Here is a 60,948-nt window from a genome sequence, read left to right on the forward strand (position 1 = left end):
CCTCCTTCCTTTATTTCACTAATGGGCTAAATTATCTTCACAGATCTCCTAATGTTAAACCAACGTGGCATGCTTGGGGTTAAACACGACTTTGTCATCCTGTGTTTCCTGTCTTGGCCGTGGCAGGATTTAGCTTGCTATTAATTTATGTATACTTTTTGCATTTGTGTAACTATCTGAGATTGGCTAATAATTTTGCCTTCTCGTGTATACTTTGTCAAGAATACTTTTAATAATATTAAGATTTTCTCTTTCTTTAGCATGGAAAATCGTGTTTTTCTCTGGGATTTATTTGTTTTCTCTAAAGTTTAAATTTATCAGCATATCTTTTCCATAACACTGTTGTATCTTTTGAATCTTTGCTGAAACTGAAAGTGTGACAGCTTTTCTCATTTCAGAGTGGCTTCTCCGTGCCTTATCTCTAATTTTCTTGACCCTTGTTGCCAGATGTATCCTTATTTTCTTATCTCTCTAAAGTGCTTGCAGCTAGCATTTTGTTGTTGTTGTTGAACTCTGTCATATCTCCTATCAGTTCCGTTAATTTCTGTTCTTATTTTTATTATTTTTCCTTGACAAGAGTGGAAAGACATGAGATTAATTTTTATAAAGTAAATGGTCCATGAACAGGCTTTTCAGCTAACACCAGGTTTTATTTTCTAATTTTTATGTTTGAATATAATGAACACTCATATATCCAATCCATTCATCTGTTTGGAGGAGCCCCAAAGCTTTGCAATGCTGCCACTGCCACGACGTCTATTCAGTTCCACTCTTGGCACATCAGATGATTAAGGAAGAGGGAACTGGAGCACTGAAGTAATAGGATCTCTACTATAAGTACAGCTGACCCTGGAAAAACAGGGTTTGAACTGCGTGGGTCTGCTTATATGTACATTCTTTTTCAACAAATATATAAAACAATACACGTGTAGAACATCGTGTACAAGACAGGTATTGAAGTGGATAGCCTATCCTTACACAGGCAGAAGGTGAGGGATATTTAACAAAAAATTAATGACGTGTTTGTTTTCTTACTCTTTTACAACTTTGCTTTCAAATAATTACATACCCATTCAGTACGTCTCTCTGTCTCTCTGTCTCTCTCTGTCTCTGTCTCTCTCATAAATGGAGAAACTACGCATCAGCCTATCATCACCACAGGTATGTGCTTTTTTTAGTATAACAATGTTTCCATGCTGTATTATGAATATGACTGTGATACTGTATGCCATAAAAGTTTTATAATGATTCATTCATTAGCGTATGGCCTAGGCTACCATGAAGCAACGGTATCCATCACCTAGACAACCATAAAGCAATCATATTGCTGCTTCTTCGTTATCAATGCACTAATCCCTATACCTCTAAAAAATATGAATTTTTTTTCACACTATCTTTCTACTTTTGGTGTCTAGCATTAGTAGTACATATAACATGTACCATGTTTTGTATCATATGAGACAGTATTGATGTTGCTACTGACGGACAGACGATTCATTTTGTAAGCAGATGATGCAAACTTTCGGTATCAATAAATACAGTACAGTACTGTAAATATACTTTCTCTTCCTTATGATGTTCTTTATAACACTTTCTTTCCTCTGGCTTACTTCGTTGCAAGAATACACTGTGTAACACATATAACACACAAAATATGTGTTAATCCACTGTTTATGTTATCGGGAAGGCTTCCAGTCAAGAGTAGGCTATTAGTAGTTATGTTTTCGGGGGACTCAAAAGTTATCTGCAGAGTTTTGACTGTGCAGGGGGTCGGCGTCCCCAACTCCCGCATTGTTCAGGGGTCAAGAATATATATGTATTTCATTTAAGAGAATAGCATACAATATAGAAAAGAGTATGTAAACAACCTGGACTTTGAAAACATACCTGTCTGGATTCAAATCCTGCTCTGTCCCTTACTGCCCATGTGACTTTACACAAGTACTCAATCTCTCTGCATTTCAGTTGCATCATGCAGCAGTCAGTGGTCCTGTTTGCCAAGTGTTTCCATTTCTCCCCTGTTCCAGGCCCGTGGCAGAACTGCACTTCTTGCTTTATCCCCTTTGTTTGGGCAGGGCCATAAATGTGACTAGTTCTGGCTAGTGGGTTTGAGTGATATGTGAAATAATTCTGGGCCACAGCATATGGTTGTTGGTGTGAGACCTCCCTCCAGGCCCAGGGCCCTCTTTCCCTCAGGCACTACAATCAACAACTTTCTACATGGTGGCTGCTCTGTCGGGTTCAGTCTCCACGTCATTCCAGTAAGAAGAGATCAGATCTCTGACATCCACCATCCTGTGATGGACGTGCACCTGCCATGGACATGTAGTGGGAGTGAGGAATAAGCCAGTGAGATTTGGAGATTGTCTATGACCACAGCATAGCTCAGCCTCTCCTGACTCACGTATCTCATCTGCCAACTGAAATAACACCCTCTCAGGATTTTTCTGAGGGTGAAATGACTTAACTTACCTGACGAGGTTATCACAGTGCTTGACATATTATAGGGACTCAAAACATGGCAGCTTTAATTATTACATAATAATAAAAGTGTTTTGGAAAAGTGTGGGATATTTGTATAAAATGAGAGGTATGGTGTCTGCTCGTCCTGACAGGTAAGTTGTACTTTGTTTTCCAGAGGGGGGCACTATATTTGTTGCTATAGGTAAGACTGCTTAATGATTTGCACTTATGCACTTCTCTTTGCCACCATGCTATCAGACATATGTTTAGAAATTGAAATTACCTCTGAAGACTAAAAAGTGAATAGATTTAAGCAGGAGAAAGTCTGGCTGATGTGTTATGATAAAATGCATTTCAGAGCAATAAGTAATTTCTTAAAGAGAAGAAGAAGAGATTATAATAATTATAAACATACATTCTCTTGCTCCTAGTAAGCAAAGGCACAAGGTCTTAAAGTGGTAGGAGATTTAGTGTGGACAGATCTTCACAGAATATTTTCTGGAACACTCGTTCTTAAGATGCTCTGTGGAAAAATGTATCATCCCCGCATAAGTTAGGGAAACTATCCCTCCCTTTGACATTCATATTGCATATTACCATATTATCTAAAAAACATCCTACGGTATGGAAATTCATTTATCTGTAGTCCTGTATGTTCCACACATCTCTGAAGTAGAGTACAATTTCGCTGTTTTTTTTGTGGCCCTAGTGTTTTGCAAAACAAGCTTGGAAATGCTGAAGTGAGAGAAAACTAAAGTGGATTATTTAAGCATCATGTAATATAAATTATCACAAGTGACAATATCCTTGAACCATGTATCAAGAAGTATTTCTCCCCCATAAATGTAAACACAATTTTCCTATCTGCTCACCTTGACTCATTCAACACCACTTTCATGACAGACCAGGGCCCTGATGCTGAGAGATGACATCCAAGTCCATGAACCCCAGCCACCCCGTCCACAGCCGCCCCACCCACCCTGGCCAGGCGATCCTCCTTCTCCACTTCACTCTCTACCAGAAGCTGCTCCCGTAAGTCCAGGTTCAGGTCGCACACACCCACAGGCTTTCTCTGCCAGCTGTACAACAGTTAGGCCGTAGCCAGAAGCACCCTCCCGCCCCCACCTCCATCCAACACTATCTCTCAGGCCCTCAGCTCTTTGCTGGACCTTGGTCTGATGTTGCTTGGATGCCTCTTAAAGCCCAGATCCCTGAGTAAACTTCTAGTACCGGCGGGGCACCTCCTACCCGAGTACCACCCACCGTGGCAGGATATTAAAGTTGGTGGAAAGGTTGTGATCTGAGCCAGAATCTCCTCAAAGTGCCCCCTCAGCCAGAGCGACCACCACAGGTCTAAAGGTCTTCTGCACCTATGGGTCTGACTCTTCTGGAGGTTAAGCCGAGCTGCAGTTCAATAGACCCTCCCCACTCTTAAAGGGCAGCCCATCCTGCACGACCATAGGTGATCACATGACGTCGGAGACCACCTGAACTACCGAACTGAGGAGCCCTCAATCTTCACGTGACTGAGGGGCCTGAGTCTCACGTGACCACATGCTGGCACATGACCATAAGATCCACTTGACCAACAGTGGTCCAGAAGCTTCAGAGCTCACATGAGTGGAAGAACCTTGGGTGCCACGTGTGGTAGGAGCCACACTGTTGCCCATACATGGATCTACAGTGTTTAGTAGCCCACAACCTTCACGTGATGGAGATTGCTGAACGTGACATGTACCATGCTGGGAAGGGTACCAGACCATAGCATCCACATAACCCTAAGCAGTAGATCACATCAAGGGCTGAGGCTACCACATGCTGTAGCTAGTCAGGATCACATGAGAGAAGGAGCCACGTGACATGCAGGGTTTCGGAGTCCACCATGCTCTAGTGACTTGAAGGGCTGGATCTACCACAGGGCCATGGCGGCAATAGAGCCAAAGGGACCACATGCCCTTTGGGTTTAAGAGCCCAGGGTTCTGACCGGACAAGAAGGGCTTGGCCTGTCAGGTAACTATTGTCCACAGGATGGCAGCATCTACATGACCCGCACCCTTAGCAACCCACACAGCTCATGTGCCTGGGAGGGCTGAGTCAGTTTTCTGACAGTAGGGTCCAATGACAGTAGGTTTCTACTTGATCTGCAAGTTTCAGGGGAACATTACCTTTGGGAGAACAGGAGATCTGAGATTGCCCACATTCCTTATCTCTTCTGTGATGTTGGTGCCTCCGAGTAACCTTTTAAGCACACAAGCTTGGGCTTTACCTACACCCACCCCTCTCTAATGTGTTAATTTCATGTGCTTTTTTTCCCCCCATAGCACATGAAATTTAACACATTAACAAATTAACACATAACGATGAAATAAGTCTTCCCCAAAACCACAGTCCTCGGCATGCTGTAGAAACTACTGTTAAGAGCCTAAGCAGTGGGTACAGGTAAGCGCTGTTGACTTAAGTTTCATGCAGGTCTAAAGGAAATTAAAGCAAATCTAATGAGTTGTAGTTTTTAATTTCGGAGGAAAAGTGTATAGTGATGACTTCAGGCCATGCACTCTAGAAGGATAACTCATTTAAGAGAGGTAACTCTATAGATTACGTACTGTTACGGAACTTTACAGATGCGAACACTGAAGTCCAGAGGTATTAAATCAATCACTTGACTAAGAGGTCACGGATATTGCAGTTGGCACACCAAGAGTGGCCCACACGCCGTCTGGCTCCAGACTCTGTGTTCTGCTCACCCACCAGGTTCCTCACTGGAAGGTAACATTGGGCTCAGCTTTCCTAATTCACAAAATCTGGGAAATCAGCCCAAATTACTGAAAAGTTGAGATCATGAGAGATCTCTTTGGGATGCCATGCTAATTAGACACAGTCAAATTTGAGTCTATTTCATGGCCTCTATTTAAGGTTTGTGTACAGATATAAACGTATATCTAATATGTGAATAGTGTATGTGAGTGGTTTATGAATTGTTTGATGATAGCTGAAAACATTTCCTTCTTTTAAATAAACACTGAAAAGTAGATATCATAAAGTTTAGTCACCATACTCCCCGCGCCTGAATTTAAAAAGTTACAAATGAGCGGAATCTGAATTCATTAGATTTTACAGTGTATATTCTGTCTGTGTCTCCCCAGAAAGAACAGAGAAAGGAGTAGGAGAATATATATTGTAGGGGTTTTTGTATTGCAAATCCAGAAACACCTATTTTGCTGATTTGTGTGGGAAACTGCAGGATCATCAGTATGTCCAAAATAAGTGTGATCTGATCTTTCTGGTTTGTTGGCCTTGGTAAACAATGTTATACATTGTTCGGATTATTTTTCTAGGTTCCTGCAATGTGGCATGGCTGCATAAATGAGCTGAAGAAAATGCAACAGATCAAATTTTCCACTGTGGTTAAAGTTGAGGTATTTAGAAAAGACAAGAGACTCTGTGGTTCTAGGCCTACTGAAAAATGTCCTAGTTTGGGGTATAGAATAGTAAGAGAAAACTGTTATTCGTGCAGGTCACTGTGTCTCATGTAACTGTGGAGAATTATTTGTGGGACACATAAATTCAGGAGACAATAAAGGAGGCATATCTTTATTTAAAATAGAGCCTATTATGAAACTTTACGCTGGATTTAGGGAACATCTCCAGGTTGTCATAGGATGGAATCTGACACCAAGACCTGATATAGTTGTTATGTTTAGATACAGATGAGCAGATCAACAGTGCAAGGTGCAGAACAATTTATCGAGCCTAACTATGCTCACCTGATGGTGATTGGGGTCAACTTTTTTGACCAAAAGACCAATTCTGGCCTCCTCATTATCCCTCTTATGTCAGATTTTGCTCCTGTCAGACATGATAACTCAAATCAATCATTCTTTCTCTGAGATGACGATCAGGAGTTCCTCAGGACCTTTTAAAAACATTTAGTTACATCAGTGGGGCTGGGTCACCACCCTCTACTATATATCGTGGGGGCGGGGAAGAAACCCTATGGTTAAAGATCTGTGTATCTGGAGTCCAGTTTAGGCATTACATTTATCAGGCACTGTGTTTAGGCAGCATGATAGTCCATTTCTCTTGCATGTGATTTGGCAGGATTTCACGGAAACAAATTTTCCTTCTTTTATCTTATTTGTTTTGAGGTGGCCACTTCGGACGTTAGTGCCAGTGGTTTTAGAAGGAGGAGTGGCTTTCTGTAACACAGAGAAGTGGGAAAGGGGAGCAAGAGAACAGTTGTGATGCTGTTTCCCTAAAGGTAAATACTCAAATTCTTCTGGTTCTAACACACTTATGTACAACTGACCTAGATGTCCTATGTGACTTTATTGTCAGAAAGCAAAGTTGACTTACCTAGCAACAGTACATAGGAGATAGCATCAGATGGGGCTATATCATTATGCAAGTTGCATTCAGAACCTGTTTTTCTTTGTTCCTTTGTGAAATTCGTTAAGATATATGGAAGTAAGTTTACTGTCAGTGTTTTTTTTTTTAACTTCTTTATTGGAGCACAATTGCTTTACAATGGTTTGCCAGCCTCCGCCCTACAAGAAAGTGAACGAGCCACATATACACACACCTTCCCATATCTCCTCCCTCTTGCGTTTCCCTCCCTCCCACCCTCCCTAACCCACACCTCCAGGAGCTCACAAAGCATGGAGCTGATCTCCCTGTGCTATGCAGCTGCTTCCCACTTTCTATCTCTTTTACGTTTGGTAGTGTATATATGTCCATGCCACTCTCTCACTTTGTCACAGCTTCCCCTTCCCCCTCCCCATATCTTCAAGTCCATTCTCTAGTAGGTCTGTGTCTTTATTCCCATCTTACCACTAGGTCCTTCACGACCTTTTTTTTTTTTCCTTAGATTCCATATATATGTGTTAGCATACGGTATTTGTTTTTCTCTTTCTGACTTACTTCACCCTGTTTGACAGACTCTAGGTCCATCCACCTTGAAAGAAGAGAAACGGTTGCAGTTACTGTCCTGTGGCGAAGAGTTGAATATCCCTCCCCACCAACCATCACGATGTAAAATTCAACAGTCCTAGTTTGAATATAATAGTTCGAAAAGAGTCTCATCCTGTGAGGATTACCATGTCATGGAAATAGGAAATTATATCCACAATTAAAATTTCTTCCGGGCAAAGGATGGAGGGAAGTGAGGAGATAGGGATTCTGTACAGGGTGTTTATTCATGAGCTGTGTCGTTTGTCATGATATGACTGTCCAGTACAATTTGGAAGCCCCTTCCATGTAAAAACCATTGAAAATAAAATTGTGGTTCATAGATTTTCATAGTACTAGTCGAGAATGAACTTTTTCCTGGGCTGCTTGTTTTTATCCAGTCAAACATTTTCCCATTCAAAACATAATTCTAGAGTGTGATGTCAGGGAATTGGCAGAATAGGAGCCTCCAAATAAACATTTTGCCTAATCAGCCATGGGCCAGTGTGTTTTTGTGGGGGCCTCAGTATCCAGTGATGAATCCCCAACACACTGATCCATTAGAAAAAAAAAAAATCCAAGAACAGACACGTTGAAGAGAGTAGGAAGAACAGCTTCACCCTACCAATATCAAACTTCCCCCAAGGCTACACATATCAATGCCTAGACAGATGCACTAGGCCTGCAATTCCTCCCATGGGGGGAAGTGAGAGTGTGGTGAGCACCTGAATACCCAGTGGTGCTAGCCGCTGCCCAGGAATGCCACTTCTTTCTTGCCCAAACCAAGAACCCAGAGGCGATGAGCATGGCTGAATAGTCTTGGGATAGCAAGGAGAAGGGGAAAGGGCATGGGCTCACAGCAAACAGGGCATGAAGCTCAACAAAGGGCTGCAGTCTCTCCTAACTGTCTCACAGACTGTACCCTACAAACCTCATAGGACCCATCACATACAGAAGCCTGAATTTGCCCACGAGCATATCCAGCACTCCATGTTCCTGTCTCGCTGAGAACCAGCATTCCATGGACAACCCTGCAGAAGGTGCACACATGCCTCAACAGATCATGCACATGTGCATAAAGAGGACAGGCACCACTCTGATGGATGGTGAGAACAGACATACCTGAAACACTTCAGGGTACCGAAATGGGGAAAATAAACAGGAGGCTGTCAGCATGTGTCCTGGCTTTGTGCAATTGAGAAAAGGCGTGTATCATCCAAACACTTCCTTCACAAGATGGAAAAAGAGGGGCAGAGCAGGTGAATCCACAGAAGAGGCCTCAGGGACCCCCCAGTATCCCTAGCTTGGCTGAGTGATGCAGGTGTTTCTCTCCTGAAAAAAGTCAGTAAAGACTGATGGAGGAGACTGCTTCCTTAAATGTGAAGACACCAACACGAGATATTCAGGGGCAGGAAAAATCTCGGAAGCCCAACTCCCCACCAATGAAACAAGATAATTTCCCAGTAACTGACCCCATAGAAATGGAGGTCCATGAATTGCCTGACAAGGAATTCAACATGATTGTTTCAAAGATGCCCAGCCAGCTGCAAGGCAACTCAATTAAATCAGAAAAGCAATACCTGTACAGAATGAAAAAGTCAACTAGGAGATAGAAATCATAAAAAGGAGCCAAAGAGAAATGATGGAGCTGAAGAATACAATGGATGAATTTAGAAATATAATAGAGAGCTATAACAACAGACTTCATCAAGCAGTAGAAAGAATTTATGAACTGAAAAAGATGTAATTTGAAGTTATATAATCAGAGGAGGAAAAAAAAGAATGAAAAAGAGTGGGGAAACTCTAGGGGATTTTTAAAACACCATTAAATGGACTCATATATGGATGATGGGAGACCCTGGAGGAGGAGGAAGAGGGGAGAGAGAGAGAGAGAGAGAGAGAGAGAGGCGGTGGGTGGGGATTTTATTTATAGAAATAGACACACAGACTAAGGAGTGGATGGTCAGATCCCCATTCTCAGAAGAAGACACTGAGTCACACAGAGGTCATGTGAGTTGACCAAGGTCACACAGCGAGTGAGTGTTGGGTCAAGGGGAGAACCCATAGGCTGATTCCAGAGCCCATGCTCTTCTTAACCACTAGGCTACACTGCTCCTGGGATCTCCCTGCTGGCTTTCCACAATACTGAGCAAACCTAAGGTCTACGCCACCTCATTCCCACACCCCTGAGCCCAAGCTGTGATAGGCATTCCCGCCCACTACAGGGCTATCTCCTGGCGTAGCTGGCAGGGGTAGCGATTAAGGTCCAGGTGAAGGCACACACACAGCCCTGAGAACTTCCTTCCACTTCAAGAGCAAACAAACCACAGTACCCCTTGGAGCTGCACATGCTGTACACGCTCACATGGTGGTCCTCAGTCAGGCTATGACTGGACCCTCATGCTGAGAGGGCAGTTGTTCATGGGGGCCAAAGTGTCGGGAATGGGGAGGGCAAATATAGGAGCAGTCTGCACCCAGTGACAGGGTCCCAGACAACCACTACACAAGTTCACGGGATGCAGTCTTCACAGCCACACAAGAGGTGGATACTACTACCCCATTTTCAAATAAAGAAACTGGGAGGTTAAGTAATGGCCCAAACTCTCAGAGTAAGGATATGGGATAAGAGCCACCAAACTCCACAGCCTGTTTCCCCAATGCCCAGTGTGTGCAGGGGAGACAGGTGTAGACACAGCTCAAACCTGAGGTGTCTGTGGGAAGCCTGAGGGCAGCAGAACACAGTGGGGAAGGGGAGGGGAGGGGAGGGCAGGGGGGAGGGGAGGGAGGAAAGGAGGGGAGGGGAGGGGGGACGGGAGGGAAGGGAAGGGAAGAGAAGGGAAATGATGGATAAGGAAGGGAAGGGAAAGGAAGTGAAGGGGAGGTTTCTGGGAGTGAGACTGGCCAGGGGGAGGGAGCAGTGGGGCATCTGGGGAGGGGGTGTACACACACTCACCTTCCTTGAACACCCTGTTGACACAGAAGCAGAGCTTCGTTTCCTGAAAAGGAAGAGCCCAGGCGCCCAGTCACCACGACCACCTCCTACCCACCTGCGGCTTCCTGGGCCCGCCCGAGGGAGGAAGCAGGCGCTTACCGTCTGGTACCACATGTCCACCTCAAAGGAGCTGAAGACATGCTGAGTCTTGCGCAACACACCGAGGGTGTGCACAATGACACATTTTGTGTACTTCAGCAGCTGGACCCGAAGGTCAGCGAAGGGAGGGGAAGCGAGCAAAGGTCAGGGGCTGCCACGCCCTGGGCCCTATGATTGACCCCTTCACCGCTCTTTCCCACCCAGTCTTCCCATCACACACTCACGGGGGTCCTTGAGCTTCTTTATATTCCTGCTGTCCTTGAAGTACTCGCACAAGGTCATAATGAGGGCTCCTCTCGCCAGAATTACCTGGGAAAGAACTCCAACCTTTCTTTCTTCCTTGAGGTGGTCTACCACCATCACTGTATTCTGAAAAGAGGAACAAAAATACAAGTTTGCAGACACATCTGTGGTCCACTTACCACGCACCATGTCTTCGGCTAACAGCATGGTAGGGCAGGCAAAGTGCCAACCTGGCCTAAGGGACCAATCCCACAAACCTCAGAAAGGACACTCTTCTGCCTGTCCAGAGAGGACAGCCTTATCCGACAGATGGCACTATCAGGGGAAGAATCGAGGAGGAGCAGGATGAGGAAGAGGAGGACAAGGAGGAGAAAGAGGGAGGAGAAGGAGGAGGGAGGAGAGGACAACTGCGGTGAAACTTTTAAAACAGTGGAGCAGGACTGATGAAGAACTGCGGTGTATGCGTCCATGGGTTAGACTGGACAGCAGTCATATATATACCAGGAAGGCACCCGAATCTTGCCTTCTCTCAGGACTTTCCAGCAACCGCACCAATACCTCTCTTGTGCTTGACAAATCCAATGAGCCACCAAACCGATTCCACTAACAACCAGCAAGCTGGCTGGACTTCCTTTGCCAGTGCACTAGGAGCTTTAATGTCAGGTGGCACTGATGTAACAACCTCCTGAACTGTCTCCCTTCCTCCAGCCTTGCCCTGAACAATAGGCTGTTTGAAAGAGCCAGAGTGAGCTCTTTATTGGGCCAGCCTGAAATGCCTTTCAGCTCAGCAGGCAACTCTTCCTCACTTCAGCTCTTCTATAACAAGGGTGTGAATGATAACCTGGAATGATGTGTCAACCACCATTTCCAAGTGTTTAGGGATTCTACTTCTTGCTTTCTATTACTGGTTTCTAATTTGATTCCATCGTGCCCAGGGAACACACTCTGCGAGATTTCAATTCTTCTTTTTTTACTTTTATTTTATTTATTTATTTATTTATTTTTGCGGTACGCGGACCTCTCACTGTGGTGGCCTCTCCCGTTGCCGAGCACAGGCTCCGGACGCACAGGCTCTTTGGCCATGGCTCACGGGCCCAGCCACTCTGCGGCATGTGGGATCTTCCCGGACTGGGGCACGAACTCGCGTCCCCTGCATCGGCAGGCGGACTCTCAACCACTGCGCCACCAGGGAAGCCCACCCCTCGTTTTTAAGTTCACACCCTCTGTTGTGTAGCCTATCAAGTTTGACGTCAGTTCTCTAGGTTTGAGAGCTGGCCTGGCAGAAACCCTGGCCAGGCGGTGCCCAGGCCACAGGAAAGACACTGGGCCAAGGAGATGTAGGAGGGTGGGGCTGGCGCCTGAGAAGAACCCTCTCACGCATAAGGCTCTCTCCCCTCGGTCCGTCTGGGTGGGGTCGGGAACCTGGCCCCGCCTCCCAGTACAGTGTAGATTGAGCGATAGGGGTCACGTGACCTGAGCTGCACCAATCCAAGTCCTTTTCCAGCGAGCTTAACTTTGAGAGGGAGCTGTTAAGACGCCCAAGCCGGCAGCCCTGAGGCTTCTCGGCTGCGAGCTCCAGAGAGGCAGGAACCCGCGCCTACTGCTGGGGTCTTGGACAGCCCAAGTTTTTTCCAACTCTTGTTCCAATCAGGTAAATTACAACAGCATTCTTTCTATAAATTGCGCCTCTATTGACTTAAATTAAATTACCCAGGATCAAGGTTTGGGGGTTAATAAGAAAGGCAATCGAACGGATAGCTGGGTCCACTGTCCTGTCCACGCGCCATGCGTTCCTCTTTCCTCAGCTGTGATTCACTTCAGTTGTGTGGCTAATCATTCCCGCTCTCTCTTTACAGTCCCTAGATCACCCTTCCACTTCTTAAAAATAAAATTGTATTTCTCCTTTGTACCTCAGTTTTGCAGTTTGTTTTGCTATCTCAGATTTTAAATTGTAAGTATTGAAATGTATGTCTCTCTCTCCCCCCTCCCCCACCTCTCTATCTCTCTCTGGTCTCTCTCTCTATATATATGGTATTTCATTGCATTTATACTTAAAATGGTTATCTTCTGAAGAGCAGATAAATACTCATCTACATCTTGGAGATGACTGCACTTTCATTTATTTTAATGGGCTCTCTAAAGCAGTTTGAAATAGTTTTTTAATGGATGATGCGGCATGAGCATTTATCCATCCTCCTAACCGTATTTCAATTAGTTAAACCATTATTAAACAGTGTCGTTTATACAATAACCATTCCTTTAACCACTGATTTTTTTAATTCTTTATTTTGAAATAATTTTAGGTTCACAGAAACTTTGCGAACAGTATAGAAAGCCTTCACCCAGATTTCCCTAATGTTAACATCTTATATAGCCATAGAAAAATTATCAAAATTAGGAAATTAACATTGATGCAGTACTATTAACTAATCTACATACTTTATTTGAATTTCACCATTTGTCCCAGTAATCTCATTTTTTATTCCAGCATCCCATTCTGGATACCACATTGCATTTGGCCATCATTTCCCCTTAGTCTCCTCCAAGCTGACAGTTCCTTAAGCTTTCTGGGTGTTTCCCAGTATTGACGCTCTTGAAGATACCAGTCAGGTATTTTATAGAATGTCTGTCAACTTGGGTTTGTCTGATGTGTTCTTGTGATTTGATTGAAATTATACATTTTTGGCAACAATACCTGTTTTATTCTCCTCCCCTTCATCCCATTGGTGATGGAGGAATTTCCACTCTAGTGTTATGGGGGTGGCTGAACACACGACACCTGACACTGGACAGATACTACCCACAGCAGCTTATTAGTAACGTTTACTCACAGCCTGGGGAGGAGGACACTACTGGCCAGGTAGAGCCCCACAAGAGTCATTCTCTGGAAGGGAGTGAACAAGCAGGGGCTGTGGGGGGCAGTCTGTAGTAGCAAGAGGACGAGGTGACCCTTGGTTCACATGGGAGGATGTGATTGGCTTGTTTGAATACTTCTGTGAGCTGGTAGGGAACCGAAACCTGATAGTCAGGGGCGAGTAGGCACTGTGGCTAGTTCCCATGATAAGGCTGGTTCTTTGGCTAGGGGACCTTCTTCCTGGGAGCACAAAAGGGGAATGGGAACTTGTGGTGAGTCCATTTGAGACCCTCTGGGTTTTCCCCCAAATGTCAAGGCATACATGTCACTGTGCCTTAATTTTAGGTCTTATACCATGGTGCTGCAAAAGCGATTCTGTTCCCTTCTCCAAGCATCATGTGAGGGGGTACATGATGTCCATATGTTGTATTAATGATGCTATTCATTTGCAACACTTGATTAAGGTAGGGACAACTGTGTGGCTCCATTGTAATGGTACTGTTTTCCTATTTGTAAGTAATAAATATCGTGTAGGAAATACTTTCAGACTATGAAAATATCCTATTTCTTCTCAGACTGTTATTCACGACTTTTAAAATCCATCTGTTGATCTTGCCTACAACAATTATGACTTAATGGTGACTTTCTATTTCCTTATTCCTACTACATTGGTTCATTGGAATTCTGAAGAGCTGTCTTTTCTCCCCCATTTATGTATGTATAGATTTTCAAGTTGTTTATAAAAATTGTTTTATTTCGAATTATTGAATCAAATAACTAATCAAATTATTTATGTCAGTATTGAATCATGAATAACTATGTTACATTGTGGCTTATAATCAAATTATATCATTATTTAGTTTCTTGAATTGTTCCAGCTTTGGTGACTGCAAGCTTCTTTTGGTGGGGTCTGTGTTCTTTCAGCACGACCTGATCCTTTTTTGTGTACTTCCTTGCTGGCACTGTAAGGTATTCCCATTCATCTTGTGTTTTTGTCCCCAGCACGGCCCTGAAATCAAAAAAAAACACTTCTGCAAAGAGCCAAGCTTCCTTTCCTTGGAAAATGACATTTAGAAACCAATATCTCAGTGTGTGTTCATTGCTATTGCAGTTTCATTGCTGCTAAGTCCTCCCTCTCCATCCACAAATGAAGGAAATATATTGTATGTATATACTCATGTTTACAGATACTTCTCAGTTTCTCTACCTATATGTATAGATATTGAAAGCCAGGAGCTCATACTGATACTTCTTATGTTAATCCATTGTAGCCTTGTTTGTAACTTCTTTGTGTGACCTGGCTCTCCTTATCTTCAATATTTACTTACTTGTTCATTCCTGATATATACATGAAGTACTTGCAGAAATGCTACCCAATACACCTGTTAGAAACAGATTTGATAACTCGTGTTTGTGTACAGTTCTTTATGCCTTGGGCCTCAGAGGATGCAATCAAAGAAGTATTATTTCCCCACGTTGCTTAGCTTAGCTATTTTCTTTCTCACCTCTTCAGCTGTGGTTAGGACATCCATTTGTCATATAGTTAGGTTAATTTTGTGGTGTTTGTATTTGAGCTTGCCTCCTCCCCACATCTTAGTTGATTTTGATTTTTTATTTAATTCTGGGGTATGTGAAATATTACTGTGATTCAAAGAGTCAGGGCTGCACAGAAACACCTATTAGACAAGTGTCACTCTTTCGTCATGCCTTCTAACCCCTTCCCGTTCCCCACTTATTTCCCACACTCCCCCTGTAGATAACCAATCTCTTTAGTTTCTGGTTTAATCTTTCCTGTGTTTACTCTGCACAAATGAACTGATCCATATATGTTTTCTTATATTCCCTTGTTTATTAAATGAAGGACGGCATCTTATAATGCTCCTTTGCACTTTTCCTTTTTCACTTAACAGCATTCCATAAAAAAACTCTTTATGCCATAGAGGGCTTCATTGCTTTTTTGGTTTTGTTTTTGTTTCTTTGTTTTTTACAGCTGCATTGGACTCCGCTGACATATGTAGGGGCATTTAACTTGTTTTCAACACTCTGCAACGACAAACAATGCTGCAGTGAATAACCTTAGGCATAAGTACTTTTGTGTTGGTGGAAATGGATCTTCAAGTTTTAATCCCAGCAGTAGTATTGTTGGGCCAAAAGTGAAGTGCATGTGTATTTCTGTTAGGTATTTCCAAATTTCTCTCCAGAAGGGTTGTACTGGTTTTCACTCCCACTAGCTACTGTGACTGTTTCCCCACAGACTCACTAACAGAACATGTTGCCCTACTTTTGTGACCTTTGTTGATGTGGTAGGTGAGAAATGATATCTCGGCATTGTCTTAGTATGCATTTGTCTAATTATGAGAAAGTTTGACTCTATATTTTGAGGACTGTTTTATATATTTTTTGTGAATTATCTGCTCATATCTTTTCCCATTTTTCTGTAGAAATATTAGCCTTTTGTCCTTCCGTACTTCAGAGTTCTGTATATACTTGGACTATTATTCATTTGTCCGGGAGGCATGCTGCAAATACTTTATCTCAGTTTGTCCATTGCCCTTTGATTTAGTTATGATGTGTTTGCCGTACATTAAAAAAATCCTTTGTAGTCACACAGATCATTGTTTTCTTTCATTGCCTCTGGAAATTTGAGTCACAGTTAGAAAGCCTTTCCCTATGCTGAGGTTAAAGCAGAGTCCTGCCATATTTTCTTAAAGATTTTGTTATGGTTTCATTTGTTTAGATTCCTAACCCGTTTACAGTTTATTTTTGTGTATAGTGTGTGATATGGATCTACACTGATTCTTTTCCCAAATGGCTCAGTTGTTCCAGCATCAGTTATTGAACGTCCATCTTTGCCTCAGTGATTTTAAATGCCCTTTCATCATATACTGAAATTTCCATATATTATGGTTGTTTTTCTGGGATTCCTATTCTGTTTCACTGGACTATTTGTCTATTCATGTACCAGTACCACAGTGTTATAATTTCCGAGGCTTTATAGCGTGCTTTAATGCCTGGTATCAATACTCCTCACTTATAGGTTTTCTTTTTCACTTATATCCTGGCTATTCTTACGTGATTTTTTTTAAAAAAATATTAATTTTATTATCCATTGACCTAACAACATAAAAACGTTTGCTGATATTTTTGAGATTATAATAAATTTATACATTAGTTTAGGGAGAACCGACATCTTTTAAATGTTGAGTTATTCTATCCAAGAACATTGGCCAATGTCTCTGTGCTTATTTAAGTTTCCTTCTATGTCGCCTAAAGATTTTCCTTGCATAGATGCCCTCATTAAGTTTATTTCTATGCATTTAAGGTTTGTTTTTGCTATTGTATATGGAATTTTCTCTACTAAAGTGTCCTCTAGCTGTGTGTGTGTGAGTGTACACAAAGACCGTTGACTTTTGTATGTAACTTTATGTCCTACTACCTTGCTGATCTCTCTTATTGTTTTACTTAATCTGTCATTGTTTGTATAGGGCTTTTCAGGTGTACAGTAATATCATCGGCACACAGAGGTGGCTTTACTTCTTGTTATTCATTCTCATAAATCTAATTGATTTCTCTAGTCAACTGACTAATGCTTGTAGTTGAAGATTGAGCAGGAATGATATAATGGGCATACTTTTCTTGTTCCTGACCTTATTGGAGAACCTCTGGTAGTCCCCCACTAAATAAAATACTTGCATGAGGAATTAATTATATATCTTTTATCATGTTAAGAATGCATCCTTCTTTCCCATTTCTTGAGGTTTTTCTTTTCTTAACATGAATGGGTGTTGAAGTTTCCCAAAGATTTGTTTGGCATCTGTGGTTTTAATCATATGATATTTGTCCTTAATTTTATTACTATGCTGAATGATATCAATGGAATTCCTAATATAGAACCAGCCTTGTATTAATGGGATAAATTGCACTTGCTCACAGTATATTAGTTTCTAAATGTATTGTTGGATGTTTGCTAATATTCTATTTAGTATTTTGGTATCTACATTTTACCTGTTAGCATCCTACTGGCTTCGTAAAAGAAGTTAGGGAAGTTTCCTTCCTTTCTAATGTTCTTACATAACTCACAGAGCTTTGGTACTATTTGATCTTTGATGGTTTACTAGAATTCACCTGAAAAACCATCTGAGCAAGGTGCTTCTTGGGGGTATTGCTGTAATAACTTTATTTCTTCTATGAAAATTGCGTAATTTAAGCTTTCTAACACTACAACCAGAATTTTCTTAATCTGTATTTATCTAGGAAGTTACCTATTTCATATAGATTTTCAAGTTTATTTGCATAGAGGTTGACAAAGAAATTTCTTCTTTTTTCTGTTTCAATGATTATTTCTCCTTTGTCATTTATTATTTTGTCTATATGTGATCTCTCCCTTTCTTCCTTCATCAGGCCAGCTAGTGGTTTGTCCGTTTTGAAAAACAAGATTTCATTTTTCTATTTTGTATCTCATTCATTTCTGCTTTTATGTTTTGCATTCTTTAGTTATTCTTTTTTTCCTAGTTGTTTTTTTTTCGTTTTCTGATGCCATACTTTAATTCATTTATCCTCATTCTTCCATTTTTACTCATAAAAGTGTGTACTGTGTGAATTTGCCTCAGATCACCATGCTAATTGTATCCCATAGACGCCAATATGTAGTTTTTCATAGTCATTCTTTAAAAAAAATTCTTTACAACCTCAGTTTGCATCTCCTCTTATATTCAAAATTTTTTAAGAGAAGCTTTAATAATTTTTTTCAGGTGGAAAGGCCTTTCTGTTTTCAACTTTTATTACTAACTTTTACTGCATTGGGGTTAGAGAGGATTGTTAGTACTATTTCTACTTTACAGAAATTAATTATCTAATCTCTGTGAGATAATTATGATCCATTTTTGACAAGAATATATTCCCTATATAACATTATTGATTAGCTTTGTCTTTTTTTATATGACTTGATCAGCCTTAGACTGAGTTTGGTGTATTAAATCTCCTACTGTTACTGTTTCCTGTTATTATTATTATTTTATCTACATCTCCTTGTATTTTTGCTTTATAAAGGTGTTTGTTTGTTATTGGTGCATAAATATTCCTAAGGGTTATATCTTCATTGTGAGTTTTGGCTTTTATCATTAAAACATGTTTTTGGTCACGTTTAATGCTTTCTTAAAATCATTCTGAACCACCTGTTTTCTTAACACTTTACTCTCTGGTCTATGCGCTTTTTCCTCCAGTATCATTTAACACTCACCTACTGCATTATGATAAAGTGTTTGTTCTATTTTCTTCTACTTCTCTCCCTTCTCTCATGTTTAGTTGCACAGTTTCTGTGGTTTTTTTTCACAGCATAAAACTTTTGTACATTAGTCTTCTCCCCTTTCCTCCACCTTGATTTTACTATTGTATGTAAAATACTCACCATTAGGTATTTTGGTGAAGTTTTCCTTCTCATCGCAGTGGGATCACAATCCCAGTTCCTCTTTTAGATTACTTGGCAAACTCTGTAAAGAGAAGTATAGGAAGTATTATAAGTTCCTGGGTCACAGTGTCACTGTCTCTCTACTCAACTTTGCTACTGTAGTGCAAAAGCATTCATAGACAATACATAAATGATTGATCATGGCTTTGTTCCAATAGAGCTTTATTTACAAAATCAAGCAGTGGGCTGGATTTGGATCATTGGGCCAGTTTGCAGACCCCTGCTCTAGTAGCTTCCTTAGGAAGGGCTGAGGGGTGCAGAATTTCCCAAGTTTCTACAAGTTCAAAAGTTTTTTCAGTAGGCTGTGATATTTAAAGGACACCCCAGTTGGTTATGAAATCTATGCTTCAGCCTTTCATTTTAGTCACTCTCTGTCTTTTGATTTTTTAAAATATTCTATTTAAGGTGGGTTTCATATCCTCCAATGCTTGCTTGAGTAAAATTAAATTTGTTTGGAGTGTTGACTTCCAGTCTTTTTCTCCTTCATGGTTGTTTAATATGTATGCACTTTTGTTTCCTCATCTATTTTTTTTACAGCGTTTTGTATGGAAATCCCTTCATTCTGTTCATCTGTATGATATTGGTTTTTTTTTTGACAAGATTCCTAGTTTAATAATGTGAATTTTTGTTAGTGTGGCAAAGTCCAGATCCTTTTTATTTTGTTTGTTTGTTTTGGTGATGAAGGGAGAAGTCCTGAGTGCTCTGATTTTGCGGTTCTCTTATGTCTTGCAAGATCCTTAATTTTCCCCTTTTGTTTATTTTCTCTGTCATTACCCAAGCGCCAACGGATGCTTCTCCCTAACTCTTTGCCTTTATTCTTCCGTAAGAGTTATATCTTTCAAAGACTGCACTTTAAATCATCCCTGTCCCTTCATAAGCTCTGATTTTGGAGTACCTTCCCTGTAGTCTGGGCTCTCATATTCTAGGACACCTTTTTGATATTTTTAGATTTATTCTGGGCTTAGTCATTCTGCTGTAGTTTTAGATCAGCTTTCATCCCTTTTCCATCTTCTTTCCTCTCTCTTGGAAGCTTTTCTTGGTCTGTATTTTTGCTTTCCACAAAGCCTAGTAATGGGGGTATGACAAATCTTATGCCAGGATTTATGATTTTTCTTGTTTTACTCACAATTCTTTTGAATTTTTGGCCTTTTCCATTTTAAAGTAATGATGAGGGTGTGGCTTTTGTGTAGATGTACATTTTCCTTCTTATTGGTTTGTAGCCTTTTGGGAGAAAATATTTTTTAACATCTTTATTAGATTAAAATTGCTTTACAGTGGTGTGTCGGTTTCTGCCTCATAACAAAGTGAATCAGTTATACATACACATATGTCCCCATATCTCTTCCCTCTTGCATCTCCCTCCCTCCCACCCTCCCTATCCCACCCCTCTAGGCAGTCACAAAACACTGAGCTGATCTCCCTGTGCTATGTGGCTGCTTCTCACTAGTGATATATTTTACATTTGGTAGTGTATATATGTCCATGACACTCTCTCACTTTGTCCCAGCTCACCCTTCCCCCGCCCCGTATCCTCAAGTCCAGCCTCTAGTAGGTCTGCATCTTTATTCCCGTCTTACCCCTAGGTTCTCCCGACCATTTTCTTTCTTTTTCCTTTTTCTTTTTAATTTTTTTTCTTTTCTTTTTTTTTTTTGGTGGCATAAAATGGTAGAAATTTATTCTTCTGGAGTTTGGGAAGCCAAGTCTGAAATCAATATCACTGAGCTGAAATCAAGGTGTGGGCAGGGCTGTTCTCCTTCTGGAGGCTCCAGGAGAGAATCCATTCTTGCGTCTTCCAGCCTCTTGTGGCTGCCAGCATCCTTTGGCTTGTGGTCGCATCACTCCAACCTCTTCCTGTATGGTCACATTGCCATTTCCTTTTCTGTGTGTGTCAAATCTCGTTCTGCCCCTCTTTAGTTATTTATTTATTTGTTTGTTTGTTTATTTATTTTACCATATTTATTGGAGTATAATTGCTTTACGATTGTATGTTAGTTTCTGCTTTACAACAAAGTGAATCAGTTATACATATACATATGTTCGCATATCTCTTCCCTCTTGCATCTCCCTCCCTCCCACCCGCCCTATCCAATCCCTCCAGTGGGTCACAGACCACCTAGCTGATCTCCCTGTGCTATGTGGCTGCTTCCCACTAGCTATCTATTTTACGTTTGGTAGAGTATATATGTCCATGCCATTCTCTCACTTTGTCACAGCTTACACTTCCCCCTCCCCATATCCTCAACTCCATGCTCTCGTAGGTCTGTGTCTTTATTCCCATCTTACCCATAGGTACTTCATGACCTTTTTTTGTTTGTTTCTTAGATTCCATTTATATGTGTTAGCATACGGTGTTTATTTTTCTCTTTCTGACTTACTTCACTCTCTATGCGAGACTCTAGGTCCATCCACCTCACTACAAATAACTCAGTTTCGTTCCTTTTTATGGCTGAGTAATATTCCATTGTATATATGTGCCACATCTTCTTTATCCATTCATTTGTTGATGGACACTTAGGTTGCTTCGACATCCTGGCTATTGTAAATAGAGCTGCAGTGAACATTTTGGTACATGACTCTTTTTGAATTATGATTTTCTCAGGGTATATGCCCAGTAGTGGGATTGCTGGGTCGTATGGTAGTTCTATTTTTAGTTTTTTAAGGAACTCCCATACTGTTCTCCATAGTGGCTGTATAATTTTATATTCTCACCAATAGTGCAAGAGTGTTCCATTTTCTCCACACCCTCTCCAGCATTTATTGAGTAGATTTTTTGATGATGGCCATTCTGACCGGTGTGAGATGATATCTCATTGTAGTTTTGATTTGCATTTCTCTAATGGTTAATGATGTTGAGCATTGTTTCATGTGTTTGTTGGCAATCTGTATATGTTCTTTAGGAAAATGTCTATTTAGGTCTCCTGCCCACTTTTACATTGGATTGTTTTTTTTTTTCTTATTGTGCTGCATGAGCTGCTTGTAAATTTTGGAGATTAATCCTTTGTTAGTTGCTTCATTTGCAAATATTTTCTCCCATCCTGAGGGTTCTGTTTTCGTCTTGTTTATGGTTTCCTTAGATGTGCAAAATCTTTTAAGTATCATTAGGTCCCATTTGTTTATTTTGTTTTTATTTCCATTTCTCTAGGAGGTGGGTCAAAAAGGATCTTGGTGTGATTTATGTCATAGAGCGTTCTGCCTGTTTTCCTCCAAGGCTTTTATAGTGTCTGGCCTTACATTTAAGTCTTTAATCCATATTGAGTTTATTTTTGTGTATGGTGTTAGGGAGTGTTCTAATTTCATACTTTTACATGTACCTGTCCAGTTTCCCCAGCACCACTTATTGAAGAGGCTGTCCTTTCTCCACTATACATTCCTGCCCCCTTTATCAAAGATAAGTTGACCATATGTGTGTGGGTTTATCTCTGGGCTTTCTATCCTGTTCCATTGATCTGTATTTCTGTTTTTGTGCCAGTACCACACAGTCTTCATTACTGTAGCTTTGTAGTATAGTCTGAAGTCAGGGAGCCTGATTCCTCCAGCTCCACTTATGGTTCTGAAGATTGCTTTGGCTATTCAGTGTCTTTTGTGTTTCCATATATATTGTGAATTTTTTGGTTTTAGTTCTGTGAAAAATGCCAGTGTTAGTTTGATAGGGGTTGCATTGAACCTGTAGATTGCTTTGGGTAGTAGAATCATTTTCACAATGTTGATTCTTCCAATCCAACAACATGGTATAACTCTCCATCTATTCGTATCATCTTTAATTTCTTTCATCAGTGTCTTATAATTTTCTGCATACAGGTCTTTTGTCTCCTTAGGTAGGTTTATTCCTAGATATTTTATTTTTTTGTGGCAATGGTAAATAGGAGTGTTTCATTAATTTCTCTTTCAGATTTTTCATCATTAGTGTATAAGAATGCAAGAGATTACTGTGCATTCATTTTGTATCCTGCTACTTAACCAAATTCATTGATTAGCTCTAGTAGTTTTCTGGTAGCATCTTTAGGATCCTCTATGTATAGTATCATGTCCTCTGCAAACAGTGACAGTTTTACTTCTTGTTTTCCAATTTGGATATTCCTTTTATTTCTTTTTCTTCTCTGATTGCTATGGCTAAAACTTCCAAAACTATGTTGACTAATAGTGGTGTGAGTGGGCAGCCTTGTCTTGTTCCTGATCTTAGTGGAAATGCTTTCAGCTTTTCACCATTGAGGTGGATGTTGGCTGTGGATTTGTCATATATGGCCTTTATTATGTTGAGGAAGGATCCCTCTATTCCTACATTCTGGAGGGTTTTTATCAAAAATGGGTGTTGAATTTTGTTGAAAGCTTTCTCTGCATCTATTGAGATGATCATATGGGGTTTCTCCTGTTTTTTAATATGGTGTATCACGTTGATTAATTGGCATATACTGAAGAATCCTTGCATTCCTGGGATAAACCCCACTTGGTCATAATGTGTGATCCTTTTAATGTGCTGTTGGATTCTGTTTGCTAGGATTTTGTTGAGGATTTTTCATCTATGTTCATCAGTGATATTGGCCTGTAGTTTTCTTTCTTTGTGACATCTTTGTCTGGTTATAGTATCAGAGTGATGGTGGCCTCATAGAATGAGTGTGGGAGTGTTCCTCCCGCTGCTATATTTTGGACGAGTTTGAGAAGGATAGGTGTTAGCTCTTCTCTAAAGTTTTGATAGAATTCGCCTGTGAAGCCATTTGGTCCTGGGCTTTTTTGGCTGGAAGATTTTTAATCACAGTTTCAATTTCAGTGCTTGTGATCGGGCTGTTCATATTTTCTATTTCTTAGTGGTTCAGTTTCGGAAGGCTCTGCATTTCTAAGAATTTGTCCATTTCTTCCAGGTTGTCCATTTTTTTGGCATAGAGTTGCTTGTAGTAATCTCTCATGATCCTTTGTATTTCTGCATTGTCAGTTGTTACTTCTCCTTTTTCATTTCTAATTCTATTGATTTGAGTCTTCTTCCATTTTTTCGTGATGAGTCTGGCTAAAGTTTTATTAATTTTGTTTATCTTCTCAAAAACCAGCTTTTAGTTTTATTGATCTTTGCTATCGTTTCCTGCATTTCTTTTTCATTTATTTTTGATCAGATCTTTATGATTTCTTTCCTTCTGCTAAGTGTGGGTTTTTTTTTTTCTTTCTCTAATTGCTTTATGTGTAAGGTTAGGCTGTTTATTTGAGATGTTTCTTGTTTCTTGAGGTAGGATTGTATTGCTATAAGCTTCCCTCCTAGAACTGCTTATGCTGCATCCCATAGGTTTGGGTCTTCATGTTTTCATTGTCATTTGTTTGTAGCTATTTTTTGACTTCCTCTTTGATTTCTTCAGTGATCTCTTGGTTATTTAGTAGTGTATTGTTTAGCCTCCATGTGTTTGTATTTCTTCCAGATTTTTTTCTGTAATTGATATCTAGTCTCATAGCATTGTGTTCAGAAAAGATACTTGTATGATTTTAAATTTCTTCAATTTACCAGGGCTTCATTTGTGACCCAAGATATGATCTGTCCTGGAGAATGTTCCATGAGCACTTGAGAAGAATGTGTATTCTGTTGTTTTTGGATGGGATGTCCTATAAATATCAGTTAAGTCCATCTTGTTTAAAGCTTGTGTTTCCTTATTTATTTTCATTTTGGATGATCTGTCCATTGGTGAAAGTGGGGTGTTAATGTCTGCTACTATGATTGTGTTACTGTTGATTTCCCCTTTTATGGCTGTTAGTATTTGCCTTATGTAGTTAGGTGTTCCTATGTTGGGTGTGTAAATATTTAGAATTGTTATATCTTCTTCTTGGATTGATCCCTTGATCATTATGTAGTGTCCTTCTTTGTCTCTTGTAATAGTCTTTGTTTTAAAGTCTATTTTGTCTGATATGAGAATTGCTCCTCCAGCTTTCTTTTGGTTTGCATTTGCATGGAATATCTTTTTCCATCCCCTCACTTTCAGTCTGTATGTGTCTCTAGGTCTGAAGTGGGTCTCTTGTAGACAGCATATATATGGGTCTTCCTTTTGCATCCATTCATCCAAACTATGTCTTTTGGTTGGAGCATTTAATCCATTTACATTTAAGGTAATTATCGATATGTATGTTCCTGTTACCATTTTGTTAAATGTTTTGGTTTTTATTATTGTAGGTCTTTTACTTCTCTTGTGTGTCTTACCTAGAGAAGTTCCCTTAGCATTTGTTGTAAAGACGGTTTGGTGGTGCTGAATTCTCTTAGCTTTTGCTTGTCTGTAAAACTTTTAATTTCTCCTTCAAATCTGAATGAGATCCTTGTTGGTTAGAGTAATCTTGGTTGTAGGTTTTTCTCTTTCATCACTTTAAATATGTCCTGCCACTCCCTTCTGGCTTGCAGAGTTTCTGCTGGAAGGTCATCTGTTTATCTTATGGGGATTCCCTGATGTGTTCCGTGTCGTTTTTCCCTTGCTGCTTTTAATATTTGTTCTTTGTGTTTAAACTTTGATAGTTTGATTAATATGTGTCTTTGCGTGTTTCTCCTTGGATTTATCCTGTATGGGACTCTCTGTGCTTCCTGGACTTGATTAACTATTTCCTCGCATCCTCCTCTGGAGCTCCCTTAAGCAGAGCTCTTAATCCCTTCTCCTGGCACACCAGGAAACAAAGAGGCAAGAAAAAGTCTCTTGTCTCTTTGGCAGCTCCAGACTTTTTACTGGAGTCCCTCTCAGCTAGCCGTGGTGCAGTATCCCCCTTCAGGCTGTGTTCATGCAGCCACCCCCAGTCCTCTCCCTGGGATCTGACCTCCGAAGCCCAAGCCTCAGCTACCAGCCACCACCCGCCCTGGCGGGTGAGCAGAGAAGCCTCTCGGACTGGTGAGTGGTGGTCGGCACCGATCCCCTGTGCGGGAATCTCTTCGCTTTGCCCTCTGCACCCCGGTTGCTGTGCTCTCCTCCGTGGCTCCGAAGCTCTCACCCTCGCCACCAGCAGTCTCCTCTCACGAAGGGGCTTCCTAGTGTGTGGAAACATTTCCTCCTCCACAGCTCCCTCCCACTGATGCAGATTCCATCCCTATTCTGTTGTCTTTGTTCTTCCTTTTTTTTTTTTACCCTACCCAGGTCCGTGGGGAGTTTCTTGCCTTTTGGGAGGTCTGAGGATTTCTGCCAGCATTCCGTAGGTGTTCTGTAGGAGTTCCACATGTAGATATATTTCTGATGTATTTGTGGGCGGGAAGGTGATCTCCACGCCGTACTCTTCTGCCATCTTGAAGCTCCTCAGGAGGAAATAATTTCAGGAACTCAGCTTGGTAGTCAGCATTGTCTTCTGCTAACTTACCTCTGATTTCTAATGGCATTTTTATCTCATGTAAGTGTGTGTGTGTGTGTGTGTGTGTGCGCGCGCGCGTGCACGTGTTTGTACACATATATAATTAAATATACACACAAGTCCATTTTCATTCTATTCCTATAGTAGAGGTCACTTGAATTGGCCCTATGATTCACCACATACTTATTCAATAAGTATTTTGTCCATAGCTAACCCTGGAAGCAAACAAGTGACTATAGATATCTTCTCAGGATTTCTCAATATTCTCCACTCTGAAGCAGGTTTTTGAAGATGGACCAAAAGACCACAGTCACCCTCCTTGAGCTTGCTGCAAAGAGTCTGCTGAATAATGAGCCTGCAGCTATCCATGCCCTGGACGAAATCCCAAGAGACCTCTTTGTTCCATTGTTCAAGGCTGCCTTCTTGGGTGGGCATAAGACGATACTAAAGGCAATGGTGAGGGTTTGGCCTTTTCGCTGTCTCCATATTGGGTCATTGAACACAAGGGAGTCATACCATGACATCTTGGAAGCCATGATTGATGGTCTGCAGATGCTCCCTGCCAAGAACTCTTCCTCTTGGTAAGACTATGAGTAGTAGAGACACAAGGAGTCAGCAGGAGGGTATGCTGTAGCCTGGGGCAAGGGAATACCTAACCATCTCCCAACAGTAGACAATGGTGAACACTGCAGTCTTTGCAGAGCTGTCGGTCAGCACTTGGGGTCACCTTCGGGACTCTATTGCTTTATAGTGTTGATTATAGAATAGAGGTGCTTGAGGATACTATGAATGGATTTGAGTGTGATTACACACAAGTGGAATATGGGCATTGAGACAGGGAAAGCCTGGAGGTGAAGGAGGGGGTGGGGAAAGGATGAAAGACGCTGCATTTGTGTGGAAAGAACTTCTTGGTGAATGGCAATGAAGTGAAAACCAGGGTTAAAGTGCACTGTCCCTGCTTCTCATCATTGATCTTGCTGGGTTATATTAAAATCAGCTATCTCTCATGTGTTCTGTCTCTTCCTTTCCTTCCAGGGGGCCCAGACTGAGGATCCTAGATTTAAGGCATGACCCGGACTGTAAGACAATATGCTCTGAGATTGGGACCGCATTCCCTTTCTGTTTTAAGTCATGCCTTTACTCTCAGCACTCTATCCTTAAGATAGAAGAAGCTCAGCATAGTGTCATGTGCCTCGGGATTGGTAATTCCGGGTCTGAGACTCAGTCAGCTCAGGAACCCATGGAATTACTAGTGGATATTTCCCTCAACAGTACCTTGAGAACAGAGCAATTCCTCTCTTTCCTTTGTAGTAAAATTCAGCAGAACTTTGGGTCCTTGCACGTCTGCTGCAGAAATTTGCAAATCGATAGAATGTCTGGCCACAGAAATATCCTGCAGTTTGTGGATCTGGGTTGCATTGATCACCTGGAAATGGATCAGGCTAATCTGAGTGAAGTCGTCACCCTTTTGGCTCGGGTGATCCACCTTTACAGCCTTACTCTGTACAACATGCCCTTTAAATATTTTGAGAGAAGGAACTTCAGATCTTTTCTCCTCTGCCTTGGGCGGCTGGACAATCTCCAGGAGCTCAGCTTATCTTTCTTCTGCCTCACAAATCAGCTGTACAAACTGCTCAGGTGAGGGGGTGGGTAGGAACCTGGGTTCCCCGAACACCTCATTGTTAAGACAGAAGAGACCATGCTTGGATCTTCCTAAGCTCCTTGTAACCCATTTCTCTTTTTGCCTCAGCATAGGCACTGCTGGGATTTTGAATCTAGCCGGGGGAGAGAGGGGTACCTTACGGTGAGCAGCAGATGAGGTTAGAAAAGGAAGCTGTGCTCATACATTCATTCATTCATTCAGTGGCCGTGGGCAGACCCTAAAAGAAGTCTGTAAATGTATTGGTGAAAAAGACTCAGTCCTTCTCCTATTGGACTTTACAGCTCTCTAGAGCGGAAGAGGAGGCATTCAGATGGAGAAACATTAAGCTATAGGACTAATGCACATGCCCATGGATGGGCCCCAATAGTTAACACTGCCAGATAATTTTGCTCCTGTATTTCCCCCAAGCCTTAGACCCTGAATGGAGAGCTTGTCATCTGGGAACTAGTCTAAGGAAACCCTCAGTTGGCTGCTTTCCCAGACCCATCCTCGCCAAATAAGTGAATCAGATGCAACACTGATTATGTCGTATATACTAAGTGCATGCAATTTCTTCACTTAATCTTTCCCGCAGTTCTTTATAATAATTACTACTGTGCACGTTTTCAAGATTAAATCCCTGTACCTCAGAGTTGTAAAGTAACTTTCTCAGGGTCACAAATGTATAAAGCCTGATCCCAAAGTCCACAATGTTAACCACCTGTTGCAAACCGTGAACACAGTACTTTATTCTAGAGCCTTAGGTACCTATAATTTGGGGCTCATTGCCCTCATTCTTCTGAAATAACCTTATGTTTTTCTCTCTATAGAGTTGTGCCACGTCAGTTGGATACACTGTATCTACCTTACTGTAGCCTTTCTAACAGAGATGTCACTGTCCTGTCCGAGAGCTCTCAGGCCACCCACCTAAGGGTATTGAGTCTCAGTAACAACCATTTCTTCTCCGAAGTTTATGAGCCCCTCCAGACTCTGTTGGAGAAGGTCTCAAGCACCTTGCAACATCTGGAGATAGACAATTGTATGATAACTGATTCTACTCTTTCTGCCGTCCTCCCAGCCCTGAGCCACTGTACCCACCTCAATTTCCTTAGCTTTGCCTTCAATCCCATTACGATGCTTGTGCTCAAGAGCCTTCTGCAGCACTTGACATCCTTGATGAAGCTGAAGTATGTGATTTATCCTGTCCCTCTCCATTGCTACGAGGAAGGGAATTTTCATGACAGTTTGGACCGACAGAAACTTGCTGAAGTTCAGGCTCAGTTGGAGGCGATGCTGCACAGGGCACAGCGGGACGACATGAAATGGGTCACTTGTGATTTCCACAGTACAAGGAGGAGTTTCAACACTGATGTGTGGCCATGAAAGCGTTCACTTTTTTTTTTTTTTTTTTTTTGCCTGAAACCCAAGTTTGTAGAGACACATATGTAAAGTTCTACTATTCTATGAAACTGGGGTTCGGAACACTGGATAGGTAACCTGATCTCTATAAAAGAGGAACTTTAAAAAGGAAATAGAGGAATTTGAAAGGTCCGCTGGGTCTCTTGACTGCCCTCTACATCTTCTGGTTACTAACCACAGTGTTGGGTATGTGACATAAGCTGACCCAGTCATGGTACATCATTTCCTTATCCACACTGATTGGTTCACTTATCCATTTATGGGCACTTGACGCAAGTCAGATCAATTGAAACTCTTCCTAGAGGTGGTAGTTGTTGATTAATTTAACCCTCTAGGGACCTGCAAACTTCTTGTGTTTCTGATTACCTCAGGTGTCTTATGAGAAACCATATGCAACAAAGGAAACAAACAAACTATGCCCACTACCTACTTGGTATCCTCATCATCATACTGCTGCCTGATTTCCCAGGTCTCAGATCCCTGGCTCAGTTATTCCTTATTCCACACACATTCACCAAGTATCTGTTATGATTTAGGTACTTTTCCAGGTGCTAAGAAAGATAAAGTCCCTGATCTCACTCAGAGTGTAGACATTCCTACGATTTATCAGTTTCTCTAGTCTTTCTTAGAGGACTTGGGAAATTATTTATTCCCTCACAACACAGTATTTTTTTCACTTTTTACCCTTACATAGTCTGCTCAAATGATATTGGCCTTTTTACCCTGTTGGATAGCTGCTCAGGCCTCAGGTCATGGCTTAAATGTTACCTCCTCTGATAGGTTTTCTCTTACTTCCCCATTTAAGTAGATTCATTCTTCTGCTGCTTTTTCTTAAGGTACCATGTGTATTTCCTTCATGGTACACATTGTTGCATATGTGTTTGCTCCCTGTGCTCTTCCACTAGAGTTGCACTGCTCAGTATGGTGCACACTAACCATATGTGGCTTCTGAATTCTAGAAATTCGTCTACTCTCATATGTGATGTACCCTAGGTGTTGAATGCACACTGTGTATCCAAGAGTTAGCAAGAAACTAAGGATGTAGAATAACTAATTGCTAATTTACATGTATTGTTTACATGTTGAAATGATAACATACTGCATATCAAAGACAGTAAAGGTAAAAGAATGTAAATAAATTCTTTATATCCTTACGTGTTAAAATGATAGCATTTTATTTCAAAGACTTAGTAAGAAAAATGTTATAATAATTACCTGTTTATATGTTTACATGTCAATGTGATAAAACATTGCATTCCAAAGACTAATTGAGAGAAAATAAAGTTAATAGGTTGTTCCTATTGTTTATATGTTGAAATGGTAACATAGAAAATGTCAATGATCTGATAACAGAAACCAATGGAAAAATAATTAGTATTTTTTGTATTGTGTTTCCTGGTTGAAATGAAAATAGATTGCATTTTCCTTGTTGAAATCAAGACAGATTGCAGTTTAAAGACTTAGTAAGAAAGAAGAATGTAAAAGTAATGAATGATGGTTACATTGTTTCCTTGTTGAAATGATAACACACACATTTTAAAGATTCAGTAAAAACTTTTTTACAATTATTTTTTCTTGTTGCTTACATGTTGAAGTGATAAACTGCATTTCAAAAAGAGAAAGTAATGTAAAACTTAATAATTAATAAAAATAGTGAATAACTTGTTCTTACCTCCATTTTGCTACTGCATTTCTGACTTAGAAAGACAAACGTTAAATAAATTGTATAGGTTGTTGCTTTGTTGAAATGATAACACATGGCATTTCAAAGACATCATAAAATAAGAATGCAACAAGGCCACCAATACCCTGACACCAAAGCCAGACAAAGACACTACAGAAAAGGGAAATGAGAGGGCAATATCTTTGATGAATACAAATGAAGAGGTCCTGGACAAAATATTAGCAAAACAAATCCAACAATTCATCAGAAGGACCCTACACCATAAATCACGTAGGATTTATTCCAGGGTCACAAGGATGATTCAACATTTGCAAATCAATCAGTGTGAGACACCACATCAACAAAATGAAAGATAAAAATCACATGATTATCTCAATAGACGCTGGAAAAGCTTTTGACACAATTGAACATCCATTCATGACAACAACTCTGAACAAAGTGTGTATAGAGGGAACATGATGCAACATGATAAGGGCATTTACGACAAACCCACAGCCAACATCATAGTGAATGGCGAAAAGCTGAAAGACTTTCCACTACATTCAGGAAGAAGGCAAGGATGCCCACTGTCACCACTTATATTTACCATAGTATTGGAAGTCCTAACGACAGCAGTCAGACGAAAGAAGAAATAAAAGATACCCACACTGGAAGGGAAAAGGTAAAACCGTTACTCTTTGCAGATGACATGCTTTGTATAGAAAGTTCTAAGCCTCCAACCCAAAACTATTAGAAGTAATGAATGAATTCAGCAAACATTCAGGATCCAAGTTTAACATACAGAAATCTGTTGCATTTCTATACACTAATAATGAAATATCACAAAAGAGAGTTTTTCTTTAAACTCTGTTTAAAATCACAATGAAAAGAATAAAACATCTAGAAGTAAACCTAACCAGGGAGGTGAAAGCCCTATATGAAAACTATGATACAGTGATACAGGAATCTGAAGATGAACAAAGAAATGGAAAGATATCCCATGCAGTTGGATTGGAAGAATTAATATTGTTAAAGTGTTCATACTTTCCAAAGTAATCTACAGATATAATGCAATCCCTATCATATACACATTAAATTTTTCACAGAACTAGAACCAAGAATCCAAAAATTCGTATGGAACCACAAAAGACCCCAAATTGCCCAAGCAATCTTGAGAAGAAAAAGGAATAAAGCTGGAGATATAACCCTCCCAGACTTTGGACTATGCAACAAAGCTATTCAAAACATCATGGGCCTTGGACTACCCTGGTGGTGCAGTGGTTGAGATTCCACCTGCTGATGCAGGGGACACGGGTTCGTGCCCCGGTCCGGGAAGATCCCACATGCCGCGGAGCGGCTGGGCCCATGAGCCATGGACACTGAGCCTGCACATCAGGAGCCTGTGCTCTGCAACGGGAGAGGTCACAACACTGAGAGGCCCATGTACCACAAAAAAAGAAACAACCCCCCCCAAAAAAAAAACAGCGTGGGCCTGGTACAAAAACAGACACATTGATCAACAGAGTAGAATAGACAGTCCAGAAATAAACCGATGCACGTATGGTAAATTCATCTACAGAAAAGGACGCAAGAATATACAATGGAGAAAAGGCAGTTTCTTCAATCACTGGTGTTGGGAAAACTGGTCATCTACATGTAAACAAAGGTTAGAACATTCCCTCACAACATATACAAAAATAAAATGGTTTAAAGACCTAAATGCAAGACGTCAAAACATAAAACTACTAGAAGAGAACATAAGCAGAACACTCTTTGACAAAAATCATACCAATATTCCTTTGGATAAATCTCCTAAGGCAAAAGGAATAAAAACAAAAATAATCTAAACGAGACCTAATTAAACTTAAAAGCTTTTGCACAGGAAAGAAAACCATCAACAAAAATGAAAATAAAAAATAAGGATTGGGATAAAATATTTGCAAATGATGTGACCGACAAGGGGTTAATATGCAAAATATATAAACAGCTCATAGAACTCAATATCAAAACATTTTTCCACAGAGCATCTTAAGAATGAGTGTTCCAGAAAATATTCTGTGAAGATCTGTCCACACTGTCTCCTACCACTTTAAAACCTTGTGCCTTTGCTTTCTAAGAGCAAGAGAATATATGTTTATAATTATTATAATCTCTTCTTCTTCTCTTTAAGAAATTACTTATTGGTCTGAAATGCATTTTATCTTATCACATCAGCCAGACTCTCTCCTGCTTAAATCTATTCACTTTTTAGTCTTAAAAGGTAACATCAATTTCTAAACATATGTGTGATAGCATGGTGGCAAAGAGAAGTGCATAAGTGCAAATCATTAAGCAGTCTTATCTATAGCAACAAATATAGTGCCCCCTCTGGAAAGCAAAGTACAACTTACCTGTCAGGATGAGCAGACACCATACCTCTCATTTTATACAAATATCCCACACTTTTCCAAAACAATTTTATTATTATGTAATAATTAAAGCTGCCATGTTTTGAGTCCCTATAATGTGTCAAGCACTGTGATAACCTCGTCATGTAAGTTAAGTCATTTCAACCTCAGAAAAATCCTGAGAGGGTGTTATTTCAGTTGGCAGATGAGATACGTGAGTCAGGAGAGGCTGAGCTATGCTGTGGTCATAGACAATCTCCAAATCTCACTGGCTTATTCCTCACTCCCACTACATGTCCATGGCAGGTGCACGTCTATCACAGGATGGTGGATGTCAGAGATCTGATCTCTTCTTACTGGAATGATGTGGAGACTGAACCCGACAGAGCAGCCACAATGTAGAAAGTTGTTGATCGCAGTGCCCGAGGGAAAGAGGGCCCTGGGCCTGGAGGGAGGTCTCACACCAACAACCATATGTTGTGGCCCAGAATTATTTCACATATCACTCAAACCCATTAGCCAGAACTAGTCACATTTATGGCCCCGCCCAAACAAAGGGGATAAAGCAAGAAGTGCAGTTCTGCCAGGGGCCTGGAACAGGGGAGAAGTGGAAACACTTGGCAAACAGGACCACTGACTGCTGCATGATGCAACTGAAATGCAGAGAGATTGAGTACTTGTGTAAAGTCACATGGGCAGTAAGGGACAGAGCAGGATTTGAATCCAGACAGGTATGTTTTCAAAGTCGAGGTTGTTTACATACTCTTTTCTATATTGTATGCTATTCTCTTAAATGAAATACATATATATTCTTGACCCCTGAACAATGCGGGGGTTGGGGATGCCGACCCCCTGCACAGTCAAAACTCTGCAGATAACTTTTGAGTCCCCCCAAAACGTAACTACTAATAGCCTACTCTTGACTGGAAGCCTTCCTGATAACATAAACAGTGGATTAACACATATTTTGTGTGTTATATGTGTTATATAGTGTATCTTGCAACAAAGTAAGCCAGAGGAAAGAAAATGTTATAAAGAAAATCATAAGGAAGAGAAAGTACATTTACAGTACTGTACTGTATTTATTGATACCGAAAGTTTGCATCATCTGCTTACAAAATGAATCGTCTGTCCGTCAGTAGCAACATCAATACTGTCTCATATGATACAAAACATGGTACATGTTATATGTACTACTAATGCTAGACACCAAAAGTAGAAAGATAGTGTGAAAAAAAATTCATATTTTTTAGAGGTATAGGGATTAGTGCATTGATAACGAAGAAGCAGCAATATGATTGCTTTATGGTTGTCTAGGTGATGGATACCGTTGCTTCATGGTAGCCTAGGCCATACGCTAATGAATGAATCATTATAAAACTTTTATGGCATACAGTATCACAGTCATATTCATAATACAGCATGGAAACATTGTTATACTAAAAAAAGCACATACCTGTGGTGATGATAGGCTGATGCGTAGTTTCTCCATTTATGAGAGAGACAGAGACAGAGAGAGACAGAGAGACAGAGAGACGTACTGAACGGGTATGTAATTCTTTGAAAGCAAAGTTGTAAAAGAGTAAGAAAACAAACACGTCATTAATTTTTTATTAAATATCACTCACCTTATGACTGTGTAAGGATAGGCTATCCACTTCAATACCTGTCTTGTACACGATGTTCTACATGTGTATTTTTTATACATTTGTTGAAAAAAATGCACATATAAGCAGACCCACGCAGTTCAAACCCTGTTGTTCCAGGGTCAGCTGTACTTATAGTAGAGATCCTATTACTTCAGTGCTCCAGTTCCCTCTTCCTTAATCATCTGATGTGCCAAGAGTGGAACTGAATAGACGTCGTGGCAGTGGCAGCATTGCAAAGCTTTGGGGCTCCTCCAAACAGATGAATGGATTGGATATATGAGTGTTCATTATATTCAAACATAAAAATTAGAAAATAAAACCTGGAGTTAGATGAAAAGCCTGTTCATGGATCATTTACTTTATAAAAATTAATCTCATGTCTTTCCACTCTTGTCAAGGAAAAATAATAAAAATAAGAACAGAAATTAACGGAACTGATAGGAGATATGACAGAGTTCAACAACAACAACAAAATGCTAGCTGCAAGCACTTTAGAGAGATAAGAAAATAAGGACACATCTGGCAACAAGGGTCAAGAAAATTAGAGATAAGGCACGGAGAAGCCACTCTGAAATGAGAAAAGCTGTCACACTTTCAGTTTCAGCAAAGATTCAAAAGATGCAAGTGTTATGGAAAAGATATGCTGATAAATTTAAAATTTAGAGAAAACAGATAAATCCCAGAGAAACACAGGATCTTCCATGCTAAAGAAACAGAAAATCTTAATGTTATTAAAAGTATTCTTGACAAAGTATACACGAGAAGGCAAAATTATTAGCCAATCTCAGATAGTTACACAAATGCAAAAAGTATACATAAATTAATAGCAAGTTAAATCCTGCCATGGCTAAGACAGGAAACACAGTATGACAAAGTCGTGTTTAACCCCAAGCATGCCACGCTGGTTCAACATTAGATCTGTGAAGTTAATTTAGCCCAATAGTGAAATAAAGGAAGGAGGAAAGGAGGATTATCACAAAATATTCAGTAAACAAAGGCCTACAAAAATTGAAACAACTAATCAGCAGTAAAACTGACAATAACAGGAATTCTCAGCAATTCATAAATTGAAAGGTGTTTCTTTAGACTGACAACAAATATTAAAAAAAAGAATAAACTGCATCAAACATCATACTTAACAGCGAAACGTTGGAAGCATTCCCTTTAAAATCAGAAGACAGACAAAGATGACTTACATGACCATTTTGTTTTAGCATCACACTACATTTCCTAGGCACTACAGTGAGCCAGAATGTATATATGCATCTATACACATGTGAATTAATAAATGTGTACAAGGGAAAATAAAGCTGTCAAGAAAACATAGTTACCTTCATGTAAATTCAAGAGAGGCTAAGGAAATTAAGATTAATGATAGAGATTAATAAGTTTGTTGAGGATAAGACAAATATACACAAAATAATTGTGACAAGTACAAAGTACCATTTTCATTCTGAATATACCATTTACAAAAGCAAAAATTATAACGTTCTATAAAACCAACTATGAATCGGATTCCATTGGCAACTCTTCAGACATACCTGAACACTCATATGCTTTCCTGTTCTTTAGTGAACAAAAAGCTAAAGACATGAAACCAGTGTCTGTGTGTGTGTGTGTGTGTGTGTGTGTGTGTGTACACATTAAGTGGAACCCCTTACAGCTCGGTTTTAAATGGGATCTCGGTTGTATCAAGCATATGTACCATCCTGAGAATTGAAGGTGTAAATGAATGACATGGGAGCCACGTAAGGCTCAGTGACTTGGTTAGCTGTGTATGATGGGAGGGGTCTCTGGTTCTTATGGAGCAGTCACAGCAGAGTGCCTGGAATGCATACATGTCAGATAACACACAGGCAGCAATGGTGTTTCAGCTATAGCAATCCCAAAGCGTGAGTGGACTTCCCCTGGCTGCATAGCATTCAAGCCGGCTTTTCTGGCCCTCACAGAGTTTTTGTCATCTATGTAATATATTTTATTAACAATATCTTATTTTTATGAAATACCTATTAGAATGAATAGCTGGCATAGGCAAGTGGGAACTTTGATTGATAGAGTCCTTGACACCAAAATTGGTTCAAGCCAAGAGCCCTGGAGGAAGTGGGAATCTGAGAAAAGTTATTTGGCTTAGGTGCATCTGAAGACAGTAAGGATCCAACTGACATTAGAGGATGAAATATTGGTGTCCCATGGCACACAATGGTGAAACAGTTGCAGGAGTTGTCGCCTGTGGTCACTTGAATGAAATGCCTTTGAAGTCAATGTGTCCGTGGTTCAAACAGATGTTGTTAGGGACTCAGAGGAGGCTCCCTTCCCCACAGCACAGAGAAACATGTTAGTGAGGAGGGCATCTTCATCTTCGAAGTGTTCTGAAGTGGCTGACTTGTGTAGGCCACAGAGGAGATGGGAGATCCCCTCATTTCAGTGGGGATGTTGTGGTCGTGGAGTTGCAGGCCCAGTAGGAGCACTTAACCTCCTGCCTCAAGGTGAGTGCTGTTTACCTTAATAAGCAGCAAGGCTGGAAGGGTAGTCACATTGGTTTGACCTACAGCAATCTTTGAAGGTGGCTAATTGATCAACAGATCCCTTGGATCTTGAAATATCTGAACATATTCCAAAGTTGCATTTGATCAGTGTAAAAATAAATAAAATATAAATATTTATTTATAATAAAATATAAGAATATTAAAATTAATAAATCAAGCGCTAGATCTGGTGACTTGAGCTATCATGATGGCAAATGGTAGTCCCTTACTCAATTCCCACACTTGACCCAGAATACGATGAATGAGTGGACTACTGAGGAAGGACCCTACAGTGAAGTCGCAAGTTACTGCAGTAAATCTTCTTCCCAGGCTTAGCCAAAGGGACCGTCAGCCATTTACCGCTCTTACTGTGCATTTGCTTTAAGGACAATTGCTCTAAGCCAGAGCTCAAAAAACTTTTCCTGGAAGGGCCAGATGACAAATATATGAGGCTTTGCAGGCCTTGCAGTTTCCGATGGTGCTATTCAGATCTGCATTGTAGAGCAAAAGCTGCCACTGACACAGCATGTATCTCTTCCAGTAAAACTTTATATACGGACAGGGACATGTGAATTTCAAGTAATTTTCACATGCCAGGAAATATGATTCTTCTTTGGATTTTTTTAACCATTCGAATATGTAAAACATTCTTAGCTTGCAGATCATACAGAAACAGGCTCGTGGGCCATAGTTTCCCAATCCCCACTGTAAGCTAATGGAATCACTAGGTCCCCAAAAAGAGCACTGAGTGGAAAGTCAGCAAAGTGAGGTGGCAGGCATTCCTAAGGTCTTCTGCCAAGCATAACCCCAAAGCTGATGCCTTTTAACATAGTGGTTTTCAACCTTGGTTGCACACTGCAACCACATGAAGAGTTTTAAAAATGTGATTGCTTGGGTCTGCCCCCAAGTCTGTTTTAATTGTTGTGGGTGTAGGCTGGCGCTAGTGATTTTTTCAATCTTCCCAAGTGACTCTAGTGTGTAAACAAGGTTGAGAACTGCCTGAACAATTTAAATGATGAGAGTGCAAGTATTTTACAATATTTAGTTTAAAAATCTTATAATTGTGCTTTTGAAATAATAATATTCCAATAATGAATACATAGAATATTCCATTCATAATAAATACATAACAGTGTTTGAAAGTATGAAATAAGAATTCCCATGTAATAAATGGAAAATGCTCTCCTTCAAGGAAGGAAAGAAAGAAGGGAAGGAGCGAGGGAGTGAGGAAGGGAATGGGAAAACACAGTGGTAAGGCAGGGGCCACCAGTGGTAGGGTCAGGGAAGAAGGCTAAACCACTGATGAGCCCAGAGCCAGGTATGGGTTAAAGCCAAGCATCCAGGAGCCCAGGGCTGACTCGACAGTGAAGTCTTCTCTTCAGGAGACGGTCACAACCCAGGGTAAGCGTGGAAGGGACAGAGCAAACACAACACGTGGAGTGATTGGCACTTAGGGAAAAGGAAAAAGAGAAAAGCCTGGAAAAGACCTAAAGAGAGTATTTCCCTAGAGAGATAAAAGAGTGGTAAAGGTTGAAATTATATCCATTGTATAAGAAGAGAACACTGACCAGGAAGATGGCTGATTGAACACAAGGGTGGACTTTCACTTCCTCCTGAAACTTCATTAAAACAACATGAAAGGTAAACAAATCAATACAATGGTATATTACCCAGCAATAAAAAGGCAGGAATACGGGTGGATCTCAAGAAAAAAATATAATTATGCTAAGTTAAAGAAGCCAGACACAAAGGAGTACAGGATGTGTGATTCTATTTATACAAAATTCTAGAGCAGGAAAAGCTAATATATGGAAATGGAAAGCAGATCAAAGTTTGCATGGGGCCAGAGGAAGAAGAGGAGATTAACTGGGAACCTTTAGGGAGAGTGGTATGTGTTCTATATATTGATTAAGCTGGTGGTTAACCCTAACCCCTGATTTTTACATGTAAGGAACTGTGGATCAGGAAATGTTGGGTGAGTCATGTAAAGTGTTGCAGCTTGTTAATCAGCGAGGAGATACTCATATCTGCTTATCAATTATAAATTGTCCTTGTTATGCTGCATAGGGAGCCAACAGGTTAGTGCTTCACCCTAAGCACCTGGGAAGATGCTGACCCAGACACAAACATCCTTTTATTCAAGCAAAGCATAGATCTGAACGAATAACTATTGTGCATTCCAATCACACATTTATAAACATAGTTGACACTCTCACGCGTTCCTTGGCCTTGACTTCTTAATGTTAAATATTACACATAAAGAAATAGGGCTTCCCTGGTGGCGCAGTGATTGAGATTCCGCCTGCTGATGCAGGGGACACGGGTTCGTGTCCCAGTCCGGGAAGATCCCACATGCTGCGGATCGGCTGGGCCCGTGAGCCATGGACACTGAGCCTGCGCGTCTGGAGCCTGTGCTCCACAACGGGAGAGGCCAAAACAGTGAAAGGCTCACGTACCGCAAAAAAACAACAACAAAAAAACATAATCATTCATTAATATCTTCTTCTGAGGAACCATACTATAATATACAGTTTTATACCGAGGTTTTTTTTTTTCACATTGTATCATGTGTTGTCAGGAATATTCTGTCTTGCATTTTGCAACCTACCACTTAAACCCAATCTGTTTCCTTTTTTTTTAGTATCTTTAATGGAGGATAATTGCTTGCTTTACAATGGTGTGTTAGTTTCTGCTTTATAACAAAGTGAATCAGTTATACATATACATATGTTCCCGTATCTCTTCCCTCTTGCTTCTCCCATGAGACTGGCAGCCACATTCATGGTGCTTCTTGCTGGTCCCAGGGGTCATAATATGGATCTTGTTCTCCCCCAAAACTGTGATTGTGCCCTCTGACCTCTATGGAGGACACCTGAGGGTATGGCACAGAGGATGAGTTTTGTTTCCCACAGCCCCTCCCAGGCATGGAGTGACTTTCTCGGTTGTGTCTCTCAAAAACATCTAAAAACGTATCGTACCCATAGCTGCCTGGGGTAAGGGAAAGAAGATAAGGCAATCAGGTGAGGGTGATGAGGAAAGTTCTTGGGGGAATAAGAGTTTTGAAGGGCATAGCAGAGATTCCAGAGTGCAATGCATATGTACAGGGTAGGACACAGGCTCAGCAAAGGTCTGACAGGAAGCCAAGCTTGCACATGTGGCTGACCTTTGGGCTCCTCAAAAGCTGGAGGTGAAGGCTAAGTCAGAGTTGGAGGCAGCCTGGCTAAGCATTGGTGGAGTGTCCCAGATCAGAAGCCAATCTGCAAAGACTAGACAATATTGTTTTCCTTTCCTTTTTGGCTCCAGGCCCTTCAGGAAATCTCTGTCAAGTCACTATCTGACCACTGATGAAATAGGACAACTTCTGCGAGCACGTATGACAAGGATTTCAATCTTTGCAAAAATACGTATCCCAAGGTGTGTATATACTACCATTTGTTTACCCACTCATGCCTTGATGGACAGATGGGTTGTTTCAACCTTTTGAATATAATGAGTAATGCTGCTGTGTGCATTCACGTACAATAATTTGTTTTGGCACCTCTTTCATTTCTCTTGGGTATACAGCTAGGAGTGCAGTAGCTGGGTCATATGGTACTTCTGTGTTTAATTTTGTGAGGAACCAACAAACTGTTCTCCACAGCAGCGAAACCATTTTTATCCCCACCAACAATGTACAGAAGTTCCAATTTCTCCACATCCTCACCAAAGCTCTTCTTGTTATGTTTCTTAAAAAAAAAAGCTACAGGCAATGTAGTAGGTGTGAAGTGGCATCCTATTGTGTCTTTGATTTGCGTTTACTTAACGACTAATAGATTTTCCTCTGATCATTGCTTTTGCTCTGTCACACAAGTTTTGGTATGCTGTGTTTCCATTTTCAATTGTCTAAATGTATTTTTAAATTTCCCTACTTGATGCATGATATATGTAAACCCATCTAGCTGGGACATAAAGGAGTTTTGACACATGCACTTTAAATCCCATTGCTATCCCATTTTTGAGCAGAATCTTCATGTTTTATAAATGGAAAAAAATTGTATAAAAACCCCACTTGTTTGGGTTAGAAGGTGCCTCCTCCTCAGGGAGGAAGGCAGGGACGTTCAGGCCTGGACCTACTGGCTCGTGACTGGGGAAGGGAAGAGCAATGGAGGACACACGACATACAGCTTGCAACAGCACTCTTTATTATGAAACCAAACAGCAATCGTGAGTGGGGAAAAGACACAGAACAGCCGACCCTTCAAGTGGCTATGTTACCTGGCCTACAACGTAACTTGGGATTCTTGGTCAGCCAGGCCTCCAACCCCAGGCATGGACGTGGCCTGAGGCTGGAGATAAAAGATGATGTGGATGAATACAAGGATGACATCCAAGGGCTCCTTTTAGGGGATTTCTTTGAAGGCCTCCTCTGGGATCTTGTCCTCGGTCTGGAGAGAAGGAGTCGGAATGTCAGAAGAGCCCGCTCCCCAAGTTCCATTCCCAGGACACTGACCTTCACCTTCTTGGCCTCCCTGAAGCCCCAGGAATGTTCATCTTTACCCCACTTGATTCCAGACCTCACCTTGAGCATACTGCAGACCTGACCAGCTCTGGTGCAGTTCCATTCGTTGTCCTGAAGGCACCTGCAGTGGGATAACAACAGGTGATCTCCATTAGTACGACAGTACAGTTACGCTGACCATGCAATGCCACCACGAAATCTATGCCACTTTCTTGCTGGGACACATGTACCAGTATGAACACTATGTGTAATGACGAAGAAAGACCCAGTGAAAAGCAAACCGTCTACCACTAGCATTCATGCCCACTAGAATTCAAAACAGAAAAGTAGAGCTGGGCAAAAGAACAAGGGAATTCAATATATACTGATCAAGAAAGATGTTCAAGAAAATAACAAATGAAAAATTCTAAAGTACACGTCTCCAACCATCTTTTATTGAGATATAATGCACACACCACTTTAAAGTATACAAATCAGTGCTTTTTCGTACATTCACATGATTGTGCAACCACCACAACTATCTAATTCCAGAGTACTTTTACCACCTCAAAAAGAAGCTCCTTAACCATTAGTGATCACTCCGTATTCCTCCCCGTCCCCCAGACCCTGGCAACCACTAATCTGCTTTTGGTCCCTGTGGATTTGCTGATTCTGGACATTTCATACAATATTTGACTTTTTGTGACTGGCTTCTTTCACTTAGCATCATGTTTTCAAGGTTCATCCACGTCATGACGTGTATCAGAACAGTATTCTATTTTATGAATGAATAATATTCTACTATATGGATGTACCAAGATTTATTCATCCATTCATCAGCTACAGGACATTTGGGTTGTTTCCACTTTTCGTCTATTATCAATAATGCTGCTATGAACGTTCCTGAACAAGTTTTAGAGTGTACACATGTTTTCATTTCTCCTGGTAGGATACTTAGGAGTGGGATTACTGGGTCTTATGGTAACTCCGTGTTTAACATTTTGGGGAAGTACCAAAATGTTTTCCCAAACCACTGCTCCCTTTTATATTCCCATCATAACACATGAGAATTCCAATGTCTCCACATCCTCACCAACACTTGTTATCATTCCTTTCACTAATTAAAGCCATCTAGTGGGTGTGACCTGGTAACTCACTGTGGTTTCAATTTGCATTTCCTTGGTGACTAACGATGTTGAGAAGTTTCTCATTTCCTTCCTGGCCATTTATATGTCTTCTTTGGAGAAATGTCCATTCAGAGCCTTCCCCCAGTTTAAAAACATTGGGGTGTTTGCCTTTTTATTGTTGAGTTGCAAGGGTTCTTCACATATTCTTGCCGGATATGTGATATGCAAATATTTTCTCCCATTCTGTTGGTGGGCTTGTCACCTTTTTGATACTGTGCTTTGATGCTCAAGAGGTTTGAATTTTGACGAAGTCAACAATTTATCTACTTTTTTTCTTTGGTCGCTTGTGCTTTTGGTGTCATATGTAAGAAATGATTGCCTAATTCGCGAAGACTTACACCTATGTTTCCTTCCCAGATTTTTATAGTCTTAGCTCTTACTTTTAGATCTTTGATCCATTTTCAGGCTAGGTTCGTACATGGTGTGTGAGTCAGGGGTCAAAATTCTTTGGTTTGCACACGGATACCCACTTGTCCCAGCACCATTTTTTGAAAACAATATTATTTTCCCATCAGATTTTTTCAGCACTCTGTCTGGTTGATAATCAGTTGACCATAAATGTGAGGGTTTATCTGCGGACTCTCAGTTCTATTCCACTGATTCATACACTGTCCACAGGCCAGTACCACGTAGTCTTTATTACTGTGGCTTTGTAGCAAGTTTTGAAATTGGGACGTGTGAGTCTTCTAACTTTGTTCTTCTCTTTCGAGATTGTTTTGGTGCATTTCCATATGAAGTTTAGGATAACCTTGTCAACTGTTGCAAAGAAGGAGTCTGATAGGGACTGCATTGAACCTAGTTTGCTCTGGGTAGTACTGCCATCATAATAATATTGCCTTCCAACCCATGAAAATGGAGTGTCTTTCCATTTACTTAGGTCTGCTTTATTTTTTTCAACAGCGTTTTACAGACTCTGGAATATGAGATTTGCACTTCTTTTGTTACATTTGTTTCAAAGCGTTGTACTATTTTGATGCCATGGTAGCTGGGCTTGCTTTCTTAATTTCATTTTCGGTTGTTCATTGCAAGTACATGGAAATACAAATAAGTTTTGTATATCGGTCTTGTATCCTGTAACTTTGGTGAACTTGGTTATCAGTTGTAGTAGGGTGTTTTGTTTTTTTGTTGGTTGGTTGGTGTGCGTGTGGATTGTCCTGGATTTTCCATATACAAGATAATATCACTGAGCATTATACTATCTTGAAAACCCTTTACACATATACTAGTATGATACCTTTCTCATGGGTTCACTTTTATTTTTGGAAGCAAAATATTCAAAAAGCTATTTTTCCAAATTGCTTTCGAGTTTCCATGATTCACTCCCCTACCGTTCCAACCCAACCTCATTCCCATACACACCCAGCACTCACTTCTGAGACCACTCGAGTTTCATCCCAGACAGGGTGGAGAAAGCCTGCACCATCTCCTGCTGCTCCTGGGAGAGGGAGGAGGGTGTAGGCATTGGGATGGAGAACGCACTCTGAGTCTCACTGGGGCTGGCGTCCCTCACAAACAGTTCGTCTTTCACAATGCATAGACTGGAGGATAAACGGGCACTCAGACAACTGGACAGATGGACCACCCCACACTCCAAACAACGATCCTGCTCCCACTGCCACTCAGCAACTAGATTCCTTCCATACCCCTGCTGTGTCTGTCTCCCAGGTTCCATAACTAGTACCTCTGCCCCTCCCCACAGAGCCCACCTTTGGAGAGACTGTCTATCACCTTCACTCGATTAATAGGTTTATCCCCAACCCACGGGCAATTTCACATTTACCCTTTACCACAGCCCAAGGGCTGGATGCTCTGATCCCCATTCTCGGAAGAAGACACTGAGTCACACAGAGGTCATGTGACTTGACCAAGATCACACAGTGAGTGAGTGTTGTGTCAAGGAGAGAACCCACAGGCCGATTTCAGAGCCCATGCTCTTCTTAACCACTAGGCTAGACTGCTCCTGGGATCTCCCTGCTGGCTTTCCACAGTACCGAGTAAACCTAAGGTCTGCACCACCACATTCCCATGCCCCTGAGCCCAGGCGGGGATGTGCATCCCCGCCCACTAAAGGGCTCTCACCTGCAGTAGCTGGCAGGGGTAGTGATGAAGGTCCGGGTGAAGGCACGCACACAGCCCTGAGAACTTCCTTCCACTTCAACAGCAAACAAACAACAGTACCCCTGAGAGCCACACGTGCTCTGCACGCTCACATGGTGTTGCCCAGTCAGGGAGTGACTGGACACTCATGCTGAGAGGGCAGCTGTTCACGGTTCCAGGGTGTTGGGAATGGGGAGGGCAACTATAGGAGCAGTCTGCGCCCAGTGACAGGGTCCCTGACAACCACTACACAAGTTCACGGGACACGTTCTTTGCAGCTCCCCAAGAGGTGGATACTACTGCCCCATTTTGCAAATGAAGAAACTGAGAGGTTTAGTAACGGCCCATGTTCTCAGAGTAAGTATCCGGGTAGAGAGCCACCAAACTCCACAGCCTATGTCCCCAACGCCCAGGGTGTGCAGGGCACACAGGCGTGGACACAGCTCAGACCTGGATTGTCTGTGGGAAGACTTGAGGCCTGGAGAACACAGCGGGAAAGGGGAAGGGAACGGGAGGGGAAGGAATGGAAGGGAAGGAAAATGAGGGGATAGGAAGGAAATGGAAGTGAAGGGGAAGGAAGGGTTCAGGGAACCTGGGAGCTTCTGTGTGTGAGCCTGGCCAGGGGAAGGCAGCAGTGGGGCATCTGGGGAGGGGGTCTACACACACTCACCTTTCTTGAACACCCCACTGACGGAGAAACAGAGAATCATCTCCTGAAAGGGAAGAGCCCAGGCACCCAGTCACCACCTCCACCTCCTACCCACCTGTGGCTTCCTGGGCCCGCCCGAGGGAGGAGGCAGGTACTCACCATCTGGAACCACACGTGCACCCAAAGGACCTGAAGTCATGCTGAGTCTTGGGCAACACACAGAGGGTGTGCACAATAACACATTTTGTGTGTTTCAGCAGCTAGGCCCGCAGGTCTGTGAAGGGAGGGGAAGCGAACAAAGGTCAGGGGCTGCCACGCCCTGGGCCCTATGATTGACCCCTTCACCGCCCTTTCCCACACAGTCTTCCCATCACACACTCACGCGGGTCCTTGAGCTTCTTTATATTCCTGCTGTCCTTGAAGTACTTGCACAAGCTGCTTCTAGGAGACAAAGAGCAACAGTGGGTGGTGGGTGTATGCAGGAGCTGGCCTGTGTCTGCTGGGAAGCCACACGACCCAGGAGCAGAGTCTAGGCTGTGATGCTCATGGGGCTGGGTCCTCGGAATGGAAGGGAATGGTCAGGGAGGAGCAGGCCTCCTCGAGATAAGCACAATGGATATGCTGGTCGGTCTCCACACTCATGGATCAAGTAATACCTGAGGGAGAGTAATGAGGACAGTCGATCTCTGTGGTCTGGACCTCAAATTTGACTTGAGAACTCCGATGAGCAGACCTGTGCTTAGGTCTCCTCAACCCTCCTAGCCCTCCTCCCCTTGCTCAGATTCCCAAGGGTACTTACTGCTGCAGGAATTGCAGGACTAGACTCTTCAGTGTCACAGAGCCTATATAGCATTCCTGGAATCAAAAGGCATTTGAGATTGTGTGGCTGATAAGGGATCTGTGGCTCTCCTGCAACTCACCAAATGTTGTTTGATCCTCTTCATCACCTTGCAGGGCTTTATTATGTAGGGAGTGTCAACGTCAATGATAATTGGTGAGGGTAACTCCTGGCCATCCTGGAGAAGTGAAGAGGAAATCAGGATTGGAGATCAGGGGAGTGGCCCTGGATGACTGGGAAAAAAGTTTGGTCAAGGAGGGTGAGGGTCAGAGGTCAGGTGTGAAAGGGCGCTGAAAATTCCATGGGAAAGCTTACAGTAGATGTCTTCATCATGAGGTCTTGGAAGTCTCTAGTGTTATATGCAACTTGTGTGTGTGTGTGTGTGTGTGTGTGTGTGTGTGTATTTATGGGTATTTTTCCAGAAAGTATATCCATGTCATTTTCAGGAGTCCATGTGCCCCAAAATGGTTAAGGGTCTGATGCCAACATGTACTCTAGGCAAGAACCAAAGGGCTTGAGGGCAGGTGCAGAGGTCACCGATATTAGTAAGAGACAATGATTTTCGTAGGCACTTACCAGGCATAATAACTTTGGAAAACATTCTCTGATGGCCCTGTCCAAAACCAAAAATAGCGAAGAGGTGGTTGATAGTTCAACTTTGCAATGCTTCCTGTGAGTTAAAACGCTAATACCAAAAACAGAGATCAGTGAGTTCTGGCCCAACCAGCAGCCCCATTTGCACACCTCTGCTTCTGATTTTAAGGGTTTTCAGTCCACTTCCCTGTTGAGCACTGATTATCTGTCATCCTACTGTCCGAAAGGCACTGTCTCCTCATCTCTCTCAGTACCTTCACTTTAATATTCCTTCCCTCCCTCCCTCTCCTTCGCCTTGGTAGCTCCCACCCAGACTACTCAGACTCCCTTCTCCAGTGCCACAGGGACCAGCATTTCAAACCCATGCTGCAGGGCTTCCTTCTCCTCCCTTCCTTCCTCCAGGGCCCCACTGAAGGCTGTGGGGAGAAGAGGGCATGGAGTGGGAGCCCAGGGCCCTGCCACCTCACCGGGAGTCCAGCACTCTGGCAAGACCCAGACACCCCCCCGGGATGGCCCAGGATGCTGGGCCAGGGAGGTGAGTGAGGTGGGGCTCAGGAGGCAGGGAGGGAGATGGAGGGGATGAGGACAGAAAGGGAGTGAAGGTAGGAGGGGAGAGATGAGAGAGACCTAGGGGCACAGAGACAAGGGAGAGAGAGAAAACAAAGGGAAGGGAAAGAAGCTCTCCCGTGGTGGGGGTCAGGGAAGAAGAGAGAAGAAAGGGGAAACGGCACACCCGTTGCGGCTCTTCAGCTGACCCAGAATTCCCCAGACAGAGAAGCTAGGAATGGAAACAATGCACATGTTGGGCTGGGGGCCCACTGGATACTGGCTGAAACTTTGTCACCTGAGTGAGCATAGCCAGACTTGGGCATGGGAAAACGAGCAGCCATGGGGGCAGATCTTCCCCAGATGGAGGAAAGGGTCAGGTACCAGCTCTGTATGGGGCTGAGGATCCGTGGCCCCCTCTGATGACCACCGTCTTCTCTCCCGATGACCCCTGCACCTGTCTGAGTTGGTTCTTTATCTGAGGAATCATACCTGTCTCAGGCTGCCCAGGGCTCCTGTGAAGGACCAGGCGGGATGCTGTGACGTGTGCAGGGAGGGATGGCAAGTGCCCCTGAGAGGCCTGTCCTTCTGTCTCCTCTACCGCCTCTGCCCTCTGCCTTCCACTCCTGCCTCAGGAAGCCCTCTGATCACTGGCGGGAGCCCACGTCTGGCCCCTTCACTCAAGGAGCCCTGCTTTTTCCCAAGCTGGACCCCAAGGAGGGTCCAATTCCTGGCACTGGGCCAGCAGAATGGATGTCATGACAGCAGCCACCCACGGCCTCAGCCCTCAGCATGGCGCAGGAAAGCCCCCATGTCAACCTGGGAGAGGAGGGTGGACCCCTTTGGAGGCAGGGGAAGAGGGCCCCTCTCAGAACGGGGGAGGCACACCCCAGCTCAGCACGAAGAAGGAAGGCTTCGCTCAGCAAGAGGCCCGGGACTGGAGGGCCCTTCTCAGTCCAGGGCGCCAGCATCTGGATCAAGGCTGGTCGCTCCTGGTCCTGGTGAGGAGGAGAAGCCCTGCTTCCTGGGGCACACTCTTGGGAGGCCTTGGTGCAATATAGCTGGGCGCAGAGAGCTGGAAACAGACCCCAGAGCACCTGCTGAGGTGAGCAGGTCAGGGGAAGGAAACTCCTCACCGGTGATAGACACAGAGAGAGCAGAAGGTGGGGCCTGTGATCCTCCCAGAAGACCAGGGCTGCCACCTCTGGCAAAGGGGCACTGTCACAGATAGTCTAGGCTCCCATGGGTGAAGGTCACCAAGAAGGGTGACAGGGTGTTCACACTGACCTTACATAGGTGGACTGGTCTGCGAAGGTGTCACACAATGGGTTCCCTTGCAGCCACAGCTCTTCAAGCTTCAGCCCTTGCATCTTGCTCAACTCCCACACAGACTTCAGCTGAGAAATATGGGGCAGAAGTGGGAAAAGGAATCCCAGGGAAAGAGGGACATCTGGATCTCTGCACACCCATACCCCTGCCCTCCCTCACAGGTACCTTCACCTGCCTCCTGTCATCACTCTGATGGCCACTAACACGCCCCCTCTGCTCTCAACCCAACTTTGACCTGGCTCCCTCTTCTCACCTCATTTTCAGAGACATTCAGGATCTTGACCGTGGGGGCCACCTGTATAATGTCAGACAGGCCATCCAGCTGGTACAGTTTGTTGCTGCTCAAGTTCAAGGACAACAGCTTTGGGGCAAGAAGAGGTAGAGTGAAGATTACTATTGAGGACCTTGGAGACAAATCTGCCCTGCACCCCAGCTCTTCCACCCCCTACCCTAATACCAGCACTGGGCCTACAGCCTCACCTCAGGGAAATTCTTTTCGATGACATGCAGGGTGGCAGCCATGCAGCTTCTTCGATTCAGAATTATATCAATATCATGGCCTACCAAGTCTTCAGGAAGGAGAGGGGAGGGAATCAGATGGCTGAGTGGGGTCTGGGGCCAGCACCAGCCCCTCCCCACGTTACCATCCCTAAGTCACCCTCCAGGAAGACCCCTCTGCCCTCGCCTGCCCTAGAATTACTGCTGTCAGCCATACCTGGGTCAAAGCGGAGCCTCTGGAGGTCAAGAGCTTGCCGGGAGACATCAAATCGTTTGCGCAAGGTCAGCTGTGGAGAAAGAGATGGAGACAGCTGCTCTGAGGCTGTGGTGATGGCAGGGAAATCGGGGGTGAGGGGGACGGGGCACTGGAGGAAGGAGAGGTGGGTCTGAGCGCTGGCACACAACACGCCTTGAGTCTGCATTACCTTTAGCTGCTCCATTTCTTCTGGCTTCAACTTATCCCGCACAGAGTAGGGAACAGCGGAGGGGCCGACAAAGACAGGTATCTGCAGGAAGCAGAGGTGGGGTAAGCACCAGGAACTCTAGTTCCAAAGAAGACAACCAGCCCCTGGCCTGTCCTCCTTCCTCAGGATGAGGTACACGTCACGCCCTCGACACACACCTTTCGTCTCTCCTCGTCACAAATCTTGTAGCTGACATCCATCAATGCACGGGCAGTGCTAGCTTCCTGGACAAAGAACTGAGCCCCATTTTGCAAAAAGTGGAACTACAGGGAGTGAATGCAACAGCAATAGTATCAGAAGCCAACAGACCCTGCTGAACCAGGTCTCCCTCTCTCCCCCTTCCCTGTGCCCACGCGTCTGGCTCCGGCATCCTCTCTTACGTCCACTGGAGTGAAGGGGACACTGCAATGGCTCTGGATTGAGTTCATTAGCCATGTCTTGTCATACTTCATCCCACAAGGAATCTGAGGATGAAAAGAAGGGATGGGAGAGAGGACAGACAGCAGGGTATTTAGGCTGGAGGACGAACCTTTTCCTGTTATTTTCCGGCCTTCTACTGAGCTTGAAAGGGCTTCTAAAGAACGGACCACTGGCACGATTTCTTATGGGTGTGCATAACATGGATTTCCTAAATACTCTCTCTCCAGTCAAACTCTGTTCCACATAATGAAGGTGACAGAGATGATCTTCCTTTTATAAATTTCCAGGAGATCCTACCCAGTGCAGATACTGCTTGCCCCTCAGACAAGGTCTCCAGAGGCTCGACCCTCCATCTCCCACACTCAGCTTGCCAAGCTGAGACCTCCAATGTGGAGTTGCTCCATATCCTTGGCAGTAGTTTCCATCTTTGCTTTGAGACAGGCTTCTCCGTTCTCCTCACGGTCAGCCTGTTCCCTTTACATTGCTTCTCTGAATCTGCCCTTAGGTGAACAAGACTTTTAACTCCTGGTAATAAAAGGGACAGATTACAAACTGTCCCCAGTGAAATAAACCATCATCTCTACATGAGACCAACACAACTGCCCCTGGCTTTTCTCTCCTGCACATTCCATACATTATTCAGGATACTCACTGTGACCCTGAACCAGCTCCCTGAGGTTCCATCATGTGTGTTCTCCCCCATTTCTCTCTCCAGACGTTTTCTCTTTCTCCACACAGTCTTATGCATGTGGCCTTCACTGTGCCATCTCACTGTCCTCTTGTTGCCTTGGATGGCACAGGGAGAGCTGCAGGAGGGATGTGGAAAGAAGGAGGGTGAGGGGCCATAAGTGCTAAGAAAGTCTTCTGTACACCCTGGTCTCTTTGACACCAGCAGTACAATTAGCTTTGCTCAACCATTATTTCACTTCGAGCAAGCTTCTGTTTTGCAGTGAGAGAAGAAAAACAAGTCCACGGAGACTGAGAGAGGTGCATGGTCCCAGGGGCTCCTGTGTACAAACCCTGCTGCCTGGCCACTTACTGTCTAACTTCGGGGTCCTCCTGGACATCCCTCTTCACCACGTTTCCAGCATCCTCCTGGAGATGTGAGGGCTGAGGCTCACACCCATCGTGTTTGTAATGAGGGCTCCTCTCGCCAGAATTACCTGGGAAAGAACTCCAACCTTTCTTTCTTCCTTGAGGTGGTCTACCACCATCACTGTATTCTGAAAAGAGGAACAAAAATACAAGTTTGCAGACACATCTGTGGTCCACTTACCACGTACCATGTCTTAGGCTAACAGCATGGTAGGGCAGGCAAAGTGCCAACCTGGCCTAAGGGACCAATCCCACAAACCTCAGAAAGGACACTCTTCTGCCTGTCCAGAGAGGGCAGCCTTATCCGACAGATGGCACTATCAGGGGAAGAATCGAGGAGGAGCAGGATGAGGAAGAGGAGGACAAGGAGGAGAAAGAGAGAGGAGAAGGAGGAGGGAGGAGAGGACAACTGCGGTGAAACTTTTAAAACAGTGGAGCTGGACTGATAAAGAACCGTGGTGTATGCGTCCATGGGTTAGACTGGACAGCAGTCATATATATACCAGGAAGGCACCCGAATCTTGCCTTCTCTCAGGACTTTCCAGCAACCGCACCAATACCTCTCTTGTGCTTGACAAATCCAATGAGCCACCAAACCGATTCCACTAACAACCAGCAAGCTGGCTGGACTTCCTTTGCCAGTGCACTAGGAGCTTTAATGTCAGGTGGCACTGATGTAACAACCTCCTGAACTGTCTCCCTTCCTCCAGCCTTGCCCTGAACAATAGGCTGTTTGAAAGAGCCAGAGTGAGCTCTTTATTGGGCCAGCCTGAAATGCCTTTCAGCTCAGCAGGCAACTCTTCCTCACTTCAGCTCTTCTATAACAAGGGTGTGAATGATAACCTGGAATGATGTGTCAACCACCATTTCCCAGTGTTTTGGGATCCTTCTATTTGCTTTCTATTACTGGTTTCTAATTTGATTCCATTGTGGCCAGGGAGCACATTCTGGGAGATCTCAAGTCTTCTTATTTTTTTAAATAATTTTCTTTCTTTATTTATGGCTGCATTGGGTCTTCATTGCTGCACACGGGCTTTCTCTAATTGCGGCTAGCGGGGGCTACTCTTTGTTGTGGTGCATGGACATCTCATTGCAATGGCTTCTCTTGAGCTCTAGGCATGCGGGCTTCAGTAATTGTGGCACGCGGGCTCAGTAGTTGTGGCTCGAGGGCTCTAGAGCACAGGCTCAGTAGTTGAGGCGCAAGGGCTTAGCTGCTCCGCGGCATGTGGGGTCCTCCTCACCAGGGCTCGAACCAGTGTCCCCTGCACTGGCAGGCAGATTCTTAACCACCGCACCACCAGGGAAGTCCCTCAATTATGTTTGAATTTACTGACAATTGTCTGATGGTCAAGGAGATGGTCTAACTTGGTGAATGTTACAGAGACCCCCGGGGAAAAACCTGTACTCTGCTGTTGGTGGGCGGACTGTTCTATTTATGTCATGTACATCTCCTTAGTTTACTGTGTTATTCAGGTTTTCTATATCCTTGCTGATTTTCTCCCTAGTAAATCTGTCACTTGCTAAGAGGGAGGTGGGTGTCAAAGGCCCCCACTATAATTACAGATCTGGTTCTTTCTCCTTTCAGCTCCACCAGCTTCTGCTTCATGTACTTTGAGGCTCTGTTGTTTGGTGAGTATGCATTTAGGATCTTTATGTCTCCCGGGTGTCCTGATCCTTTCATCATTCCGTAAGGCTTTGGCTCTTGTTCATTTTCTTTACTCTGACATCTACTGTACTGCATACTGAAGCTACAGGCACGCTTCGAAAGTGTCCTGGGTACACTTCACCTTGTATTCACTCCCAGAAGTTGTGTTGCTGTTCACCCCTCTGCCCACAAATTCTCCCCTCCAACATGTCTAATTCACCATGGAAAAAGATTTGGAAGTTTTTCGGCCCCTGCAGAAATAAGGTCGTGTCAATTCTCTTCCCCATAGGTGGATTCACTAAGGGTATTTTATTTTTAACACATTCCACTGAAACAGTGAATCAGGAGATAATCATACTAGTGGCTTGTGGGGAGGGAGGATTATGGTAATTACACTGTTAGAAACCAGCTTCCTTTGGGTTGTAATGCTTAAGGTTCTCTAGGTTTGTGTGCTGTGCCTTTTGTACATTAACTATTCCATGTTGTCTCAGGGCACACATATGAGTAAAGATCCGTCCACTGCTGATCACTCCACGATAGAGTGATTACGACCAGGCCTCAGATGAACTCCTCTGGGGAGCTGTTGCTTTCCCCGTGTGGCCCGCTGTCAGGGCAATCCTGCTACTCACAACCTTGGGACTTTCCTTGTGTGGCACTGGAAGTGAAAGTAAACACAGATAGGGCACTTGACCCACAAATGTCACTTGCTCAGTCCCCCAGACTCGGAGGAGGCATGGTGTGCTCTCTTTCTCCCACACTCCACATCCAACTAACTGGTCAGGAAATTCTCTCGGCCCCTCTCTCAAAGTATGTCCAGAAGCCAGCCACTTCTCACCACCTCCATTACCACCACCCTGGCCAAGACACCAACATCTACCTCCTGGACTGGACTGCTGTCCAGCTGGCCCCTCTGCTTTCATCCTGGCTCCCTTACCTGTCTGTTTTCAGCCCAGCAGCAGAGCGCAAGTCACATCATTTCAGTCCTCTGCTCAACACCACATCACAATGGTTTGAAGCCCACCAACATGCTCCAAAGCCAGGAGTTCATAATGACCCTCATCAACAATAACAACAACAAAGAGGAACCTTATTGCTGACCTTTGGAGAATGCCGGGCAACCAACTCGTTTTCAGGGAAATCCAGCAATGAAAGGGAAAAGTTCACATTTTAAAGGGAGCAGTAAGGGCATGTGGTCTACGTACGGTGTATAGGAAGAGTCAGAGTCATTTGCAAGAACCCACATTCCTTCCGAAATAACGTTGCCGAGGGGAAAGGGTAAAAGGAGCTAGCTGACAGCTACCGCAGTCCCCTGGCTGACCAACTGCATCAGGTGCCTGAACAGGGCTAGAGACCTCCCTCAGCAAGGTGATTCAGACACAAGCAGTCTCAGACATCGCCTTGTCAAGTATTTGATAGAATAATCCAGTGAAACCATGTGGTCCTGGGATTTACTTTGCTGGGAGATATTTGTTAACTGATTAAATCTCCTTACTCATTAATCGATCTGTTCATATTATGTATTTCTTTATGATTCAGTCTTGCTAGATTGTCTGTTTGGGGGACTTTATCCATTTCTTCTAGGTTTTCCAATTTGTTGGCATACAATTATTCACAGTATTCGCTAATAATCCTTTTAATTTCTGTAGTATCAGTTGTAATGTCCCTCTTTCATTTCTGAATTTAATTATTTGAGTGTCCTCTATTTTCTGTTTCTTAGTGAGTCTAACTTAGGGTTTCTTAATTTTGTGTAGCTTTAACAAAAACCCAACTCTTAGTTTCATTTACTTTTCTTCTATTGTTGTTGGGTTTTTTCTCTATTTCATTTATCTCTGCTCTTATATATCTCCTTCCTTCTGCTAGCTTTGGCTTTAGTTTTTTCTTCTGTTTCTAATTTCTTGAGCTGTAAAATTAGGCTGTTGATTTGAGATCTTTTGTCTTTTCAATGTACACATTTAAAGCTATAAACTTCCTTCTTAACACACCTTTGCTGCATCCCTTAACTTTTGGTATGATGGACTTTCCTTTTAATTTGTCTCAAAGTAGTTTCTAATTTCCTTTGTGACTTCTTCTTTGACCCATTCATTCTTTATGAGTGTGTATGGGGATTCCAGAAAAAATGAAAACTAGAACTCCCATATGACCCAACAATCCCACTTCTGGGTATATGTCCAAAAGAACTGAAAGTAGAATCTTGAGGGGATACCTGCACATCTATGTTCATAGCAGCACTACTCACAACAGCCAAGAAGTAGAAACAATTAAAATGTCCATCGATGGATAAAAGGATGAACAAATTGTGGTATAGATATATATACACACACACACACACACACACACACACACACAATGGAATATTATGCAGCCTTTTAAAGGAAGGCAATTCTGTCATATGCTACAGCATGGATGAACCTTGAGAACATTACGCTAAATGAAATAAGCCAGTCACGAGAAGACAAATACTGTATGATTCCACTTACATAAGGTTTCTAGGGACTTCCCTGGTGGTCCAGTGGGTAAGACTCCATGCTCGCATTGCAGGGGGCCCATGTTCAATCCCTGGTCGGGGAACTAGATCCTGCAAGCATGCTGCAACTGAGAGTCTGCATGCCAAGGCTAAGAAGCCTGCATGCCACAACTGAGTCCGCATGCCGCGACTAAGAAGTCTGCATGCCGCAACTAGAGATCCAGCATGCTGCAACAAAGAGCCGGCGCAGCCAAAATAATAAATAAATAAATATATATTTTTAAAGTTGGGAAAACTATCATAAACAGAGTCCATGGGTTTAATCCAAATAAGGTATCTAAAGTAGTCAGATTCATAGAAACAGACAGTAGAATGGGGTTACCAGGGACTGGGGGGAAGGGACAAAGGGGAATTGCTGTTTAATGTATAGAGTTTCAGAATTGAAAGATGAAAAAGTTCTGAAGATTGGTTTCACAGCAATGTGAATCAACTTAACTGTACTGAACTGAACACTTAAAAATGGTTATGATGGTAAATTTTATGTCACGTATTTTTACCACAGTTTTTAAACCTGTATATTAGAGTGTGATTACTCAAAAGGAAATATTAAGAAAAGTTTTTGTTTGGATATGTAAATACAAACGTAAAGAAGTCAACGTAAAGGAACACGTGAGAATGTCAACTGTGCTTATGAGTAGGTGTTTGGAATGCACAAGAGGTGTACTTTCACGTGCATGCTTTACTTGCATAAAAGGCTGGGTCAGGTTTTGCCACGGGCTTGGGGGGAAGCACTATTACTATTGACTCATTCCATAGCATAACAGGAACAATTACTGATAATCAGATCCACCTGTCTTCTCTCTGATTATTAAGCTACATCACTTTGGACAATTCACCCAACTTCTCCTGATCTCAAATTACTTACATGTAAAAATCAGGGATTAGAGCTAACCACCAGCTCAATCAAGACACAAGGCATACAGCCATAAAAAGAAACGTAATTGAGCTATTTGTAATGAGGTGGATAGACCTAGAGTCTGTCATACAGAGTGAAGTAAGTCAGAAAGAGAAAGATAAATACCGTATGCTAACACATATACATGGAGCTTAAGAAAAAAAATTTCATGAAGACCCTAGGGGTAAAACAGGAATAAAGGCACAAAATTACTTGAGAATGGACCTGAGGATATGGGGAGGGGGAAGGGTAAGCTGTTGCAAAGCAAGAGAGAGGCATGGACATATATACACTACCAAACGTAAGGTAGATAGCTAGTGGGAAGCAGCCGCATAGCACAGGGAGTTCAGCTCGGTGTGGTGCCTTGTGACTACCTAGAGGGGTGGGATACGGAGGGTGGGTGGGAGGGAGATGCAAGAGGGAAGGGATATGGGAACAGATATTTATGTATAACTGATTCACTTTGTTATAAAGCACAAACTAACACACCATTGTGAAGCAATTATGCTCCAATTTAAAAAAAATGTTATAAAGCATATACCACACTCCAAACGGTTCCCGGTTAATCTTTCCACTTCCCAGCTCCATATAAACCTTCATCTGCTCACAGTCCCTATATATTTGTTTTGCCTGCTGTAGAATTTCTTGTAAATGGAATCATACATGCTGCACACCTTTGTGTCTGGCTTTTTAAAGTCAGCATCATGCTTTTGAAATCCATTTATGTTCCTGCCTATTCTATTGCTGAGTAATGTCCCACGGTATGGGTTGTAGTTCTCCACCTCGTTTACACAGTAGAGCCACTTGGGGAGTTTGAGAATATCACCAGCTCCAAGCTATACCCACAATAATTAAAGCAGAACTGGGTTGAGACCCAGGCACCCACATTTTGTAAATTCTCCACGTGACTGCAGTGTGCAACCACAGTTGAAAGCTACTGTATTAAAGTATCAGCTTTTGGTTTATGCTTGCCAGAGACCGTAGCAATGGATGCCACCTCATTTTGCTGGCTTTCCACTCTGTTGTTTTAGGGACCTAGTGATTCCATTAGCTTAAATTAGAGACTGGCAGACTACAGCCCATGGGCCAAACCTGGCCTGGGGCCTGTTTCTCTAGGGCCTGCAAGGTAAGAATGGTTTTTACATATTTCAATGGTTAAAACAATAATATTTCTTGACATGTGAAAATTATTTGAAATCCACACGCCAATGTCCATACGCAGAGTTTTAGTGGAACACAGCCATACTTGTCTGTGGAGGCTTCCGCTCTACAACAGCAGAGCTGAGTAGTTACGAAAGAGACAAAATGGCCCACAAAGCCTCAAATATTTGTCACCTGGCCCTTTCCATGGAGTCTGTTGAGCTCTGGCTTAGAGCAAGTGTCCTTAAAGCAAATGCACAGTAACTGTGGTAAATGGCTGACGGTCCCTTTGGCTAAGCCTGGGAAGAAGATTTACTGCAGTAACGTGTGACTTCACCGTAGGGTCCTTCCTCAGTAGTCCACTCACTCATGGTGTTCTGGGTCAAGTGTGGGAATTGAGTAAAGGACTACCATTTGCCATCAAGAGAGGTCAAGTCACCAGACCTAGAGCTTGATTTATTTATTTTTATGTTCTTATATTTTATTACAAATCTTTGTTTATATTTTATTTATTTTTACACTGATCAAATGCAACTTTGGAGTATGTTCAGATATTTCAGATCCAAGGGATCTGTTGATCAATTAGCCATCTTCAGAGGTTGCTACAGGTCAAACCAGTGTGACTACCCTTCCATCCTTGCTGTTTATTAAGTAAACAGCACTCACCTTGAGGCAGGAGATTAAGTGCTCCTACTGGGCCTGCAACTCCAGAACCCCAACATCCCCACTCAAGTGAGGGTGACCATGTCAATGGCAGAATCTCCCATCTCATCTGTGGCCTACACAAGTCAGCCACTTCAGAACACTTCAAAGGTGAAGATGCCCTCCACACTAATGTGTTTCTCAATGCTGTGGGGGAAAGGAGTGTCCTCTGGGTCCCAAACAGCAGCTGCCTGGCCCACCAACACACTGACTTCAAAGGCATTTCAATTCAAGTGACCAGAGGTACAGCTGGTAACGCTTGAAACTGAGTCCCCCTAAAACCGAGTTCCCTTGCCAAGTTTATGATTAACTTCTCTATCCAAAACTTTATTCCCTCTCTTGCCCCACTCATGATCCCCTCAGGATTGAGGAGTATCAAAGAAAAGGGGGGACTGACACTGAACAGAACCCTTCAGGGCCCTCCCGGGTACAAAAGCCCCACTGTGTTCCCTGTTTCTTGTCTGTAGGAAAAGGCTTTGGCCTCCTAGGCCTTCCCTGAGTTCCAAACAACAGACTCAAGCACTTACTAATTAGGGAAGTGAGGAAATGCAGAAACAAAGGAAAAGCAGTCAAAGAAACGAAATTGAGTTATCTGTAGAGAGGTGGATGGACCTAGAGTCTGTCATACAGAGTGAAGTAAGTCAAAAAGGGAAAAAGAAATACTGTACGCTAACACATATATAGGGAATCTAAAAAAAATTGGTCATGAAGGACCGAGGGGCCAGACGGGAATAAAGACACCGACCTACTAGAGAATGGACTTGAGGATACGGGGAGGGGGAAGGGTAAGCTGGGATGAAGTGAGAGAGTGGCATGGACACATATACACTAGCAAACATAAAATAGATAGCTAGTGGGAAGCAGCCGCATACCACAGGGAGATCAGCCTGGTGCCTGGTGACCACCTACAGGGGTGGGATACGGAGGGTGGGAGGCAGGGAGACACAAGAGGGAAGAGATATAGGGACATATGTATATGTATAACTGATTCACTTTGTTAGAAACAGAAACTAACACACCATTGTAAAGCAATTATACTCCAAGAATGATGTTTAAAAAAAAGAAAGAAAAGCAGGGAAGAACAATAGTGCAGTGATAAAGCAGAGTCCTAGTTTCTCTGCAAGGGATAACAACTTCATACATATCTTTGAGCCGTTATGCAGAAACTAAGATCCCCTGCCCAGGTGGAGGATGGTGACTCCATGCTGACCACAAGCACACCGACCCCAGACTGGTTAGAACCAGAATGCTGATGATTAAGATCCCTGAAACAGCACCCTGTTTCCTCACCAACAAACAATCAGAGGAAAGTCATGCACTTCCCTGAAAGTCAGCAGGGAGTTAGAGTCTTCTGAACACAAGCAGCCAGTTCTCCTTGCTTGGCACCCAGAAAACAAACACTGTACTTTCCTTCACCGACAACCCAGCGTCAGTAGATTGGCTTTGCTGTGCAGCAGGCAAGTGGACCCAAGTTCTGTCCAGTCACGCAACTGCAACTCTTTCACCATTGTGTGCCATGGAACACTAATGATTCGTCCTCTGTTACCAACTGGGTCCTTACTATCTTCAGATCCACCTAGACTGGATAACCCATCCCCGATCCCCACTTCCTTCAGGGCCCTTTGCTTGCAACCAATTTTGGTGTCAAGTACTCTATTAATCAAAGTCCCCACTTCCTTATGCCAGATATTCATTCTAGCTATTTTACAAAAATAAGACATCTTTAATAAAACATATCACACAGCTTACAAAAATTCTGTGAGGGCCAGAAAAGTGGGCTTGGATGCCGCACAGCCAGGGGAAGCCCCCTCACGCCGTGGGACTGGTATAGCTGAAACACCCCTGCTGCCTATGAGCTAACCAACATGTATGACAGAGACTGAATTCCAGGCACTCTGCTGTGGCTGCCCATAAAAACCAGAGACCTCTCCCATCATACGTAGCTGATCCTGCTTGTGGCTCCCACATTACTCAGTTCTACCTCCAAGTTTCACTATGGTGCATAGGCTTGATACACAGAGGTCTTCTTTGGGACCCTAGACAAAAGGGGGTCTAGAAAACATACACACACACTAACGTAGGTCTCCATTCTTGTTTTTACCTTTCCATTTCTCTACGGTACAAGAAAACATGTAAGAGTGTTTATGAGTGTTGGAATACTTGCCAGCTGAGCCAACTTGAGGTATATTCCACAGGTCCATTTTTTTGGCT

The 60,948-nt window shown here is 42.7% G+C and overlaps 2 protein-coding genes across 2 annotated transcripts; one reads left to right on the plus strand and one right to left on the minus strand.

Moving 5' to 3' along the window:
* Positions 1–26,643: 26,643 nt before the first annotated feature.
* LOC309796250 (melanoma antigen preferentially expressed in tumors-like) lies at positions 26,644–29,377 on the plus strand (the record flags this gene model as incomplete). Its single annotated transcript, XM_082609294.1, has 3 exons — positions 26,644–26,933; positions 27,388–27,990; positions 28,825–29,377. The coding sequence occupies 3 exons, from the start codon at positions 26,644–26,646 to the stop codon at positions 29,375–29,377; spliced, it is 1,446 nt and encodes a 481-aa protein (XP_082465420.1).
* A 12,639-nt stretch (positions 29,378–42,016) lies between these two features.
* Positions 42,017–53,572, minus strand: LOC309796251 (nuclear RNA export factor 2-like; the record flags this gene model as incomplete). Its single annotated transcript, XM_082609295.1, has 21 exons — positions 42,017–42,061; positions 42,127–42,256; positions 44,672–44,839; positions 45,381–45,453; positions 46,069–46,111; positions 46,163–46,253; positions 46,430–46,488; positions 46,968–47,063; positions 47,804–47,895; positions 48,518–48,651; positions 49,313–49,422; positions 49,608–49,715; positions 49,835–49,923; positions 50,070–50,139; positions 50,278–50,358; positions 50,475–50,579; positions 50,697–50,780; positions 51,389–51,542; positions 51,776–51,959; positions 52,392–52,560; positions 53,393–53,572. 21 exons carry the CDS (start codon positions 53,570–53,572, stop codon positions 42,017–42,019), a joined length of 2,265 nt encoding a protein of 754 aa, XP_082465421.1.
* Between the last annotated feature and the right edge of the window lie 7,376 nt (positions 53,573–60,948).

The sequence above is a fragment of the Mesoplodon mirus genome (genome assembly GCF_964341445.2).
Source record: "Mesoplodon mirus genome assembly, chromosome: X".
Taxonomy (NCBI): Eukaryota; Metazoa; Chordata; class Mammalia; order Artiodactyla; family Ziphiidae; genus Mesoplodon; species Mesoplodon mirus.